This window comes from Telopea speciosissima, chromosome 2, assembly GCF_018873765.1.
Source record: "Telopea speciosissima isolate NSW1024214 ecotype Mountain lineage chromosome 2, Tspe_v1, whole genome shotgun sequence".
In the NCBI taxonomy this organism is placed as follows: domain Eukaryota; kingdom Viridiplantae; phylum Streptophyta; class Magnoliopsida; order Proteales; family Proteaceae; genus Telopea; species Telopea speciosissima.
Window position 1 is genome coordinate 46,369,725 of NC_057917.1, and position 72,089 is coordinate 46,441,813.

The 72,089-nt window shown below is 38.6% G+C and overlaps 2 protein-coding genes across 3 annotated transcripts; both read left to right on the forward strand.

Moving 5' to 3' along the window:
• The first annotated feature begins 2,024 nt into the window (after positions 1–2,024).
• On the forward strand, positions 2,025–29,093 carry LOC122651636 (protein RRP6-like 2). Its single transcript, XM_043845105.1, has 14 exons — positions 2,025–2,789; positions 4,054–4,209; positions 5,066–5,224; positions 5,308–5,391; positions 12,285–12,364; positions 12,464–12,514; positions 12,630–12,738; positions 23,594–23,676; positions 23,852–23,897; positions 24,221–24,308; positions 24,436–24,605; positions 25,043–25,417; positions 25,519–25,620; positions 28,342–29,093. The coding sequence occupies exons 1-14, from the start codon at positions 2,112–2,114 to the stop codon at positions 28,996–28,998; spliced, it is 2,838 nt and encodes a 945-aa protein (XP_043701040.1). The 5' UTR covers positions 2,025–2,111; the 3' UTR covers positions 28,999–29,093.
• Positions 29,094–41,227: 12,134 nt separating this feature from the next.
• LOC122650015 (plant cysteine oxidase 2-like) lies at positions 41,228–44,783 on the forward strand. Of its 2 annotated transcripts, none has more exons than XM_043843310.1 (5): positions 41,228–41,406; positions 42,723–42,844; positions 43,022–43,181; positions 43,324–43,530; positions 44,634–44,783. In XM_043843310.1, exons 1-5 carry the CDS (start codon positions 41,307–41,309, stop codon positions 44,762–44,764), a joined length of 720 nt encoding a protein of 239 aa, XP_043699245.1. In that variant the 5' UTR covers positions 41,228–41,306; the 3' UTR covers positions 44,765–44,783. The 2 variants fall into 2 exon arrangements, with proteins under 2 accessions (XP_043699245.1, XP_043699246.1); XM_043843311.1 differs by having other exon boundaries at positions 43,324–43,525; positions 44,632–44,783.
• The last annotated feature ends 27,306 nt before the right edge of the window (positions 44,784–72,089 follow it).

A 72,089-nucleotide genomic window follows, 5' to 3' on the forward strand; every position in this document is an offset into this window, starting at 1 on the left:
CCCGGTGGAACTCGAATGGGCGTAGCAATTTCAACCATAGAAATTCATACGAGAGCAACAGTAGCATCAAACAAAGGCAAACAATACACAAATGCAAGCAAGAATACCAAAATTCAAGCAAGAGGATCAAATCCTTACACTGGGTGGTTTCCACTCATTACCACAGATATGTGTGGATGTGTCTTGGAGGAGATGGCCCTCATACTATGGAGCCCTAGTGGTCGCCTCACAATTGCTAAGCACATCCTCATCCGGATCGATCTCCAGACGGTGAGCGGTGTCGTCCCCTTCCCGTATCACTATCCCCTGACTCCTTGGTCTCTTGGGAGGAGGTGTACCACCAGGCATCAAAGGACGTTTGCCCCTATCTTGGCCGAACAAGGAAAATCAGAAAAAACTAAGAAAACTCACAAGATGGGACCTTTTCTCACAAATCCACACAGATGGAAATAGAGGGGAAGAAGAGCCGATCGTTTCAAGCCCAAAAACAGGAAATTTTGTGCACAAATGAGGTCACATGGTCAAAAATGCCCAAAAACTTGCAAGGAAACCCTCAAAGCTTGAAATGGCAAGAGAAAGAAATGAAAATGGAAGGAGACCCGTCCATATTTGACATCGACGCATTGTCGAGTCAAGCACCTTGATGTCGACTCGGTATTTGAATGTCAAAGGTGACATTTTTGCTATCAAATTGCCCATTTTGCCGCCAGATTCCAAAATTTGAATTGGTGGGTCCACCCTATGGTGACTAGGCATGCCAATACACACCTTACACGTGCCCCACGATTGTAATCAAACGAGATTCCTGATATTTATACTATAATATTTAAAGGAGGGTAAGGGAACTTATATGTTTGGCCCAAAATGGCCTGGCCTAGTTAGGCAAGTTCCATCGCTTCTACCACGATCTTTGCAGGATTTCGACTCTAGAGTTGTCGGAGATTTCTAGGGCAAATTTCCCAGAATCTCTTCTTTCTTTTTCCTTTTCTTTCGTCCGTTTTTCTTCCTCTGTCTGACCTGCTATTTATAGGCACGTGGAGGGAGTGAATTTGCCAGATTCGACATAAAATGGATTTTGGCCGGCACAAAATGAGGATTGGCCCACTGGTGCTAGCCTCAGTCAGCTCACTCAACTGGCTTAGGCTAACACTGGGGGCTGGGCCCGGTTCAATTTTGAAACTTGAATTGTGGGAGATCTTGGTTATTTGAAGTTTTGGTCTAGGTTTTTTATTTTTTATGCATGATAAAGTGATTTTCATGATTTTTAAAATACACCTATTAACAATTTTGAAGAAATTCTAAACCATAAGAGGACTCGAAATGTTGATGATGGCCTAGAGAACCTCCTCTGATCTATAAAAAATGGTCATACATTACTTCAAAATAATATCAGTTTTATCATTCTTTGGTCTACACCAAAGTGACAAAATAAGGTGTGTACACTAATGGGTGCATTGAGCCTAGCGCCCAGGGAGTTTCCAAGGGGCATCCAACCATTGGGCTGTGCCACACACATCCTGATGGCTGGCTGGATGTGCATTAAGATGTATGAGGCACAGCCCAGCCCTTGGATGCCCCCTGGGCACTCCCTGGGCGCTGGGCTCGCTGGAGAGGAGCCGGATCCCTAGTGGGCTTGGGCAAGCTTGCGACAAACCATCCAGCCCATGTTAAACAGTAAAAGCTGCAAAGCTGAAACCACATGAATAACATTTTCCCAAGTCCTGTCCATGCAGAATTATGGGTCGTACTCAGTCCGAGAATGATAATCAAATGACAATAAAACATTCAAGTCTCATTTTTGTCAAGTGTGAGAAATTTCATGTTTGCCACGTGGCGTTAAGTTGCTAGCCAACTTGATACTGCAGCTGTTTCCTCGCCGAGACTCCCGACTGTAGAATGTAAAACGAGTGAGAAAGAGAGTCGAACAGAGAGAGAGGAACAGAAAAGGAAAGAAGAAATCTTTGAGTTTTCTTCAACTGTGGTTGTAGAACCCTAACCACTGCTGTTACTCTACTGTCTATTATTTATTCTTTATAATTATTAATGTCTCTCTACATAATGGTTTAATCGAAACCCTAGCCAATCTTTCTTGATCGGTAAGAGCAGAGGCGATGGAGATTGATTCGGTACCGGAGGAGACTTTGAAACAAAAAGCTGAAACATTGCAAGCGTTGGCTAATGGTCCTTTGGCATCTTCTCTTTCGAAGCTTTCCGTTTCTTCTAGAGGTATTCCTTCAGACAAAGACTTCCATTTCTTTCGCAACTTCGACGAATTCAAAGTTCCTATGAAAGAAATCGCTGAGAAATCTGAATCGCTGTTGAAAAGTATTGGTTCATCAAGTTTTCTATTGGGGAAGGAGATGACTTTTCCTAAAGATTCAGAAGAAGCTTACGAGTGGCTGGTTAATGTTAGTGACGAGGTCATTGAAAGATGTGATGTTTCCATGGATGAATTTAGCAGGCTGAGGAAGAAAGAAGAGGATGTAGGGGAACGTAATAGTTCGATAAGCTCTGAAGATGGGTTTCAGTTGGTTTACGGGAAAAAGAAGAAAGTAGGTAGTCACAGTATGGAGACTGAGAAGGGACAAGATTCGTGTCCTGTGACGTCAGTTAAGGTGGCTTCAAGGGATAAGAAAACAACAGGGGCAAAGCCACGCGTGCCATTCCATATACCATCGATTGTTCGACCCCAAGACGAACATAAAATAATGGTTAATAACTCGAACCAGCCGTTCGAGCACGTTTGGCTGAAGAGGAGTGGGGACGGGAGCAGATTTATACATCCTTTGGTTAGTTTCCATTGAACTCCTTTGTAGTTGATGCATGACGTTGGTTTTTCTTGAACCACCCTTGTTCCATTTGGTGTTCTCCTGTTGATGCCTTTCTGAAACCATGAAGAAAGATCATCTTTGCTAGCCAGTTCAAGGGCTTAATTGTTTCGCATGAATACACCCCCCCTCACTATTTGTTGTTGACAAGGTGTTCTGTTCTGATGTGATTCTGTTATTCCGTAGGTCTTTCGTTCAGTTTTTGCTAATCTAGTTTCTTCCCCCCCCCCCCCCCCCCCTTTTTTTTTTTTTAAAGAAATTCCAAAAGATTTTATTGCTAATTTAGTCATTGCTGATGTCAACGTCTGGAAATTATTTGCAAGAATTTCACATGCCTGGACGCCCAGGACAACACCCCCCCCCCAATTTTTCCAATAGTGATAACTATTATTTTTTCCAATCATTAACTGCTTGCCCCATGTACTTTATTAATTTTCTTCTCCATGCTTAATCCTCCTACTCAGCACATATCACACAATTACATAGATATGTCAGTTAAATGCTGTCTTGCTGTCTCCTGTTCTTGAGTGTGTACAGATTTATGTAAAACTTCATGAAGGGCTTGATAGTTACCTCTTAACCATATCATTACCTACCACTTATTGAATCACCTGAATGATCCAACTGGAGTGTTAAAGTGCAGTTTGAAGAAATATATTCTTCTTCTGACCTTCCCCTTCTCCTTGATTTCCAGTTTATGTGAACAATATTAAGCTCAACAGTCTATCGTCTTCCTTTCTTTTGAAAGTCACTGTAATATTGTATCTGATAACTTCTCACAACAACTCGTGTCGTAACATTTTTCCCCTTTGATCATCCATTCAAGTATTGTTTTCTAGTTTACAAATGGTCTCTGTGGCTATAATGAATTTTTTGGTTTGAGAATTTCTGACCGCTTAGAATGTACATGCATATTACCTGGAAATTTCTTTTATTGGTCAAGGTATGGCCAAATGTTACCATACTTGTTGATGGGACATGATTAAAGGCTTGTATCTTTGGTTTGATTTTTGTTTCAGTGGTCAAACTGTGCTGGCCTGCCATTGTTTTTTCTTATGTTCTCTCTTTTTCCCAGTGCTGCTTTGATATATCGTGCTTACTTTCCTCAAATGTTTTGCTTGTGTCAATAGTATTTTGTTTTACTGCTTCAATTATTACTAAGTTTTTAAATCTTTTTGCTACGTCTTATTGTTTGTCTAATTATACCTTATGTTGAAATCTACAGGAGGAGTTCTCTGTGTATGATTTTGTTGATAGAAACATTGGGGATGTGGAACCAGTAAAACCGCTCCCTATAGAGAGTACCCCTTTTAAGCTCATTGAAGAAGTCAAGGATTTGAAGGAGTTGGCTGCCAAGTTGCAAAATGTGGATGAGTTTGCAGTAAACACTATGCTTCATTTTGATTTTAGCTTACATTTTTCTTTGGATTCTGTTTTTTTTTTCCTGGGATTATTGTCTAATCGTTGCTATTGCTGCCCCAAGGGCTGTCTAATGCACATAAATAATTTATTTTGTATTGGTATGCTAAAATATGAATTTGGTCACTGTTGATGTTGTTATTACACGATGACCAAGGCTTTTGGATGTAAAACATGGAAAGAATGAAAAATAGTATAAAAAGTGTTTTAGCATACACCGAAAATGTGAACTATGTCCATGCCATTGAATCAACTGTTGCGTGGTAAATATACTTCGAAAAGGTCACCCAGTCTGAAGGATCCAGTAGCCCCTTAAATCCCATGGAAATGGCCACTTGTTAAAAAGAGAACCAGATAAAATCTTGAGATCCTGTCCCCTATTACGGATCTGGTCTGATTGCCAGTTTCTAATAAAATCTTGAGCAACTAGAGATCACTTTCTTAAGAAGCTGGGATCAAGAGTTTCCAATTATACCAACTTTGGGCTATGTAAGAAGCTGTGATCAAGAGTCATTTGGTGGTCACATCCTTGATCAGCTTCATTGAATTGAATGAAGCTCCTTCTTATTTGCTATTATGTCAAGTTTGCTTCTCAAATCCTTTCACAATAAAACTAGTGATATGTTCTCTTCTCTCCAAACAAGCTGTTGTTGAACTCTGTTTTTCTTTCGATCTCTTCAACAGTTCATTTCGACCCTTAAAAAAATTCGCTTTTGGTGGATAGGGAAATTTTATTGTAACTTATTGAAGAATTTAAATCTATATTTAGTTTTACTCTTTTCTTTATTACTGTTACTTATTTTCTTATTGTTACCTAGGTTGATTTGGAGCATAATCAATATCGTTCCTTTCAAGGAATGACGTGCTTGATGCAAATTTCTACTAGAAGTGAAGACTATGTAGTTGATACGCTAAAACTTCGGGTACTCATTGGTCCACATCTCAGGGAATTGTTTAAAGACCCCTCGAAGAAGAAGGTATGTTCTTTTTATATCCTGTTAAGCATGTCTTGATCTTAACAGTGTTGCTTTGGTTTTGATGGTATGCTTTTCTCAATTAGGTTATGCATGGGGCGGATCGTGATATACTGTGGCTTCAACGGGACTTTGGCATATATGTCTGCAACTTGTTTGACACTGGACAGGTTTTACCTTGTAACCTTTGTAGATACAGACTTTTTTCTGAGCCTTCTCTCTCTTGTTTACTTAGAAGATAGATAAAAGAAAGCTGTGAACTAGTGGAGCTTTTTTCTTCCCCCTTCTTGATTTTCAGCTTATTGGAAAATCCAGTACCTTTGTTTATACTGCATGTACAGTAGAATTTAAGGGATACTGGCTGATGGGATGTAGGTCAACCTTTTGTCTTGATTATTTTCCTTACTCTTAGCTCTATTATCTTGCCTGTGGCTGGACTTACATTCATGTGAAGCTCTTTGTTCACACATACGATGGTTACTTTGACTTATATTATTTTTCGTTCAAAATCATTGTCGAGCTATTTGTTGCTCCATATAGTTCTCTCTGTCCAATATTATGGTCATCCTTTTTCTTGTTTTACTTAGCCTCTGTCTTTGTGAATTTGGTGACAGGGTTTGCATCAGCTATGTTTCCTTTCTTTGTTTGTATATCTAAGATGGAATGGTGTTCCTTTTGTTTTGTAGTGATTTCATTATTGGTGTTTATTGGGTTTGGAAACTGCTGCAATAATTGGAATGAGGCTGTCCATTATGTTTGCAATGCTTAATTTCGATATTAATTCCTTTTCAAGTTACACATGGCTAATGTTTCAAAACTTTAATTTGATCAGACTTTGTAGGAGTCAAGTGTCAAGAATAGGGCTCAGGTTTTCGAGTTTCTATGTATGAGTCCACATGGTTATTTTGAAATACTGTGACACCGTTCACTATTTTTGTATAGAAATATTCCTTTCCTTCCCTTCTAATTGTCGTTACTGTTTCATAGCATCACTTAGCTAATTACCTAGGTATTTAGCAAATGCACTCCATAAATTGTTCAACACAGCTCGTCTTAGGTGATTGGGTTTGGAATAGAAACAGTGTGCCAACTTTAGTTGATGCAGATCAGCAGGTTAGGTACTTTAAAATTACCAATGGAGGAGAAGGAAAACTCAACTCCTTGATTCGCCAACTCAGTGAGCTAGCAACTGAGCCAGCGACTCTGTGAGTTGACTCAGTTAGAATGGTGTTCTGGTTCACCACAACAACCAGGTCTTGGGCTACTATTTAGGGTCTATTTTTTATTGTTTTATTAGTTCCTTGTAAGTCTGGAATATTCTTTATAAATTCGAAGCCAGTTTTACGTTTATTTATTAGTAATCTTAATTACATTAGGACTACACCTACAGCCTAGCGTGGGGTAGTTTATTTTAATTTGTTTTTGTTAGGAAGAAAGAACTTAATGACCAGCCTACCAGTAACCATGTAATAGAAGAGATAGAGAGAGATGATGAAGAGGGAGAAGAATACACTTAGGAAACTACTTCAGACGAAACCAACTTAGCTAAACTACTCACGATAGGGACACTCCCCCTCAAGATGGAGCATACACATCTCCCATGCCCAACTTGGAATATCACTTCCGAAAAGCAAGACCAAAAAGAGACTTGGTAAAAAGGTCAGTCAACTAGTCAGCAGATGAAACGAATGGAATAACAATCATGTTCTTCATAACATCATCCCTCACGAAGTGACAATCAACCTCAATATGTTTGGTTCTATCATAAAGCACAGGATTGCTGGCAATGTAGATAGTAGCTTGATTGTTGCAAAACATCTTCATTGGTTGAGTAATAATAAGAGATTTCAACCACATCAACTCAGCTACAGTATGAGCCATAGCTCTTTACTCAGCCTCATTTCTGGATCTAGTCACAATCATTTGCTTCATGCTGTGCCATGAGACAAGATTTTCTCCAACAAATGTGCAATAACCTTTGGTAAATCTCCTATCACCATCAGCACTGGCCCAATCAGCATCAGAGAACTCTACTGGACCAATATTCTGATGTGGACGATAAATGAGTCCCTTTCCTGGAGCTCCCTTTAAGTATCGTAAATGTGACACGCTGCCTCCCAATGTACTTTCTTTGACGACTGCAGAAATTTACTAATAACACCCACAACAAAAGAAATGTCAGGTCTAGTAACAGTTAGATAAATAAGCTATCCAACTAGTCTCCTACCGGTGTGTATCATCAAGTATTTCTCCATCATCTATTCATCTGTGCCAAACTTCTGGTACGGATCCATAGGAGTATCAATTGGTTTACATGCAAGTATGCCACTTCCAGACAAAGATCCAACACATGTTTCTATTGTGTCAAACTAATCCCTTTCTTTCTCCGTAGTACTTCAATATCAAGAAAATAGCTGAGGGAACCCAAGTCTTTCATCTGAAATTGTTGATGTAGAAAGGATTTTAACTTTGCAATACTAGATACATTAATATCATCAACAGATACAACTAGCACAACCACCTTAGAACTCCGCTGACGAACAAAGACCGAATGATTAGAATAACATTGTGAGAAATCATATTTAGTAACAATTGAGCTGAATTTGTCAAACCAGGCTCTAGTTGACTGTTTAAACCCATAAATAGCCTTGTGTAGCTTGCATACTTTATGTGAATTCTCCCCCTAAGCAATATACTTGGGAGATTGCTCCATATACACCTCCTCATGCAGATCACTATATAAAAGACATTCTTTATATCTAACTGATAAAGAGGCCAGTCTAGATTGACAGCTAAGGATATAAGAACATGAACCGAATTAAGGTGAGAAACTAGTTTGAAAAAGTCTTGACGTAATCCACACCATACATCTGAGTGTAACCCTTGATAAACCAATGAGCTCTGAGCGGTTCCACTGAACCATCAGATTGTGTCCACCCAAGGACATCACACAATGTCCTTGCCTAGAGGTAAATCTGCCAAAGTTCACATTTTTTGAGAAAGTAAAGCATCCATTTCTGTTTATAGCTACTTTCTACCCAGGATGAGATAAAGATTCTTGATGAGTTTGAGGAATGGAGTTAGTAGATATGGACAAGGCAAGATTATGTAAAGGAGATGGAAAGTGGGAAATAGAAATATAGTTTTTAATAGGACAAGCAATCAAGGAATTTTGAGTGCAAAAACAAGTACCTTTGCGAAGAGCCACTTGTAAGTCAGGATGAACTTCAGCTGGAGGAGTAGATTGAGAGGAAGGCTGCAACACAATAGATGGTACTGTCTTCTTACGCAGCTGATACACTTGGAACATCAGAAAACAGCACTGGATCTGACATAGGAGGAGCACAAGTATTATCATTCTCAAAAGGAGAAATAAGGATGTGAGGGACAAAATACGAAGTACTTTAAAAAAAAGTGACATCAGCACTAACAAATTGCCGATGACTAACAGGATCATAACATTTATACCCTTTCTCGGTCCTAGAGTAACCAAGAAAAATGCACTTGACAGCCCTGGGAGACAACTTATCGACCTGGGGTTGTAAAATATGAGCAAAACAGACACCCAAAAACCTCGAAGTGGCATGGAAAATAAGGGGGTTTGGGGGAACATGATCGAGAAAGGAGATTGGTTATCTAGGACAGAGGAACGCATCCGATTTATCAAATAACATGCATTGAAAACTGCAACACACTAAAAATGCTTTGGAACATTCATATGAATAATCAAGGAGTGGGCAATCTCCAATAATTGTTTGTTTTTTTTCGTTCATCAACCCCAATTTGTTGTGGGGTATTTGAACAATTGGTTTGGTGGACCATACCGTGATTAGAACAAAATGTTGAAAACTCACGTTGAGTGTACTCAAGTGTATTATCAAAATGGAATACCGTAATAGAAACATCAATTTGGGTCTTTATTTATTTATAAAATTCTTTAAAAACAGACAAAAACTTGAACCGATCTTTCAACGAATACACCCAAGTAAGTCTAGAATGATTGTCCACAAATGTAATAAAAATAAGTAAAACCTAGCCTATTTTTGACACGACACAGACCCCAGATGTCCAAATAAACTAAGAAAATAAAGACTGACTTCTAGAACTAGAACGAGTAGGAAAAGATGACCGATGATGTTTGCCAAGCTCACAGGCTTGAAACTCCAAACAAGACACAGACTAACAACTGGGAACCATACGCTGAAGCTTCAATAGAGATAGGTGACCCAATAAAAAATGCCATTGGAGAGGAGATAGGACACCAATAGTAGTCGAAGCAGTGATAGGAGGTCCAGTGCCATAGAGATAGTATTCAAGTTTGCCACCAATCGTCCTCCTTGTCTAAAGACCCTGAAAAACACAATAGGCAGGAAAAAAGGTGACTGAGCAATTAAGAGATTTGGTTAGTTGACTAACAAATAACAAACTTAATGGTAATTTGGGTATGTGAAGAACAGAGGATAAGGTCATGGAAGGAACAGGGTAAACCGTACCATGACTAGTCACATGGGTCAAGGATTCATTAGCTAGTATGACAGGAGAAGAGTTGGAAACAATTAATAATGAAAAAAATAATTTGGACTTACTAGTCATGTGGGTAGAGGCACCAAAATCAATAATCCATGGAGTGGGATGAATGGATGTACCTGTGTGGGCCAGAGTGGCTGTGGATGAATTGTTGGTGGGAGATGGCTGAAGATTTTGTAGAAGCTTTACTGAGTGATTGTAGTTATCTCGAGACACATAGCCTGAAGAAGTACCGCCAGATGAGGAGGTAGGATTGAAGGAACCTAAAGACACTTTCAGAGTACTGCCATCAGGTACAACAGAATTAGCTACCGGTGGAGCCCACTCTGGTTGGCCATGTTTACCTCAATACGTCTCAATAGTGTGATTGGGCGACAAAATGTACAGTCAGAGAGAACAGAATTGAGAATTCAGACTCAGAGGGGATAGGTTGAAGGGTAGCTAGGAGGGAAAGGGGGATGGATTTGTTGAGGAAGCCTTCCAGAAAAGGATCAGGAGAGGCAGAGACAGGGGGTCTAAAAAGCTGTCCAAGTCCACAGCAGCAGACTTAATCTCTTTTACTTTAGTGAGAGGTTGGATCATTTGTAGACATAAGGGAAACAATCGAGTAGATATTGGTTCTGGCCTCAGGATCTGTGGAAGTAAGCAGAATTCAAATCCCCAAGCTCCAACCATTTAATGTGGGATTTCTGCTTGAGGAAGCTTTCCTCTTGGGCAACAATCAAGGACAGAAGATTCAAGAAGACAGATTTCTCTTCTTCAGACAAAGAGGCATTATGGGCATCAGATTTTAGTCTAATCTGAATATCAGACAACTTGGCCTTGCAATCTGAGACAAGAGAAGAGATATTACCAGAGGAGGAGTTCCACCCCTTGAGAGCGCATTTAACATTCCGGTGCTTATGGGCAAAGGAGATGAGGGGGGAGAAGTGTTGACAAACAGGTTTAGCCCAAGCTTCAGAGACAATGTTAAGGAATTTAGGGTGGGCGGACCATATTTCAAAAAATTTAAAGTCATCCGATTTGTTGATCTTCTGTTATCAATTTTTCTTCACTTCTGGTTATTGTTACATCACTGTTGATCGTGGTTAATCTGAGTTTCTAAAACCTAATCCTTTAGGCTTCTAGGAACCCATCAATAGTCCTGGCGATAATTTCCAAGTTATCTGATTGTTTTTTCCTCCTTTTATGAGTAGCCAGGTTTAACATGATGTATTCATTCATTGTCCTTAAGGTTTTGGTAGGACTGTTAGGTGACAAATTGTGCTTTAAGATAAGGGTGGTTCTAAATTCTAATTCGTAGGGAGATCTGTAGCCAACAGGTGTTCTTGGCCTTCACCAGGGCATTATTATTGAGCCTTTAATGGCTTAATGCCATTAAATTTAGAGCATATTGGCATCTACTGGCTTTCAATACCTCTTGATTTCCATTCATTTAACTCCCCTAGTAAGGTCTTATTTCTTGTCTTTATGATAAAAGAAATTTTAATCCTATGAAAAGACTGCATTGGTGTGATTGAAGTTGTGAAAGCTTCTTTGAACGTAGACTACCTGCTTATAGGCATTGGTGTATGCAAATTCTCTCTTCATAGAGTAGTTTCTCCGAGGCATTGCACTATTTGTACTCTGTATTTTTCTGTTGATGTCCAGAGACCAGAATAGAGAATGGACCACTGGGTTGGTTTAAAGCTAACTTGGTATGAAGGTTTGAGCATCCAGTGGTTTTACAAGGAAAGAAGAGTCTTAATTTAATGAGCTTTTTAGTACGCTATTCTTGTCTTGCAGGTTCAAAAGAAAGTTTGGACCAACTCTGCTGCTGATGCATGGCCATTACTATAAACAGTTCCAGGCAACAGCTTACACTTTTTTTGGTTGCCTTTTCAAGTGTTTGCTAATCATGTTCTTTTTGGTGCAATATTGCGGATCATTAAATGCATAAAGCATATTAATATTTAGAAACAGACGTGACGTTTGATGTTTCTTTTATATTATGGTGCAAGCCTTCTCTTCTTGCTCCTTGAATGTTTTTTTGGTACTTTGCATTGTACTACTGACCTAAGCCTGAAGAAACCTTGTAGCATCTACATTTACGTGTAACGTCTCCTCGACTTATATTATGATGGAAAGGAACTCTCATAGCCCGAGGAATCTTTGGAATTTAGGAAAGCAAGGGGTTCTTGGGTTATCATTGAATGGTATTTCTGGTATAGGCTGTTGTAGTACATGTGTGTATATATATATATATGATGGAAAGGAACTCTCATAGCCTGAGGAATCTTTGGAATTTAGGAAAGCAAGGGGTTCTTGAGTTATCATTTAATGTTATTTCTGGTATAGGCTGCATTGTTGTAGTACATGTACTTTACTTTTTTTAACTAAAGTTTATCATGGTTTTTGTGCTGGACTGTACTAGTCTTATTTTCTTCTTCTTCTTTCTTTTTTTTTTTTTGTTGTTTTTTAAAGAATAGATTTTGCTGCTAATATTCCCCATCATAATGATCCTGAGGAATGAATTACTCTTTTATTGGACTCACAGGCGTCTAGGGTGTTGCAATTAGAGAGGAACAGTTTGGAGTATCTCCTGCATCATTTTTGTGGAGTCACTGCAAACAAGGAGTAACTTCTTTATCTTTACCATAACTCGGTGTTCTGGAGGCATCCTTTTCGTTTGATGTTGTCTTTCATATTGTAAGGTTTACCTAAAATTGTTTGCAGATACCAAAATGCAGATTGGAGACTGCGCCTGCTTCCTGATGAGATGCTTAGGTAATTTGTGTTGTACAGTGTTTTCATATTTCTTGGTTATTAGGACTTTGCTTCTTAACTGACCCAGTTATCTTTATCCGAGAATCTTGGACTCATTAGGTTTCTATGTTGACAGATACGCAAGAGAAGATACCCATTATCTATTGCATATATATGATCTTATGAGAGCCAGATTGCTTTCAGCACGTGCAGAATCTGAAAGTGGTGATGATCTTCTCTTAGAGGTATAGTAATAACTCATATAGGCCATAATGGTCTTCTACTATTTATGTATGAGGAAATTTTAACAAGATTTTCAGAACTATTTTGCTTTTGGTTTTGGTTTCAAAATGTTTTCTTGTGAAAATGATATGTTGTATAATTCTAGGCTTTGTTTGGATAAAAATCTTCAAGCAATTTTTGGCTTCAAGAAGCAAACATTTTTTTTTGGGGGTGAGGGGGCTAGGGGTGTCAAATGGTCTGGTTCCTTAACGGTTCCAGTCCTAAAGTATCAGGACCAGAACCGGACCAATAAACTAATCGGTTCCAAACTTGAGATCCAGGACCATTGACTAATGGGTGGGCTGGTTCCGGTTCCTAAACGGTTCCAAGCAGTTCAATCAAATTTTAAAAAAAAAACCATTAACTAATGGGTGGGCTGGTTCCGGTTCCTAAACGGTTCCAAGCAGTCCAATCAAATTTTTTTAAAAAAATTCCCTAACACATGCTACATATATTTAATAATATTATAATAAAACACTAATTTCAATCAATTGAGATATGATTCATTTTTTTTCCTCAAATCACACCTAGTCTATATTACTTCTTGTTTGGTATTAATTAATCAGTAGAAACACCACCAACCTCATAAATTAGGATTATTTTAAGGTATGTTCATAAGTTAGCATTCCTAAATGGACCTTAAAAATTTACAGCCAAATCTTTGGTAAAATAGTATATGAGACAAGTGGTACCAGCCAAAATTGAAAAACTAAAAAAATAAAAGGGTTTGACCTTAGCTCTCATGACCTTGAGTCTTAAAAATTAAGGTTAGGTTGTGAATTTATTCTGTTTCCACTGGTTCCTAATTGGTAGATCCGGAACCAAACCAATAACTTATCGGTAGATCCGGAACCGGACCAATAAGCTATTGGGTGGGTCGATTCCATAGTTATCAAGGCGGGAAGGTGACCATGGCGTTTTAGAGGGTCAAAATTCAAAGCGACACTGCCATGGCGCCCAAGGCGTCCAAGGCGACCAAGGAGCCTGGACGCCATGGCGACGCCTTGATAACTATGGTCGGTTCCTGTTCCTAGCGGGCTGGTTTCGGTCCGGTTACCAGTTCTGGTCCAAAATTGACACCCCTAGGGGGGGCCGCTTGGAAACTTAACCCAAAATGCCCATAATTGTGGTTTCATAGACCTGCTTTATAAAAATCACTACTGTATGATTGTCTCTGTCCTTGTGTAGGTGATCATTTTATATTCGTTAAAGCTTTCTGCACTTGTGTGGAAGTGATTCTTTCTGATTCTAACTCTACATTTTTCTACTTAATACAAAGTGTACTTCATGGTTAGCTGTCAAAGTTTTGGTTTAAAGATTGCCATGATTCTATAACTATAGTTGTGGTGATGTAAGGCGATGAACAGGTAGGGGAGGGTCTATTAATTACCTTACTGGTTTACCCTTACGCTCCTAGTTGGAATAAAACCTTTACCCTTGCCCTAGAGGCAAGGTTTCAAGTATCGATAGTATCATATCCATAGTTGTCATGGCGTCGCCATGGCGTCCTGGCGTTGGAGAAGGTTGCATGGCGACCTACGCCATGGCGTCCCTCTTTGATTTCTTCTTCCTGTCTCTCTTTCCCTCTTCGATTTCTTCTTCCTGTCTTCGATTTCTTCTTCCCTCTTCGATTTCTTCTTCGATTTCTTCTTTCCCTCTTCGATTTCTTTCGATTTCTTCTTTCCCTCTTCGATTTCTTCCTCGATTTCTGAATTTTTTTCTTAAAACTTGAGAAACAATAGAGAAAAAATAAAACATGGCTTGAGTATACATCTATTAAAACATTAAAAATAGAGAAAATAAAAAATAAAACATGGTCGACATGCTCGCCATGGCAACGACATGGCGGGCGACATGTCGATATATCGACGTGACACCCTTCCACCGACTTGGATCGCCGTGACGCCGTGACAACTATGATCATATCATATCGGTATCAGGGGGTACCGATAAAATACTTATTTTTCAAATAAAGTTTGTATCGACCAATACGACCTGATACGGAACCGATAGTCTTTTATGTTCCAATACAGGTAAGATACACTTGATATTCCTCCTTTAAACCTGCAAAATAGAAACCGCGAGTGAGATATGAAAAGGAGAGAAACCGAAGGCTTTGAAAACTTGTTTTTTTAATTGATGTGAGTTGGGAGGAAATCATCTAACATTAAAAACGAACCTAATCTTAACCATTTCAACAAGTTTTGGGGGCTTACAGTGCTCAAATAACGGATCGAAACAGATTCGGCCAAAAAAGTGGTAAATTTGCATCTCTCTCTCTCTCTTTTTTTGGGGGAGGGGGGAGGGGTTTGCATCACTTGATTAGGTAAAATTGTAAAATCAACTCAAATCTTTGCATCAGGATGATATATATTTTCATAGTGCATAACTTTAAAACTGTGTTTTATATGTATCATAAGTACATCCATGCATTTCTTGACCATTTCCATGCATGTCTTTAGCATATCTTGCATCTTTCTGATAAGATACGTCGCTTAAAATCACCCCTCCGATACAATACCCGATACCGATAGTTAAATCCTTGCCTAGAGGTTCAGGTATACCCTAATTGTATGGTGTACAGGTTAAAATCCCATTGCCTAGTGGGTAAACTGGTAAGGTAACTTAACAAAATTTCCACCTATTTTACTTACAAATAATGTAAAGTACCAGCAAATATGCACAGAACGCAACATTTCTCACTTACAAAACCCAAAAAACAAAAAAAAATAACCAGAATATACTACCGGTCGTATGCATTATGTAAAACTCAACTGATCAAGGCCTTATCCCAACTAAGTGGGATCAGCTACGCGAATCCTGTTTCACCGTTCAACTCTATGAAGATCATACAACCAACTGAACTCAGCCTTACAACAACAACAACAACAACTCAGCCTTATCCCCACTAAATGGGGTCGACTACATGGATCCTTTCAAAACAAAGTAGGGAAAACTGATATCCACAAAGGAAATGAAAGTAAGAGGAATGAAGAATAGAAATGAAGAAATGAGACAAGAAAAGTGAGAGATGGAAAATGAAAAATGAAAGTAAGAGGAAAGAGGATAGCCTAGGAAATCAGGAAAATCTCAGCTACAAGGTGCATAGTTGTCACGGCGTCTAGGTGGCCCAAGGCGCTGGAGAGGGCCAAAATTCAAGGTGATACCAAGCAGGCAGCCAAGGCGCCCAAGTCGACCAAAGCGCCTGAACTCCTAGGCGTCGCCTAGGCGACACCTTGACAACTATGACAAGGTGTCAACGATGTGGATCCTTGCTCTCCAATAAGCTCTATCTGAGGTCATACTTGGCACAAAACCAAGGCTATACATGTCATTCTTCACAACCTCACCTATGGTCATTTTAGGCTTGCCCCTTGCTCTTTTAGCTCCTTCAATCGAAATCAGATCACTCCTCCTTACTAGGGCATCCCTAGGCCTCCGCTGCACATGGCCAAACCACCTCAGACAACATTCTCGAAGCTTGTTGCTGATTGGGGCAACTCCCACATCAGCTCTAATACGTTCGTTCCTCACTTTATCCTTCATAGTTTTGCCGCACATCCATCTTAACACCCTCATCTCTGCAACACATAGCTTTGCTATATGGCACTTCTTAACTGCCCAACATTCCGCCCCGTACATCATAGTAGTTCGAACAATGGTCCTGTAGAACTTTCCTTTAAGCTTTAAAGGAATGTGTCGGTCACACAGTACTCCAGTCGCACCTCTCCCTTTCAACCAAAGCACTTTAATTCTTTGTGAAACATCATCATCTATGTCACCTTCAACTCAACTCAGCCTTATCCCAACTAAATGGGGTCGGCTACGTAGATCCTTTTTCTCCAATCAGCTATTCAAAGCCATACTTGTTACTATTTCTTTTTTCTCCAATCAGCTCGATCTGATGTCATATTAGTTCTTAAGCCAAAGTCATCCATATCTCTTTTTCAGTCTAAGGTGATTTTGTCCTACTCCTTGTTCTTTTAATTCCTCTAAGTGGCACCATCTTAACGTTGACACTGGCCGTAGTTATACTCTTAGACGTGTCCAAACCACTTCAAACGATCCTCCCCTCAACTTATCATGTATTGGATCCACTCCTAAATTACATAAATGTTTTTATTTCTTATTCTATCCTTCTTAGTTTTGCCACTCATCCACCTCAACATCTCCATCTCAGCGGCACTTGCTTTATTTATGTGTTGTTTCTTTGTCACCTCACATTTATTGTGAGTAATATCTTCGTCAATTTTCTCCTTTTTTTATATTTATGATTGACCCTAGGTGTCTAAAATTCTCACTATGGAATATCTAACTATCATCAGTCTGAACCATTCTATTTTCACTTGTGTTGTTCCATTATCCTTAAGTTGTTATGTGTATTACAGTATTTAGATGGGTAGGTAAATGGGTCGGGTAAAGTCTTTACCCTTACTCTTCCAGTTTGGCGTAAATGGACGAAAGAACCCTTACCTTACGCTCCAAATGAGGGTCGAGTAAGGTGGGTAACAGGTAGGATGGGTAAAATTTGGAGCCCTATTGAGCTTCTTGTTATGATCAGTGCATAGAGCCCGTGGGTGAAGCCTCCATCCTGACAGGAGTATTGCAAGGACTCTTGCAAGTTGCAATGGACGATTCATTGGTGTTTGGCATGTTGGATTCTGACACAGAGTCTTGGGCAATGCTTCTTGATTTCCTTTGTATTTTTGTTTTAATCATTGTTTCACATTAACTAACCTCTAGCATAAACCATGGATTCTAACTTTCCCCGAAGAAAGTTTCTGGGCTGCAATAATTTTATCATTTATGTTTTTTATGCATTCTCCCTCTTTGTGGTTAATATTCAAAACTATTTTTGACTCTTGATTGTTACCTCGCAAAGTCAGAGTCCTTCATGTGTACCAAATTCCTTCAGTGTCTGTGTCTTTCAACAGTGAAATGCATTCATGATCTTCTGGTCTTCACTTTTGATTTTGAAAATTGTGTATAGTGAATACAAATTTATTAGGCTCTTTACTTGGTCTTGCAATAGTTGGCAAAGAAATTAGATTGCTAGTCTAATGACACTGTAGAAAAATTTAGTTCCTATACCCATGTGAGAAAAAAATTTGAATGATCTTGATGCCTAGGCTTAATTCATATATATATATATAATTAGAATCAGGACCATTGGTGTAATTGTGTTTTATTTGATGAGAATCCAGAGCTCTTACGACATAGAAGAGTACATCTGTATTTCAGATTTTTGCATATTGTTTGAGAGAGGATAAACTCTTGCACAATAGAATTTGTGAGCATCTCAAGCTGCAAATGATAATGTTTTCTTCTTTTGGTCCATATTCGTGGATTGGATATTTGGATGGGATGGCTCTACACATGCGGAGTTGTATTGGTAATTTTTCTCTTGAATCTTGTCATTATATGGGTTATTCCTGTCACTTTGGTGGTATTTCTGAAAGGTCAAGCCTTATCCATTTAGCTAATGGTCTATGTTAAAGCACTAAATTATGTGTAGAAGAGGATATATATAAGGGAAAGGATAAGTAGGCTACGGTGTACACTAGCAACCTAGGGTCCGAAGCCAAACTACCAGTTTGGGTTCCCCCCCCCCCCCCCCCCAATCTAATGATTCTAACATTTGTAAACAATAAACATTCTTAAATAGACACTACAAGAAGTTTCAGGGTAAATTCCAACATTTTCCACCAAAATGGTCATTTCGATTTTACCTGTGAACTGGACCAAATTTCGAGCCCATTTCACTTAGTTCAACAATACATGTTGGTTTCAATCCTGGACGAAACCGAAATTAGGAACCTTGAATTAAAGTGTGCAACGTAGGTAAAGTCGAAAGCAGATGATGCCGGATTCTGGATTTCTATTGGCTTCAAGCTTACTTGACCCATGCCTCTTACTGTTTTATATATTTCATATATTCTTTTGGTTTAATCCATAAAGTGCTGTGGGATTCATGGTTTGTGGACTGCACTACTTGCGGTAGTGCTACTACTACATTTGGGAGTACTGGGATCGAAGACAAGACTTCCCACCTTATCTACCTTCTTTATCCATGAGTATTTGTATGAGTCGTTAAATTCTTAACAATTTATCTGCTAAGATAGATGGACTCTGATTTCATTGAAATACTTTTGCTCTTGAAGGAGTTCGACTATTTCTGTAAGTTTTAAAAAGGGAAAATTACACTCCCCTCCCCTGCATATTGACTGATGACACTCCTCTCCCCTAAGATTTAAAGATTCTATCAACCGTACCCATATTGGCTGACGGTGTTAGAAATGCAATAAAAAAGACAATAATACCCTCATCTTTTACCTCTATAGTTCAAAAACTCACCAAAATCTCGGTGAGATCTCGAATATCTTGAGAATCTGTATCTCCTTGAGATGAGATGACATACGAGACACAAAACATGCTTAGTTTCAAATAACTCAACCGAAATTTCGAATATTTCGAGAATCTCGGAGAAATCTCAAATATTTCGAGAATTTCGACCTCCTCAGTTCTCATAGAGTCATAGTATTGTATTGTTGGGGACTTGGGAGTTGAGACGTGGAAGACTAAGGTAGTAAGGTGTCTATGACTTATGTATATTCATTGTACTTGGGTTGACTGTCTATGTAATATGCATTGTGAACACTTCACTATATCTTGTGGTTTGTACTAGAAACTTTAAGTCTTTAACTATTTCTTAAATAATATTCAATATTATGTGTCTTCATCCATTATTCCATAATTTACTTGTTTACTTGCCAATTATGTCTCATACCACTCAAACAATGTGTAGAATAGGCAATATTACATTAAGGGTTCAATGATTACTTCCAAACAAGGGTGCATATCCAAAACACTAAATTGGGTGCTTTTATTTTACAATTTGAAGATTTAAATATGTTTATTAAGCCTAAAACAAGCTTCCCTTAAAGTTTTGGAGCCAGCTATGGCCATTTGCCCACCGAATATCTTATTGAAACAAAACAACAAAATACACTAACTCGCAGAGATCTCAATCTCGGGGTCGAGACGAGTTTTTGAACCGTGCTTACCTCATACCTTTCTTTATTCTTTCTTCTTTCTTTCTTTCTTTCTTTTTCTTCTTCTTCTTCTTCTTCTTCCTCTTCTTCCTCCTGCAACCCCACCCGCCCCCACCCCTCTGCACCTCGAGTTACCAAACATCACCGTCCTCACCACCGGTATCACCCTTGTGGACGTCAAAGCACCGTCACCGCCATGAGCGTAAAGATTTCCCTGCTCGTTCCATGACATCTACTTAGGTAGGAATCGTCACAGAACCTCGCCCTGTTTGCACACAGAGAAAAAGAAGAAAAGGAGGACAGAAAGAAGGTTTGCGGTGGGTGGATTTGATCAAATGTATTCTTCCAGACGATAGGTAGGAATTGTCAAATCCCTTAGTCAATTAGCAAGGTAAGAGATCCGAAACTCATGTAACACTCAAATGAGAAATTGGAAATCAAGATAAAGATGAATGAAAGCTTCGATTATCTGATCTCAGTTGCTTTTGAAGGTTGGTGACCGAGGCTAGGGTTTGGGAGTGAGAGAGAAAGAAGACTGGAAGTACTAATATAGCAGTGAATGCATTAGAACAAAGGAAAGAAAAGAAATCGCTGTTATTCTAATTACACATTATCTGATTTGTCTATCATTTGATCAAATTTCTTGGTAAATCAATTTCTGTTGTCAAGATTTTCTGCAACTCCCATCTCCACTTCCCATCTTCGTTTTTTTTGGTTTTTGGTCTTAGGGTTTGATTTTCTTAGGGTTTCAAATGAAGAGACAGAGACAGTGAGGAAAGGGAGAGTGAAACTGTGAGAGGAGAGAGATTCGAGAGAATCATAAAACAAAAGAGGGCATGAAGAGAGATATTTTGGGGAAGAAAGAGGATTTCAGGGGTTTGGTTTTCTTCTCAGGGAAAGCTTGAAGAGTGGATTGATCTTCTTCCTCCGATTTTTTGTTCCATTTCCCAGATCTCACTCTCTACCTGGTCCTTGTGATCACCAAAACCACCATTCCCGAGATGTGCTTAAGCAGCTTCAATTCATGGATCAGCTCGGGGATCTCAAAGGCCGCTGTTCTTGTTGCTGCCACACATCGCCAGTGTTTGGGATTGCAGAGGAATTCCATAGCACATCAAGAAAGGTTCTAACTCTCCGGTGCCACTGGTCATGTGATGCTTGCAGCGATTCTGTCTGCATTTCTCTTATCACTTCTGTACTCCTCCGACTATTACCGTGGGGCCCAGTTCACTGCAATTCCCCATCCTTGATCTGTGGGGTTCGATGTCTGGCTCCTATCACAACTGCTGCAGTAGAATCATTTCTCGTTGCATAGCTGGCGGTTCTTCTTCCGATCTCCATCTCTTCTCAATCTTTCCTCAACGATAGCTTGGATCACCGCTCCATCTCTGGCCAGAAAAGCTTAGATGCACAAAATGAATGCCCCTCAACAAATAATATGATGCCAGTTCCTCATACCATTTCCCATTCCGATGGAAGGATTTATGAGTATGTTCAAGTTAACCAAGTGGTTACCCCTCAAACTGCTGAATTGACAAGCACAAGGAAGATTACTGCCGGAGAGTGTTCGAACGAAGAAGAAGATCTTCGTTTCACTTAGTTCTCTTATTATTAGGGAGGGTAATCGTGGAATATCACACTATATAAGGGCATTTTTTAGTCTAAATGAATATATTAAGGTTCATGTCATCACTTAACAGTGTTTTTTCAAGGACTGGGTATGGTTGATAGAATCTTTAAATCTTAGGGGAGGGAAGTGTCATTAGTCAATATGCAGGGGAGGGGAGTGCAATTCAAGCAAAGTACATGGGAGGGGAGTGTAATTTTTCCTTTAAAAAAGATTGTTATCCTTTATTAGTAGTCACCATTATTTCTGATTGGTTTTGTATTGTGGACATATCTTTAAACCCTAGGAGGTTGTGGGGTATATTGGTTAACCAATCTGTTTAATAGTATTATGAACTCAAGGAAGATGCCAGATGATTGGAGGAGAAGCATTGTAGTCCCGATCTACAAAAATAAAGGTGATATCCAAAGCTGCAATAATTAAGAAGCATAAAGCTAATGAGTCACACTATGAAACTTAGGGAGAAGGTTATTGAGGCCGTTTGCGAACAGAGACTCGTATCTCGGTGAACCATTTTGGCTTTTATGTTGGGTAGATCCACGACAGAAGCTATCTACTTATTGAGGAGGCTCATGGAAAGATTTTATTGACCTAGAAAAGGCCTATTACTGAGTCCTTAGAGATGTAATCTGGCATGTCCTAGTGAAGAGAGGGGTGTGAAGTAAATATGTGGATGGAATTAAAGATATGTATGATGGTATGGTGACTAGTGTGAGATCTGTGGGAGGTCAGGGCAAGGAATTCCTAATTACGATTGGGTTACATCAGGGATCAGCCTTAAGCCCCTATCTATTTGTGCTTATCATGGACAACATAACCAAGAGCATTCCAGACGAGGTCCAATAGTGTATGCTCTTCGCCAATGATATCATTTTGGTGGGTGAGACAAAAGCAAGGATTGATTCCAAGTTAGATCTATGCAGATCAACCTTGGAAACAAGAGGCTTTAAGATTAATAGAACGAAGACGGAGTAGATGATGTGTAATTTTAGTCATACTATGATGGATACTAACATGGTGCAAATTGAGGAAAGAGAGATACCGCAAAGTGTCTATTTTAGATATTTGGGGTCAATCATAAATAAAGAAGGTGACATAGAGGATGATGTTTCACAGAGGATTAAAGTGGGATGGATGAAATGGAGAGGTGCATTCGGAGTGCTATGTGGCTGACGTATTCCTTTAAAGCTTAAAGGAAAGTTCTATAGGACTGTTGTAGGACCGGCTATGATGTATGAGGTAGAATGTTGGGCAGTTAAGAAGTGTCATGTTGAGAAGCTATGTGTAGCTGACATGAGGATGTAAAGATGGATGTGCGGACAAACTAGGAAGGATAAAGTAAGTAATGAATGTATTGGAGCTGACTTGGGAGTTGCCCCGATCAATGACAAGCTCCGAGAGAGTCGTTTGAGGTGGTATGGTCATGTTCAATGGAGGTCTGGACACCCTAGTAAGGAGTGATATGATCCTGATTGAAGGAGCTAAAAGGGCTAGGGGCAGGCCTAAAATGACCATAGGATTAGTTGTAAGGAAGGACATGCATAGTCTAGGTCTTGTACCAAGTATGACCTCAGATAGAGCCTTTTGGAGGGCAAAGATCCATGTAGCAAACCCCATTTAGCTGAGATTCTCTTGATGTGCTGGATTGTGCCTCTTTCCTCTTACTTTCATCTTCATTTTTCTTTTTATTTTCCATTTTCCATCTTTCATTTGTCATTTTCCTTTTTTCATTTCTCATTTCATATCCCATTCCTCTTTTCCCCATCTCTTCATTCCCATTTTTTGTTTGGACCTCAGTTTCCCCTACTTTGTTTTGTTTGGATCCATGTAGCCAACCCCATTAAGTTGGGATAAGGCTGAGTTTTTTGTTGATTTTGTGTTGTGTACTTAATAAGGAGCATATTTTATTTGTTGTTCTTTTCGATTTACAAAAGTGAAATAGATTAAATACCGCCAGATTATTTTTTTTTTTTAAATCATTGTGTTAGAACTTAGAAGTAGTATAAAAAAGAAGTCCTATTGAATTTTAATTAATAAACAATGTCTGTGTGCTTCTTGGTTCTCTGATGTGATGACTGATGATGTATTTTGTTCCTCTGAATGTCTTTGCTTTTAACCAACCTTTCTTTTTGCTAACAGGTTTACAGACGCAGTTATGAAATATGCATGCAGCTTTATGAGAAAGAACTTTTGACAGATACTTCATATCTCTACATATATGGGTTTGTGGCTTGCTTCATGTCTTGTTAATAGCATGGTCTTCTTGAAAACTGCGGCCTAGAACAGTCATGATGTCTTCATTATTTGCTCAATGTTTTACCTCCCCAAAGTCAACCTTTTTTTATTTGGGACAGGGATGAAACTTTAGAATATAATTCTTTCTTGTATTCATTGCAGGTTAGGGGGGGCTGATTTCAATGCGCAGCAACTGGCTATTGTTGCAGTGAGTTATTCCTCCTCTCCATCTCGTATTAGTATGAGGAATATGACTTGTATCGGGATGGAGGTTGCATGTATGTCAACACTGCTACCTGTGTGTGCCATAAATATGGCAGACGTGCAGGGGGTTGAGGATCCTCCATTCAGAATTTGGTGTCCTATAACCACCTTTATAAAAAAATAAACCTGTTGCATGAACTTTGTTTTATATTTATAATTTTTTATGCCGGTCTATTGACTGCTAGACTGACTTAGTGTCCTAGAGATAACAAAAATTTGTACTGCTAGGACACTTTTATTTACATATTAAGTTCAATTGGAGTGCAGGGGCTTTGTGAATGGAGAGATGCTGTTGCCCGTGCAGAGGACGAAAGCACTGGCTATATATTGCCAAACAAAGCTTTACTTGACATTGGTATTTGGGAACCCATTTACTATTATCTGAACTAAATTTTGGTTATTCAATCTTTTCCTCTATCATATACGTAATTAAAGACAAGTTGGCTTACTCTCGGTCTTTTGTGTTTTTTGGGATTAAAAAGCTAGGCATATTCCCCTCAATGCTGGAAAGCTGAGGCGTCTAGTTAGATCGAAACATCCTTACGTTGAGCGCAATCTTAGTTCTGTACTCATCATCATTGAGAATTCAATCCAAAATGCTGCTGCTTTTGAAAATGCAGCTGAGCAACTAAAGAAGGGCCGCCAAGAAACAGTAAGAGATATATTTAAAAAGTACAAAAAAAAAATAAAAAAATGAAAACCATTGTTTGGTCGAAACCATCCATGATGAATGACCTTGATACTGCAAACAAATCTCACCAACTCATTTATCCCGATATTTCAATTAGTGGGCAACATCTTATATGGTTCATAGAGCATAAACCCTATTGTTTGTGATCTTATCTTCCAATGAATGGACCAGGTGTGTTGACTGTCCTGAATGGAATCTCCTACATTGACTGATCAAATAGGTCTAGTATAACTACTTAAGGTGGTCCAACAATTAAACGGAGCTGATTGACTTGTTGGTGAACTATGTTTGCAGTATGGGAGGTGCGGAACATGGATGGACCACATACACATTTTTCCATGAAAGGTTTTGTTTTGTTTTTCACTGTTTTAATAATGTAAAATCTTTCCAATGAATAGGAATCAGATGAAAATGTGAAAGTGATAGCTGATGAATCTGAAGCCTTACCAACTATGGGGATCCCTACAAGAATGCTGACTGCAGCTGCTGAAACAATGAACACAAATGATGATTATGATAATTCAGTAAATGGGAAGATAGGTGAATGCATAGCAGCACCGGTCCAGCTCAAGGAAGAGCCTTTAGAACTTGTGGGAAATGCTTTTGAAAGTGGTACATCTGGAAAAGGAGGCTCCTTTGAACTACCTGGTGAGGCTGGGAAAATCAAGAATGAACAGGATTTTGTGTTAAAGCCTCCAACGGGAAGCCCTGCTCTTTTAGCACAAATGGGTGACACAAATATTGAGATGAGCTCTAGAACTTCTGCAAAACCTGTATGCAAAATCTCTGGACATTGGAAATGTATATATATATATATACTTGTAACTTGCTACTGAGGTTTGGTATGGTAACTGAAAAATCTATTGCTTTGTAGGTTACTGGAGCCACCATCCAAATGCTGAAGAAGCCAAGCAGAGCTTTTGGAGCACTTTTGGGGAATTCAACCTCGAAGAGAAAGCTTAATCCAGAACAAAAAGTGAGTTTTATTGTTATGTTTTGGGAACCTTTTCAAATCCAGATAAATTAATCTGAGCCGATTGAGTTTAGAGTTGCACACCTGACTGCTACTACTATTTGATAAATTTAAATGTATTGTTGCATTTGGGTTTGTATCCATCTGTTTTTTTTTTTTAAAATGCATACTATGCATGAGGACCAAGATCTGATGAAAAACCACCAAGCTGGTCCGGAGGTACTTTCAGTTCTTAGAATCTTCAGTAGTTCAAGCCCAATTCAACAGAGAGGAACCAATACTTCAACTGAAGTCTCATAATATCTCTCTTTGTTCTCTTATCTCATAATGCGCGTCTGGTTCACCCCCTTTCAAACGCCCTTTGTGGTTACTTGTGCTTCTCCTCTTAATGCCAGAAAAGTTCACTCTTCAGAAAATGGGGGACGGTAATTTCATAATTCAACCTCTCTTCAACATATATCATGGTTTTGTTAATGGATAAGAGAACTCTTCTGTTTCATAATGGTTTCAAGGTAAGACCATAGTTCGAAAACTCAGGTTTCAATCTTGTTTCGGCGAAATTTACCAAAATGACAGAAATTTTGCTGAAACAGTATATTTTTTGCCTCGAGTTTGGGTTGGCCATCTCAGGGGCAAACAGCCAAAATGACCGAAATGACTGAAATTTCGGTGTCAAAATTTTGACCGAAACGGTGGCAATTCATCAAGATTTCGGCAAGTTTTCGAACTATGGGTAGGACTGTCATTCCTTCCTCTCTTTCTGTTATCACTTTTCTGCAATATGTATTTTACAGTTGTAGGAGGAAGAAGAAGAAGAGAGGGAGAAAGTGTTGCCGCAAGAGAGAGGAGGAGCAGCCTGCGATAGAAAATTAGAATATCTATTGCAGGCAGCCTCCTAATATATTTATTGTTCTTTGGTTAGGAGTAAACAAAATTACCCCTAACCCCTTATTACAACCTTATAAACTGAGGACAGAAAGAATGAAAAATACCAGGAATCCCCAAAAACCTAAACTAGAAGACAAAAATACCCCTAGTTTTTAACACTAGGGATATTCCAGTTTTAGTTTCCTTGTTTAAGTTTGCTTCAAGTTTCGTTGTTTGAATGCAATTTCTTTTTATTTATACAACTCAACTCAACTCAACTCAACTCAACCCAACCCAACTCACTCTTATCCCAACTAAATGGGGTCTGCTACATTGATCCTTTCCCTCTAATCAGCTCTATTCAAAGCCATATTCACAACAAGGCCTAAGCTATGTGTCTTTCCTCACCACTTGTCCTAGAATCATTTAGGTCTACCTTTGGCTCTTTTAGCTCCTTCAATCTGAATCAAATCACTTCTCCTTACTTGAGCATCTAAAGGCATCCGTTGCACATGTCCGTGCCACCTCAAATGGCATTCTCGCAGCACATTTAGCCCAGTATTGGAGCTACAAATCAACTCTACTATGATCTTCCTATTTCATCCTTTCTAGTTTTGACCACTCATCCATCTCAACATCATCATCTCACCTACGCTAATTTTATCTATATGATGTTTCTTTACTGCCCACTATTCAGATCCGTATATCGTTGTTGGTCATATGACTGTCCTATAAAATTTTCCTTTATAAAAGTTTTAAAGGAATAAGTCGACCACACAACACTCTGGATGCACCTCTCCACTTCATTCATCCTATTTTAATTTATTTTATTTATATGATTGTAAATAAACGATTTAGATAGAGTGAATAATGGAATGAAAGTTTTAGTTGGATGTACCTCCCAGTTGTGGAGTTAGTGCGACCAGGTTGGTCGTGTACTTCCTTCTATTCTTGCGTCCAGCTCTCTTTTGCGCTTTCTTAAGTACAGCCTATATCTCTCCTCTTCTTTATTCTCCTGTTCTCCGTCCTTTTCCTCCTATTTTCTGTTTCAGTATTGTTAACCTGTCCAGGATGTTACCTTTGCGTAACAGATAGCAAATCTAGCCCGGTCAGCTACTTGATCTCTCTCGTGTCCTGTTCTTTTGCCCCATTCCAATTCCCTCACCCAATCTCATGAGAAGCATCCCAGCAGGCCTGGGCTTAACCTGTCCCCAGACAGCCAGCCCTCACCACATTTCTAAATGCTCCACCACAGAGCAAGCTCACCTGAATACGACAGATGCAGAAGTGGCTAAAGAAGTTTGGCACAGGAGACTAGCAATAGCTTCTTTCTAAATATGCTTCCAGTTATAGATATATACCGTTTGGTTATTCATTTTCCACCTATTTGAATAAAAAGGCCTGTAAAGGATTCAAGTATAGAGAGAAGGGGAGAGAAATATTCATCAAAAAAGAAAGTTGGGAGAGAGACTTTTCTTTTATGGACTATTTCTATTGAATTGGGGTTGTATCAGGAATTAGTGACTGCTTGTCCAAAGCCTCAAACTGCACTCGGGAACTGATTTATGCCTGACCTCTTGACCTAGTTGTGTACTCTTTGGTGGACTGTTACTATTGAAGTGGATTCATCTAAGGTTTTAATGACCATATGCTTGAAGCCTCAACCTGCTGTGTTTCTTTCTGAATTAGTGAATGACTTGTACCTGACCTATCGACCTAGTTCTGGTCCATCCTAACTGTAGTTGTAGAGTGATTTGATGCCTGCTGCAATTATTACGGAGCTTATTAGATCATATATACTTTATGCTAAGGAATTTGCCGTGTAATAATGTAACATCCTGAAATAAACTGTTTCAGGACAATGCAGAGATGAAGGTGGAGAAGATCAAGTCATCAGTAAACCTTCCATTCCACTCGTTTTCAGGCAGTGACAAGCAGATGAAACCATTTTTCCAGGAATGCAAGAAACCCGTGGAAATTCATCCCTCTGAACCTGTTGTCACACTAGCTGAGGCCAACAATTTAGAAGATATTATATCATTGGAGTGTGGCTTAGACGACGAGAAATCAGCAGATGGTGTACCAAAAGCTGCTAATGATGCTTTGCATCCTATGGAAAATGACAATGACATAGGTTCCACTTTGGAACCAGATACAGGGGATGAACCCACGTCTCTGTCTGATTTATCATCCAGCTTCCAGAAGTGCTTCCAGTCCATAAATCATAACAAGAACAACGGGCAGGTCCAAAGCTCTCGTGAATATGAAGGTTTGCAGTTGAAGCCATTTGATTATGCTGCAGCAAGGAATGAGCTGAAATTTGGGGAGGGCAAGGAGGCAGAGGGAGAAGGGAAGAGTGATGAAGGCCGGAGAGGTCTGGTTGGCTCAAAGGAAAGACGCAAAAGTTCAGCTGCCAATAGTGGCCCAATAGATGAGGGAGCTAATGATAATCAGCAACCTAGACGACGCCAGGCTTTCCCAGTCACAGGGAATCGAAGTGCAACTTTCCGTTGAGTTTGGAAGTGGTGTATGCTCTCTTCTTCTTTTCTGTTGATAAAACTTGGAAAAGGAAAATGAAAAAGATGAAAAAAAGAAAAAGGCATTTTAGCAATTGAGCTTCCTAGTTATGATATTCTTCAAGTTTCACAAGACTAACAAAATCTACTAGCATTATTTTAGAGCTCCTCAACCATTATCTCAATTCAGGCAAGTTCTGAAATATGATCAAGGTTAAAACATTTGTGCCGGGTTGGTTATTTTGCTAACTTCAACAAGGACAAGTCAGCAGAGGCTCATCTAACTCGGATTAACCTTGGATCTTCTTTTGGTAAGCAAAATACAGAAAATCAATGAAACTTATTTCTTGTAGGTAGGTCTACAAGTCTCGAAAATAAAAAAAACTCTAAAAAATTAAAGATCCATGAAACGGTTTAATTCTTCTTTTCAATTCCATTTTCTAAGGTTTTGGTCGATTGAATCAACGGAGGCTGATCCTGAGTCTGATTTCTGGTTTTAAAACCTTGGCTGATAAAGTAAAATTTTAGATTGAACTAGGCAATTCTTCTAAAAGCATGAAAGATGTAGGCTCCATCTGGTCTATATGAAATGTGTTAAATAGTAATTGTTTTAATAATGAATAATTTATTGATGTAAAATTTTGAAAGTTAAATTAATACATGGAAAAACTAAAGTGGAAACTTTGCAATTAGGGTTCAAATAGGTGGGCTGATAGTGATTAAGGGTGCAACCGGGGCGGACTGGCCTGGCTCTGATTGCCAGGCTTTGGTGGCGGCCTTGCAATCTTCTTCTTGTATGGTTGATTGGGCTACATGGGATCTAGTAGTGGATATAAAGTCTCTTGTCTGTTGGTTTCTTCTGTTTTGTTTTGTTACATTCCTCGTAAGCTTAACTTTGAAGCTCATTATTTTACTGTAAGAGTTTTGAGTTTGTTTCTCTCAAATGCTTGGTGGTTAGTGCCTCCCCCTCCTAGTCCCCTTGTACTTCCAGCTCCTCTCTGGAATTCTTTCCATTTGAGTTTTGAATAATAAATTATGTTAGTGTTCTGTTCAAAAAAATTAAGGGATGAAATAGGTGGGCTTAGCTGGGTTTTTTAAAATCTAGGCCAGCCCTGGCCTGACCCAGGCTTAGAAATCCATCCTAACTTCTGAAAATTTTGGCCGGGCTCAGAGTTACTGGGCCAAACTTAGCACCCCTGATTGTGATTATAAAAGTTTTCTTTAGGTTCCATTTGTGTTGGCATAAAATGGCTGATTTTTTTGTGTTTTCTAATATAAAATCAATATTTGTTGTCATTAAAATTTTACAAAAAAGATTACACATTTTTTAAATTTTGCGCTGGCAAAATATTCATGCAATTTGACTCCAGATCTTCCCTCATAAAGTTTTCAATTTTTTTTGAGCGACTTTTTATTAACTACCAAGTTTGATGGGTCTCATAGCAAACCTGCCATTCATCTCGCTTGGGTTGGTGCTCAAGTAAGAAGCTTTTGGGCTCTGTGTTATGGCCAGTCTCGTTTTACTCTTTCTCGAATGCTTCTCGGTTTCAAACCCATCCACACCACACCCTTGTTTTGAATCGTTATCGTCTACGGTTTCCTGATCGGTGCGGTTTCTTAGTGCTTCTCACAAGAGGGGGGTGGGAACCACCAGGGGCAACTGACCGAACCCTCTGCCCAGGTGGGATCCACCCTCCTCTTGTGAGAGGCACTAGAGAATCGCACCGGTCAGGGAACCGCATAGGAAAAAAATTCCCCTTGTTCCTCACGCTAGAGCTTGCCTAGCTGTCCTTTGTACCCTTTGTTGCCTAAGATGGACCACGGTCTATGTATTTGTGGTATTAAGTTAATGTATGATTCTCACACTATAGGGGTTGCATGATTCAAATTTGGTTGTAATAATATTTTATGTGTTTATATTAAGTAATTTACCATGTAAAATAAATTGCATCAAGCATTGAAAAACCTTCACAAGGACATTATATTGTATTTTACCTCCTAAAAATAAATATTGGAAAGTTTTTCAACGTATAAAATTTCTATGTAATATTTTATAATTGAAATATTATTGTCATAAGGATCCATTACATTTTCAAATATTACACGACACCTATTCCATCACATGCGAACGTTAGATAGAGACATAGTTTAGATTCTCCATGTGTCAAATTTCAGAGTCTAAATCAATCGATACCCTTCCTAACTCTCTTCCCGTGTTTGCTTCCCTATAGCAATGAATAATCTTCCATGCAATAGAAAAAAAGAAAGTTTAATGAAGCCATTGTTTTATGCAAGCCCAAGGAATAGAGTGCTTTTGAACACATACTTATTCCAATGAATTTGAGTCACATTTTATATGTAGATTTTGAATCCCCTTTTCCCAAGCCAAGTGTAAACCATAGGTTCTGAATTCACTATTACTGTGATGTGAATTGTTTGTACTAACATGCATCATGCACTTCACGGGCTACTAGCAAGCCATGTGGTGTAGTCATGGATGAAAAAGATCCTGTCAATCCGGGCAACATGCAGTCGGGTGCAGCGCCTGAGATGAGGCGGGCACATTGACTGCCTTACCCCTCCTCGAGCAAGGCGTTGGGCAGGAGGTAAGGCGGTAAATGCGCACTGCCTCATCTCAGGTGCTGCACATGCAGCACTGCTGCCCCAATTGACAGGAGCCGAGTCCAGTCATGGACGAGTGTAAACTTGTAGTGCCCCATGGTGAAACCATGCCCTTTAGTCTCGTACTTTCGGGTATATTAATAGGATGCATCCTCTTACCGCTTGATCAGATGATTGTGTAGATAGGGTGAGAGGTATATAAGATGCTCGGGTAAACCTCATATCCTATGTCAAACCAATTTCATGCGTCATGTAAAAACATAGACCATAACACATGATACGATTTTTTTTATTTTTTATTTTTGGGTAGAAACACATGATACAATACAACTAAATGTAATTGGTGAATGAACCATTCAGTAGGGTCTTGGCCCAATTCCATTTGACCCAGAAGATTTGTGATGATCCAGAATTGAGGCAATTTGATATGATTTAGTATTTGCCAATTTTAGCCCAAGTAGAAAAGGCTGGTTTGGAACTAGGATAATGCATAGTCATTCTTTATTTGAAAATGGAATTGACCTAATACCTTTGATATGGGCTAATTTTATTCAGGCCTCATCGGAGGCAACGGACTCAACAGTGCGTGCCTCAGACCTTGCGTCCGACCTTTCTTGCAGGCTCAGGCCTCATCGGAGGCAACGTCGGACTCAACAATGCGTGCCTCCGACCTTACGTCCGACCTTTCCTGCAGGCTCAGGCCTCATAGGAGGCAATGTCGGACTCAACAGTGCGTGCCTCCGACCTTCCCTGCAGGCTCATACTGTTTAAGCATTTCCTGATCATGATGTCAATGACTATGATAATCTATGACGAGGTCTAATGAGGACTCTTTTACTTAGGCATCATTTCGCACTGTGAGAGCGATCTCCCACCTACTTTGGGGGCTAGGACTAGTTCTAGACTCATCCAAAGAACAATCTGGATCCTCTACTATCGCCTGCCTGTCCTACTGTGTGCTGTAGACACGGCGAGGCATGCAATTACCACCTTACCCTTGTCTGAGCGCCTTACCTGAGTGGGAGTAAGGCGATAATTGCACGCCTTGCCGTGTCTACGCAGCACGTGGCAGCAGAGGATCTGTCCTCTGGATCCTCCAAAGAATGGGTATGCAATTCCTATCTTCTAACCATTGATGTAATTGTCATCATCTTTCCTTTTCAGCAACAGAAAGTCAACTAATCCCAATCTAAGAATCTATAGCTTTCTTTTTTCATCGCTATCATGTTCGAATTCCTTTTCAATTTTCTCAAAAACTTAATTCATTTTGAGCCTCTTTAATTTATCTGGCAAGCTATTTTTATCCATTGTTTCCAATCCTATGTAGTTTTTGTGATTGATGCTTTTCTAGTACTCAGTATACAAAATCAATCAATTCTTTTTATGAAAAATATTTGAAATGTTTAATGTTGGTTGAGAATTTAGGATTTACAATTTAGATTTTTGCAATATTATATAACAAACAAAACTATTGACTTAAGGGAGGGGGGGGGGAGAGAAAGCAGCATATTACGTGAGAAGCAGAAACAACCAAAGCTACATAAGTTTTAAACTGATTAATTTAATGAATTAAAATTTTTTGGTTCTTTAGATTAAAAATAAATATTTTATAATTTTTTGAGAAAAATGATGAATTTCTAGTAAAGACATAAGTTTTCTCTAGTTTAAGGAGAGCATTGTTAAAAAAGAGGTATGATTAAGAATGGTTTTTGTAGGTAAATTGATAGGATACATTGAAAATTTAAACTAGGTTTTGAAATCTATTTGTAGTGGAATATTCTTCTTATATATATATATTTTAAATAATTTTGAATATGAATCTCATAAATTCTACCAACCTTTTATTTATATTTTTTCTTTGGGGGGAGGTTTCGTCATGGCTATGCATGGTACACGGTCGTACTTTCAACCACTGCATGGAAATGCTCGTGTACAGTACACAATCTCTCATCCCTATCTAATGGTTGCAGGCACGATCGTGCATCATACACATCTGTGCATTCAACCTTTCGCTTTTTCTTTTTGGGGTTTATTGGCCTGCATCAATATAATCTTGCTTGGTTCATGCACTTAGTTGTATCATGTAAAGGGTGATATATATACCATTAATTCTGACATTGATCTCATTCACTTTGATCAAATTTTAATCGCCCGACTGATTATGTTTTGAAACAGACGAGTCAAGTAAAAAAACTTGTTTTTTCAATTATGACTTAATTTTTTTATTTTTATTTTTTTATTGACAGTTAATTCTGTTTGTGCTAATACTTAACATGTGAGCAAAAGAGCTAAAGATCAACTTCTCAACTAAAATGTCAATCTTATATAACCTACAATGTGGTAGTAAATAAGTGCAATCGTAGCAAGTTTCAAGATATAATAAAAATTCATAAACCTTATATGTAGAAACTACATAACTTAAAAAAAACAAAAAAAGGGAAACATTTTCTGTTTGGAAGTGCAACTTATGTCAATGCTCTAATGTGTCTATCTCCTTCCTCCCTACAAGGAAACAAAGATGTCATTTCATAAGAGGGGGAGGAGAGAGATAGACACAAGTAGCATTAACGTAGAGATGCTCTTGGACAGAAAACACTTTCTTAAAAATAGGGATAAAGAATGTTACTTGGTTGCATTACCCCCACGCCCATACATAGCCCCCAAAAATGACCACCCCACTCCCCTATAAAATAAAAAATCCCCCTAATTGATGCCCTTGTACTGGTGTATGGGCTACACGACCGAGCAACGTTCTTCTTCCTAAATAACTATATTATTTCAATAACTAAAGGACATAGTTATAGTTGAATAAAAATAATAAATTCATTTATACACAAAACAGCCACACACACTCCAAGAAAATAGCAGAAGTCCACCACTTAGGAGGTGGAGGTCATGAATTTGGTTCTTCTGGATTGCCTGAGACAGCTATAGAGGTTCCATGAGGACCATGGATTTTCCATGTCCATGTGGGTGGTTGCAGAGTCTTATATGGAACTCGGTTTACCTTCTTTTGCCAAGGAATATCGTGTGATATTACGCTCTCTTTGACATAGTTTATATTTATGTCTAGGCCAAATGTACTCTGTGCTGGGGGCACAGGCTGCGCCTAGACACATGGGGCGGGAGAAATGACCACCCTGCCCCCCCCGGAATGGCAGGCCCATGTGTTTGGGCACAGGCTACGCTGTGGCACAGAAAACATCAGCCTTTATATCTATGACTAATTTTTGAATAATCAATTATAATAATAGGTTATGGGTTATAAACGATAATCGTTTGGTTACTCAACAACAACAATAATAACAATTCATTCTTATCCCAACTAAATGGGATCTGCTACATGGATCCTTGCAAAGAAACTAACTAAAATAAAATTAAAAGGAAAACAACACAACAACATTAAAAGAAACTTAAAAAAATCTCATCTAAATGGGGTTGCCAACATAGACATAATAGACAAAGAGAGCTTATGTGGTTTATATAATAAAAAATAGGTTTGGTATACCTTGTCAAGACATATTATCTATAACAAAGCCTTCCTCTCTCTCTCTCTCTCTCTCTCTCTCTCTCTCTATTTATCTATCTATCTATCTATCCACTTAAGTAACAATTTTGCACATGTTTATTAAGAGTACCTGTATAAATAAAACATTAATAGTTTATGATTATAAATCATAAACAAATCTTGAGCTGTTTGAGAGGGTGGGAGAGGCTTTCTTCTAATTTTAGTTAATTTTTATCATTTTACTCCCACTTAAGTAAAAATTTTGCTCATGTTTATTAATGGTACCTGCTTAAACAAAACAAATAATTTTTTATTATAAATCATAAACAATTCTTGAGTTGTTTATGAATTTATGCTTATATTGAATTTTTTTTAATGACAATTTATAAATCATAAATCATAACAAACATATCTATTTATGTTTATATATCAGATAAACATAAGAAGAGACATTTCCTACATAGCCATGCATGGTGCACAATCGTGCTTCCAACCATTGAATGGGTATGTTCATGTATTGTACATGATCCCTCATCTCCATCCAACAGTTTTAGGTACGATCGTACATGGTGCACGACCATGAACAAAACTTTTTGTCCAAACATAAATTTAGGCTTGATTTGGTATGATTTCTATTTCAATTTCAGGGGGTGATTTCTATTTCTGAAATTGTACGTTTGGTTTGATTTTTGCACCTTATTTCAGTGAAATAGAAATCAAGTTGAATAGAAATTCTGAAATAGCTGAGGAGCTGTTTCAGAATTTCTATTTCATTTGATTTAGCACTCTTGCTCTTGAATGAACACATGGTTAATTTCATGGGCAAAGTAGTAATTTCATGTTAAAAATAAAACACCACCCTTCTTCTCCTAATGGTCACACCACCACCACCCCACTCCCACCATTGTCACCGCCACCACTAGTCCACCACCGCTACTATCCTGTTACCACCACTACTATCACCACTACTACCCCGCTACCACCACCACCACTACTACTCCGCTACTACCACCACCACTACCTTGCCATCACCACCACCACCACCACTGTCACTGCCACCACCACCACCTCCACCGCCACCGCCACCGCCACCGCCACCATTGCCATTGCCACCACCACCGCCACTACTTCCACAACCACCACAACCACAATCACCGCCACTACTTCCACAATCACCACCACCGCCACTCGTACCCCTTCACCACCACCACCGCTACTACCCCCCCCCCCCCCGTGCCACCACCACCATCCTTTCCAAAGAAATATAGAGAATCTATTCTTAGAATTTGAACTATCTAATGAATTTTTTTTTATTCTTGAAATATTTCATTTTGATACAACCAAAACAATTTCAATTTTTTGACCAAAAATCTATTTGTTGACTATTTCAAGAAATCAATCCAACATTGAAATAGAAATCATACCAAATCAGGCCTTAAACTATACAAATTAAATGACTGAAATGATCACCCCACCCCATGTGTCTGGGTTCAACCAATAACCCTCGTGCGCTGTGGTGTAGAGAACATCGCCTCTTAATTAAAATAAGAATTTCATCCCACGCCACGTCTTTTTAGAACAAGTTTTACTTCCACGTGTCATATAATTGGTGTTGAAACTGCGTTACGTTCAATCTTTCCATCCGTTGTACCATAAAAAATAATAAAAATAGCCTTCCCCAGTTCCCCTCATTCATGTGTCAGTTGTATCGAAACTATGGAATTTACATTTTTATAAACAAAGGATTTGTCAAACCCCATTCATCTCTTCCCTTTTCAGCAACAGAAAGTCAATTAATCCCAATCCAATGTAGTTTTTGTGATTGAGGCTCTTCTAGTAATCAGTATACAAAGTCAAAATCAATTCTTTTTATGGAAAATTTTTGAAATGCTTAATGCTGGTTGAGAGTTTATGATTTACAATTTAGATTTTTGCAACATTATAACGAACAAAACTATTGACTTAAGGGGAGGGGGTGGGTGGGTGGAGAAAGCATCATATTACTTGAAAGAAGCAGAAAATAACCAAAGCTACATAAGTTCTAAACTGATTAATTTAATGAATTACAAACTTTTGGATCTTCTTTAGATTAAAAATAAATATTTTATAATTTTTTGAGAAAAAATGATGAATTTTCTACTAAACACACAAGTTTTTCTCAAGTTTAAGAAGAGCATTGTTAAGAAAGAGGTATGATTAAGAATGATTTTTGTAGGGAAATTGATAGGACACATTGAAAATTTAAACCAGGCTTTGAAATCTATTTGTAGTGGAGTACTTTTCTTTTTTGGTTTTTTTTTTTTTTTTTTAATAATTTAGAATATGAATCCTATAAAAGCTACCAATCTTTTATTTATATTTTTTCTTTGGGGAGAGGTTTCGTACATGGTTGTGCATGTTACATGGTTGTACTTTCAACCATTGGATGGAAATGATCGTATACAATTCAAAATCTTTCATCCCCATCCAACGGTTGCAGGCACAGTCATGCATCGTACACGACCATTCATGAAACCTTTTGCTTTTTCTTTGAAGGGTTTATTGGCCTGCATCAATATAATCTTGCTTGGTTCATGCCCTTAGTTGTATCATGTAAAGGATGATATACCAATTTTGACATTGATCTCCTGTCCATTAAAATAAGAAAAAAACATGATTCACTCTGACTAGATTTGAATCGTTGGACTTACTACATTTTGAAATAGATGAGTCAAGTCGAAAAACTTATTTTTCCAACTATGACTGGATTTTTTAAATTTTTTTTTTTTGACAATTAAATTCTGTTTGTACTAAAACTTAACATGTGAGCAGAGGACCTGAAGATCAACTTCTCAACAAAATATCACTCTAATATAACCTATAATATGGTAGTAAATAAATGCAATCTAAGTAAGTTTCAAGATCTAAACAAAACTCATAAACCTTATATGGAGAAGCTACATAACTTAAAAAAAAGGGGAAACATTTTCTGTTTGGAAGTGTGGCCTACGTCAGCGCTCTCATGTGTCTATCTCTCTCCTCCCTACTAGGAAGCAAAGATGTCATTTCATAAGAGGGGGAGGAGAGAGATAGCTAGACACAAGTAGTGCTAATGTAGGCGATGCTCTTGGACAGAAAACACTTCCCTGAAAATAGGGAAAAAGAATTTTACTTGGTTGCATGGCCCCTACGCCCATACATAGCCCCCAGAAATGGCCACCCTGCTCCCCTATAAAATAAAAAATCCCCCTAATTGATGCCCTGGCAAGTCATTGGCCCTGTGCTGGTGTAGGGGCCACACGACTAGGCAGCGTTATTGTTCCTAAATAACCATATTATTTCAATAGCTAGAGGACATAGTTATAGACTTATAGCTTAATAAAAATAATAAATTCATGTATCCATAAAACAACCACACACACTCCAAGATAGTAGCAGAAGTCCGCCACTTAGGAAGTGGAGGTCATTAATTTGGTACTTTTGGACTGCCGGAGACATCTATAGAGGTTCCATGAGGACCATGGACTTTCCATGTCCATGTGGGTGGTTGCAGAGTCTTATATGGCAAGGAAAGGAATGTCTTGTGATATTAGGTTCTCTTTGACATAGTTTAAATTATATCTAGGCCAAATGTTCTTTGTGTCAAGGGCACAGGCTGCGCCCAGACACATGGGGGTAGGAGAAATGATCACCTTGCCCCCCTGAATGGTAGACCCATGTGTCTGGGCGCAGGCTGCAGCCTACAACACATAGAACATCAACCCTTATATCTATGACTTATTTTTGAATAATCAATTATGATATTAGGTTATGGGTTATAAACAATAATTGTTTTGTTACTCAACAACAACAATAACAATAACAATTCATCCTTATCCCAACTAAATGGGATTGGCTACATGGATCCTTGCAAAGAAACTAGCTAAAATAAAAGTAAAAGAAAAACAACACAACAACATCGACAGAAACTTTAAAAAATCTCACCTAAATGGGGCTGCCAATATGGATATAATAGACAAAGAGAGCTTATGTGATTTATATAATCTAAAATAGGTTTGGTATACCTATGTGAAGACATATTATATATAACAAAGCCTTCCTCTCTCCCTCTCTCTCTATAAATATATATATATTGTAATACAATATATGTTAAGAGAGAGGGTGGGGGGGTGCTTTCTTCTAATTTTTATTAATTTTTATCATTTTACCCCACTTAAATATCAGTTTTGCACATGTTTATTAAGGGTACCTACATAGATAAAACATTAATAGTTTATGATTATAAATCATAAACAAATCTTGAGCTGTTTGAGAGGGTGGGAGAGGCTTTCTTCTAATTTTTGTTAATTTTTATCATTTTACTCCCACTTAAGTAAAAATTTTGCACATGTTTATTAATGGTACCTGCATAGACAAAACAAATAGTTTTTTATTATAAATCATAAACAATTCTTGAGCTGTTTACGAATTTATACTTATATTGAATTTTTTTTAATGACAATTATAGATCATAAATCATAACAAACATATCTATTTATGTTTACATATCAAATAAACATAAGAAGAGACATTTCCTACATAGCTATGCATGGTGTACAATCGTGCTTCCAATCATTGAATGAGCATGCTTGTGTATTGTACACGATCCCTCATCTCCATTCAACAGTTTTAGACACGATTGTGCATGATACACGACCATATACAAAACCTTTTGTCCAAACCTAAATTTAAACTATATAAAAAAAAAACTTTAATTAAATGATTGAAATGATCACCCTATCCCACCCATGTGTCCCATGTGTCTGGGTTCAACCAATACCCCTCGTGCGGCACGCCACGTCTTATTAGAACAAGTGTTACTTCCACGTGTCATGTAATTCATGTTAATATTGTGTTACGTGTAATGTCTCCATCCATTATATCAAAAAAAAAAAAAAGAAAAAAAAAAAAAGCCTTCCCCAGTTCCCCTAATTCTATCTGATATCATGTGTCAGTACTCAGTTGTATAGACACTATGGAACTTACAATTTTATAAATAAAAGATTTGTCAAACCCCATTCAGCTCATCCCTTTTTGAGTTCTTCCTTCCACTATCTCTTTCGCTTTGCCAAGTTGTCAGTGGGGACGACTCTAACCCAACACGTGGGGGTATATTTATGTTCTCATCCTTTAACCAAAGAAAACCACACCGCCACACAGCAAATTCAACACGTGGATTCACGTGACGGCACGAGACCGTTGCCTCATTTTCTAAAATGCCTAAAGTACCCCTATTCTCATCTGCTGACATCACCCAGCTGAGCAAAAGAAATAGTTACGCTGAAGTCTAAATCCGTTTGTCGCTTTCGATTACTTCCAGAAAAACACCGTTATTCCACCCCCCCCCCGCCCCACGTTTCCTCTCTGGTAATCTGGTCTTGGGTTAAAATATATAATAAAACCTTAAACGGGAAAGAAACTGGGACCCACAGTCCCTTCTGTGGGCTCCACACATGGGTCTTCTTCAAATTCCCGCGTTAAAAAACAAAAGAAGAAAAAAAAAAATCGAATCTCGAGATAGCGATACGCAACGTACTATGCGTACACACTACAGGGGATCGGGATTAACTTGCCACGTGATTAGGTTGTCTAATGATGAAAAGCCATTTAAAGGGTAATTTCGTAAAAAATTCATTTTTCAAAACCGGGTTGGAATTCCACGCTCATTCCCGGTAGTATTATGAAAATATTAGGGGCGGGGAGAGCAAAACCGCTAGTGTCATTTGCGTGGTTTGATTATGCTTTCCATCAAAATATCAATGGAAGGAGAGGTCACCTTACTAATCATACTTTTGTTATCTGGTTTTGTTTTCTTGGAGATTTCCATGGCCCCTGGTTTTCCTCTCCCTCTCCTTCTCCCCATAGTATTTAACCCACATTCTCTGTTCATTATTCCTCATCTAATCCTCTACTACCTATAAACCTCAACTTGTTTCGATCTAATGAATTTGTTCATCTGGATTATCAGTCTTTTGTTGTTCGGATTTTGATTTCTACAACTCTGAGTATTGGAGTTTTTGAATTGATTTTTTTTTGGGTTTTTTGAAAGCGATATAGTGTTGTGGTTAGTAATGACGAAGGAGGTTGGGCGTTTGAGTAAAATTATCAAACAGAAGAGATGCAAGAAAACGAATCGCCATCGTGGACCACCAGTGACAATGGTGCTTCAGAAACTGTTCGATTCTTGCAGAGAGGTCTTTAAAGGCCCTGGCACGGTTCCTCCGCCTCAAGATGTTCAGAAGTTGCGGAAAATTCTCGGTGAGTCTTGTAATTTTATTGTTATTTAGTTTCAGATCTGATTCCTTTTCACATTAGATCTTGCACTGTACCTGTTTCTTGATAATTTCCTAAAAACTCAAACGGGTAATTTAGTCAGTCACTGTGCATTTCTGATCACTCAATCTTTCTTCCTTGTTTCGTACCCAACCTTTTCTAATGGATTAGATCTGTAATCGATCTGTAAGATTTGAAGTCTGTGTGATTGTCCATTAGAGCAATTGGACTCTGGAATCGAGTTAGGTGGGTGTTCTTGTACCACAATTGACTAGTGAGTGGTGATCGATCACTTCCAGGTGGAAAATCACTTCTAGTGGGTGGTTTAGGGTATGTTTGGTTTCTTATCCTAATTCTAGAATCTGGATCACCTGTGAGTATTTGTAGCTACAAATATAGTTCTTTTATTGCTTTCATAAATAATCTTCGATGCACTCTTAATGAGTATAAATGGGGGACAGTTGTCAGCACTGAATTGTAAGTGTAAGTGCAGGCTGTGCAGCTATATGTAAAATAGGATTGATGAATGTGGGTTCCCATTGACATTTTAGAATTAATGAATGTGGGGTTCCACCCTAAAGTAAAGTTACCATCTTTGTCTTGGTCTGTGTGCTTGTACTATTGTCTTCCTTTTTAATGACACCTGCAAATGCATTGATAGGACAAGGATATTTCACTTTCGAAAGAGGTATTTTTTTTTTGTGTTGGGGGTGGAGGGGCGGTTGGGTTTGGAATTCATGAAATAATAGCTTGCTACATCAACAAATGTGGAAAAGGTTTTTATAAAAAAAAAATGGAAAGGTCTATGAGAATTAAGAGCCTTCACCATCTCACCATTTAAAGGTCCTACAATGATGTGGGTTAGGGACCGGAAGTTAGATTTTTAATTGTTTCATGAATAGTAATCAAAATCTTTTGTTTTATTGGGATTTGGATAGCATAATGGTGGGATTTTTAAGTGCTATGTCAATAGATAAAGCATTTAATATTATTCCTTGAGTTTTTGTAAATTCACTACTGTGTAAGGTTGGGGTAGGATTTTGAAGTACCATGTCAGCACTTTTCCACCTCAATTTTCCCACATCACTTAAGTCTCCGACAAACAAATGGAGCCTGAATAGGGTAGTGAATACAAATAGAAAAATCCCTTAAAAGTGAAATTTGACAAGTTAAATAGGCATGGGGGTCTTCTATAATCAGGTGCTCATCAAGCCTATGGGTTAATGTTGTTGTACTGCAAATCATCTCTTTTTATATTAAAGTGTGGAATTTTATTTGTACTTTAATTTCTCATATTGCAGACAGTATGAAGCCAGAAGATGTTGGGCTAAGTAAGGATCTCCTTTTCTTTAAGCCTAGAAGTGTTCTAGAGGAGACTCCGAGGGTCACATGTACAACTATATACAAATGCAAAAATTTCTCGGTAAGAACAGGAAATTCTTGCCCATATTCATACCCATCATATGATCCACATCTCATGACTTCAATAAAACTGGAATTTGGTTAGTAATCTGGTTATTTTCTTTAATCACTTCGATTCAAAATCAAAACCAATTCAAAGTGATTTTTCTTATTTCTCCTCTTTTTTTGTTGTTGGCAGCTTTGTATTTTCTTTCTTCCACCAACTGCAGTTATCCCACTCCATAACCACCCAGGAATGACAGTATTCAGCAAGCTTCTCTTAGGATCAATGCACATCAAAGCATATGATTGGGTTGATCCTGTGAAGCACTCTGAGAGTTCCATGCCTTCTTTGATTGGTTAGTAGTCATCTGGACTCTCTCTCTCCTCTATTAATTTGTTGTTTTCTTTCTCTTTGCCAACAGAGATTTTAAAATCAGTAAAACAAAATCCATGAGTGAATTTTCTCTGGCTGACCCAAATTAGGGATATATATTTCAGTGAGACTCGCAAGATTGAAGGCCAATAGTGTGTTCACAGCCCCATGCAACACATCAGTGCTCTATCCCACGTCTGGAGGAAACATTCATGCCTTCACTGCAGTTACACCCTGTGCAGTACTTGATGTGCTTGGACCTCCTTATTCAGAAGAAGATGATCGAGACTGTACATATTACAGGGATCTTCCCTGCTCTAGTTGGTCATTAGGTGAGCAGAGCTATCATGAGTTCAATTCCACTGCATATACTTTACATTGCATGCTTCCTCTTAATGGCTAGCTTTTAAGGATGAGTTTGTTAGGTACTTGACTGATACGTCAAAATTCCAGAGCTGATGGAATGCGTTAAATCAAGCCCTTTAATTTATCCCATATTAGGCTGGCTCAATCTAGCACCCATATCCTGTGCATCTTCTCCCCTCCACTTGATATGATGATTATTGTTGAGAGTTCTACATCGGCTAGGAGTTCCTCTACCTATCGTTCAAATTTTTGGGATGAAAATTTTACAATTGTAATCCTATAATCTTATAAAATTTCACCAGGACTATCCTTGATGCCGCTTCAACTTATCCAAAAAGAGAGCTAAGTGCATGAACATAATAATGCTCACGCTTTTTTGCATGTTGCATGCATGTTCTTTGAATTTATTTATCTCTTCTTCGTTTTAAGTTAAGTTTGTTTAGTTAATTTAATAATTATTTGCACATTAAAATATACAGCATACGTCAACTGCTGTTGGGAACTATGTTTGCCTCAACGGGGTGTTATCGTACGCCATGTCTCTTATTGTACCCCTCTTGTCATTTTTGTTAAAAGAATCTTAAACCTCATGTTCCATGGTTCGGATCTAGATCTTCTATGGCGCAGGCTGCCTGTATTGCCGTGCTGCGTAGACATAGGACGGCGTATATTGATTGCTTTATTTCTGTTTGAGTGCCTTGTCTAGGTGAGGGGAAGGTGGTCATTGCATGCGGCCCTGTGTCTGCACAGCACAGGCAGGACAGGGCAACGTGCCATAGAAGATCAAGATCTGTGTTGTGTTCCGTGTGGTACGATACTTATGAGGGAGAATGGGTACTTTTTTTTTTTTTTTGTCTTTTTTGGATAAAGTAATGGGTACCTGTTTAACTTGAACAAATATGAGATAAGATAGTTATCTAACTAAAAGTGTTCAAAGTCATGAATCTAACACTAATGAACGATGCTTTATATATATATATAATTAATGCTATTAAATTTCCATTGGTTAGGCATATGCTCCTTCAACTCTAATTTTTTTTTTGTTGTTTTTGTTGGCTTGGGGTTACAGATGGCAGTGCAAGGGAACCAAAAGAGGGAGATGACTGTTATGGATGGTTGGAAGAGATTGAGATGCCCAAGGACCTAAAGATGGAAGGGGTTGAATATTTGGGCCCACAGATCATTGATACTGTTTACTAGTAGTGTTCTCATCTGTTTTCTAGTGTCCACCAACAATTCCACTTTTTCTGTTTTTTTTCTTCTTTTGGGCGATCTATAGTGGTGAGAAAGAGACCCCAACTAGAGCATTTTGTTTCTTCATTCCCTTGTATCGGCTTGGAGGTCCCTTTTATTTGTAATCTTCTTTCCTTCATATGATACCTTATCTGTACAGTTTCTTCCACTTTTAGCTTTGTCCCCTAGTGACAATTAGTTTTTCTTTACCCAAAAAAAAAAAAAAAAGACAATTAGTTTTTCTTTTTAGATAAAGTCAGTTGTCTCATGAGTTGTTTGTGTGTTATTGGCCTCTTTCACTGCCTCTTTCCCCCATCTCTCTCTCTCTTTAAGAACTTGAATATCGTCCAATAGTTGGGCATTTGGAGTGGGCCTCGGTTTTTTTTGTAAGAGAAATTTTATTAAAGATATGAAAATGTGAGAAACTCACGGCTGAGAAGAACAAATATCTCTTAACCGTGGATCGGAAATAGGTCACACTATCGTACATGTCACCGATAGGGTTTTAGGTTGATTGGTCCATAAAATCGTCATAACAGTTTAAATAATATGGATCAAAACTAAGATGATTAACCTCGAAAAATAGGGGCTAACCTTACCTATCCTTTACGGGTTCATTAGAATTTTCTCTGTCTGCTACGAGTGGTCTTTTAGTTGTTATTGAAATGAACTCCAAGATAGTGGTTCAGTTTGGTCTCAAAGTTAAAGATAAACTCCTGGCTTTTGTTGGGTTTCGCACTTGAGCTTGAATGACTTAAGCACTAAGCACGCTTGAACCTCAAGCCTAAAAAACCCATAGGAAAAATGAGGCTTCGATATGTTAGTGAGATGTCAATGAATAATCAACCAGAGGAAGTATATGAAGGCTAAAAAAATCCAATCTAAAGATAAGGGGCTGAATTGAATGAAACCCATGAACCTCTAATTTGTCTCGCATTGTTGGTCATAAGTAGTGATTTAAGAATTGGGATCATATCGAATCGGGTGAGGTTGATCCTGGTTCCCCGCGAGGCTTGGAGGGTGGTCCCCCTTTCTCGCGTAAAAGCTAAGAAAATGCCTCGTTTTACTGGGAAGGATCAAACCATGGGAATGAATCTACAGGGCTTTCACTTTCTTTGGCCAGATCTTCCGACCTTTTCACAATTACAGTTCATTACGCGCATAGGCTTTGAAGCAAGCTGAAAAAGGTTAGCGCGCTTTGCAAAGAAAATGGATGCGCGTGCGCAACGGCTTTCACGTGTCGCGCTCAAGTGCTCTCAAGCCAGAGCGCGCTAGCGCCCCCTCCGTTTTTGACTAAGCCCTCTTGCTGCTGCAAAACGTAATAAGCTAGCGCGGCTCGCTTCAAGTTTTGGACAAGGTCTAAGGTCGAGTCATCCGGTCTCCCCGATTCCTCCCTGATACTTGTATTTGTCATGTCTTAACCACTCATATGAGGCGCCCCTCGCAAGATACCGCAGTTCGGTCTCTCATACGATTCTCAGAATTGACCTGCCCATTAGCAACGTATTTCATCTCATTAGAATTTAGTTGATCAATATAAGCCATTTCATGAGATTGAGCAAAGTGGTATGGAAGCTTGAGGAACACCATTGGAAAGCTTCAACAAGTCCCAAATCTATCAATGGTTGAGGACTTCAAGACTTGGAAGCATCATGAAGAATTCATGCTCCATAGACGTAGGATTTTATACTTGTGATTTCTTTTCAATCCTCTCTCTCTCAGCATAAAAAGCTCATAATTAAACCTAAGTATTGAGCAATCACTGAGAGGGGGTGAATCAGTGACTTTCAAAAACTTTGAACCCAACTCGTTCATTTCTCAACTCACTCGTCGGTGTCACTGACACTCAAACACATGCATACATCACCACCATATCCACATATACACAATCATGTGCAATACTTTTCTCAACTACATGCATTCACAAACATGTAACAATTTCCACCCGATGTGCATACCCATCCTACATGAAACACACTCCAATATATCCACAATCACAATCCACAAAATAAGGCTTTCATGGTTTGGCAATGGCTTGATCTCCTTCCTTCTCCATTTTAGCTCTTAAGTAAGTAAGCTCCTTGTGTGGGTACCGAGACCTTTGGAGCAAGGTTCTTCTTTATCCGCTTTGCGGGTAGTGATCCGAACTTCGGGGTCCCTTAGAGATAGGGGGTTTGAGGTCAAGATATACATATTAAAATAAAAGGAGTTGTGACGTAGGATTTAGGCCTAGGACCCAATGGGAGGTAGCCTATCCATGGTGAGTGGAAATGGCTATGCATGATTTCATATTGTATGTTTAGAGAGTCTGGGTAACAGGTCAGGTTATGAGAGTGGAAGGTGTTAGCACCCCATATCGCCTGGTTAAACTGGTATTTCTACTAGATGCTTGATTTTGAATATCTCCCATATTAACACATCTTATACCAACATGCAAAGCTAATATATAAATTGTGTATCATGCATGTAACACATTACATGAAGCTAAATATGCTGCTTCCACGTGCCTACACTACTGTTTACCCAAAAAAATTCTACTTTAATGGGCTTCATTGTGCCAAAATGAAATATACATATATATACCTAAAATTGAATCCAACAAGGCAAAAAGAGAGATAACACGTTCTTCAATGCAAATGCAAAGTGTAGGAGGGTATCCTGGCTCAGGTAGAGACCAACAAACGACTTGCCTTTCTTTCCTCGGACAAAGAAACGACTATGCCAAGTGTGATTTGTTATTCGTATCGCAGATAGAGTAACGGTGTTACAAAAGACTACAAGGGTTTGGCACTCGCACCACGGATGGAGTAACGACGTCAGAAGGGACTACAAAGGGGTTACCCAAAAGGGTTCGGTGGAATAGTGAGAAAAACAAGGTTTTGAAGGGTAAAAGAGTGGATTCGGATTACTCAGGGTACTAATAGAGTAACGGTAGCACAAATCTTGAGGTAGGGGTTTGGCGGCGTACTGAAATGGGCTGAAATGAGGCTCTCACACACTCAAAATTTGAAAAATGAGCAAAGGAGCTCGTTCCTGAGGTAGAGGGCCTCCTCTTCAAAGTGGGGAGGGGGCCCTCTATTTATAAAGGGCCTTGTATTGGGGTACCGTAGAAGCAATTCCGTGGCGCTGCGGAGACCAACCGTGGCCTTTTCAATGCCACGGTCCCCAAACAGGTTTTTTGGGATTTTTTCTAGGGGGGGTGGGTTTGTGACTGATGGGGGCTTCCATTGGGTGAGGCACAAATGTTTTTCCATGTCCACTTGTCATCATTGTGGGGGGAGGGTGGCAATTTTCAGCGTCTACACCTTGCTCTTTCACCGGAAGCTAATCCACCCCATGTCCCCTGAAAGTTAAAAAAAAAGCGCCTCTCTCCATACTAAATGGAGAAACTGGACCCTTAGAGCTAAACCAATATTGAATGAAACCCACTTCCCTTTGTCAGAGCTACTTTCGGGGGAGAACTCATGCTCCCTAGCTCCCTGAAACCAAGAGACGAGACAGAAGATCCATAAAAAGTATAGTAAACTATAGATGCATGCCTAGTTACCTATTATAACACATGATCCATGTCTCACTTTGATCTAACATCCCCATTCTCGTTTGAATTCGAGAGCTCGACCTCCATTGCTCGGATACGTAATTCAGAGGAGAAATAGAAAATGAAAATGACTAAGTCCATTACAAAAAAAAATAAGAATTATAGTGGCTAGGAAAGCTCTTTGTCATCTATCTCGAATGGATTGCAAAAAGTAAACACTACCACATTGTAGAAACGGGTCTCACTCTCTTAGCCCAAGCCTCAATGCCTCTTCATTTTTGGAGTTATTCGTTCCTCATTGCAATATTTCTCATTACTTGAATGCCAACACCTCTTCTTCACAATATCTCTCCCTATGAAAAGCTCTTTCACAGGCCTGCTGATTACTCTATTCCTTGTCGTTCCTTTGGCTGCACATGTTATCCTTATCTTCGTCCATACAATTGTCACAAACTCAATTTATCAGTAATGTGCTAGCATGTTATCCTTATCTTCCCATTTCCTTTGCTTTCATCCTTCCAGGTCTTTCATTCTTAAGCTCCACAGTGCTTCCAATGGGCCTGTTCTCCGAGTACAACAGGCTGGTTCTCCTTTTCCGGTCACTGGAACGTCAAGATCCGAACCATGTGTTCCTTCCATGTCTTGAAGATGCAATCTGCCAGGAGCAAGAGAGGATTTATAGTGTTGATCTTGCTGCAGTTGAAGATTTTGGTTCATTGGCCGATCTTGAACCTTACTTGGTACTATCTGGATCTTCCATGGCTATTAGTCTCTGAATATTTTTCTTCTCTCACTGTCTTTTGGGTTGGGAAATTTGTTTCTCTTAAGTTTCTATTTTGGGAGATTACTCATCTTCGATCGGAGAAGGGATGTCGGTTTAGATCTGGAGGTCTTTCGACCATGATTTTATCGTTAGGGATTTCTTTAATCTCGAGGTCTTTGCATTCGAAGATCTTGCGGCAGAAGAGAGATTTCTTTCCGCGATCGGTTGAAGCTCTAATGCCATGGATGGTTTCTTCGGTGCTGATTTCGTGATTTCTTGGTTCTGTTCTCTACGCTTGCCTTCGATGACTCCACCGCCAGATACATAGAAGAAGAAGATGATTTGAAGTTAGATGATAGGAAGAGAGAAGTAGCTTTTGGAACATTGCAGATATGGGGAGGCGTTCTTGGGTACTGTCTATGTCAGGGTATTGCACTACAATGACAACAAAAAAGCGCGCTAGAAGAAGAAGACCCATACACAGAACTATCAATTGGAGGGTAACCAGAATGAGTGGACTCCAGTCCATGTTTTTTTATGATCTCAAGGTACCTGTCAAGTCCATTGCGTGGACTCCTCATGCCCAAAGCCTATGCTTGGCTTGTGGTTCGTCTGATCGTTTGATGAGAACATCTCAGTATTTGCAGCTGGGTCTGATGGTGGTTGGGATAAATCGATTGACCAAGCTCATTCCAAGGGTGTCGCTTCATAATTGTTTGTGGACTCAATTCTCATTTTTTCTTATATTGCTTTGTGAGGTAGATGGACTTTTCGCATCAACCTTGAGGACAAGGTTGTTTTGATGGGCCGTGGAATGTTATGAATGTGGAATTAGGAGGTAAGGATTAGATTAGTTAGGTGGTATTATGTTAGGAAGGATGGGTAAATGGGTAAATTTGTAAGCAAGTTGGGTAGTTAGAGGATGATGGTTAAATAGGGACGAATAGTCCATGTAAAGGTATGAAAAGGTTACTGAAAAACTCTCTTCGTCTCTGTCTCGTCTCTGTCTCTAGGAGGTAACTGCGCCTCGAAGCACTCTTTCCTATTTTCCCTTTCCTGTTCATGATCTTCTTCAAGATCATAACACACAACATTCCTTCCTTCCCTACTTCTACTTCCCCCATAAATTGAACTAAAAAGATTTTGATTGGGTCTCGCATAGGCGTAGGAGCACAAACACAGGGAGGATGGTAGAGAGAGAGAGAGAGAGTTTGCACCAGCATAGGGGCCAATAAGAGCATGTGCAAGCGCATTTGATTGATTGGGATTTTTTTAGTTCATTGGGGGCTGAGTAGTAATTTCACATGGTCCTATGTGTAGACATAGAAACCACACAACTTGGCAGAGATCTTTTTCTTGCGATCATATATATCTGCTCCACCCCTATGAAAAAATCCCATTCCATGTTGATGTTCCTACAGATGCTCTCATTATGCTGGGGCCACACAGCCTGGTAGAGATCTCTAGCTAGGCTGCACACTAAGCAATGTGGCAATATTTTTCCCATATTGGTGGATAGAGTGTACACTGCATTTGGACATGTTTGGGTCAAGTAAAACTGTATTGTACATGACCCATTGCCACCCTAATGGATTTTAATTAACCCATGGACCATTTAAGCCCAGTGGGCCTTAAATTTTTTTCCAGGAATAATTCAAGATTTGTTAGGTAGTGAGCTGAGTTTGAGTGGGTGTTGTGCTTTCTTCAGTTCTTGATCGATAAAAGTGGTAATTCATGAATAGTTCTATCAGGTAGTGTAGCTTTGTGTTGAGCTTTCTTTAATAATGAAAAGTGGTAATTCATTATTCTTAAGAGCAACAAGGAAAAGAGAAAGGGAACCCAATGAAACCCCTTCTCTTGGATAACGTATGGGCTGCCTTTATACAAGGATTTTTTTAGGATGTTTGAGATATGCCCCCACCCCCAATTGGACATTTTTTTTGTGAGCAAATATAATGGTGCAGTTAATTTAGTTCAATTAGGTGTATAGATAAGAGAGAGAAGAGAGTTAATTACGCTGACCTCCCCTGATCTTTCTAACAATAATATGAACCTCCCATGCATATCTGACATTTATTCGCACCTCTCCTACTTTACAAAATTTATTGCATTCAGCCTTAGTCTGTTAGTGTTTTAAGGTTAGGCAACGGTTTAATTTGAAAATCAATTTTTTATTGACCACATTACCCTTATAGGATTGATGTTACCTTTTTTGCCCCTTGAGAAAGTTTACCTTTTGCCATTAAGGAATTACGAACTCAATCCCATCGTTTCTTCTACCTTCCATGCAACCTCTCAACCTAGCCCTAACCTACAAATCCAATTGATCCAAGCACCGCCCATCGCAATGTTTGCGCGTAATGGAAAAGAAGCTTTTTTCTCCAGCGGAAAACCCTAATGAAGCTCTCCGCCCTCATTTTTCTCTTCTCATCTTCTCCGGTGGTGGATTTGTTTTCTTCTCCAATTGAAAACCGTAAGAAAGCTTTCGGTTTACGGTTGGACGGAAAACCCTAAAGTTAACCCTCTTCTCATATATATAATTTGGATTAATAAATTTCTTTGTTTAACATTTCATGGAAGTGAAGATTTCGCGAAATAGGATTGGGTTTCAATCTATGTATCCTCTCAACGACTGAAGACTTGTATTCTTCTTTTTCTTCGTGGGTTTTCTTTCTATTTTCTTTATGGGTTTTCTTTCTATTTGATAATCTTCCATTGGCTTGTCATTCTCCCCTATAATCAAATCAGCCTACTTCAGTTGATGACCCATATGGTCCAACCTATTTCAATTGACGACCCATGTCAATTATGTGGAATCAATCACTGTGATGCTCAATGAATCAATGTTTATTCCCAGTATTGTTTGTAATACAAGTAAAATATTGTGTTAATTGTATGTTGAAACTATTTATGTGGAGGCATAGAATCATAGTGTCACGCCCCCAACCCGATGAAATATATATTACAATAAAGGAGGTGACTGGGACAACATGTGTCATTCCAATACCTACCAGGATCACAGATACAGTGTCCCAAGCCACAGCCCACCCTGTCATCAAGTCATGATAATAGTAAGGAACGTACCCAAATGAAATAAATCGTTCCAATTACAGAGTTAGTGGAACCAAAATTTATTTAAATCATGTGAATTATAGAGTATTGGTTCTCTAACGATAACACATAGTACAATTTAAATGTCTCGTAACCATTCAATTCTCTACTTATAATTAAACATAAGGTTTATACATGTATGGAATGAATACAAAAATTAAATAATAAATCATGCCACTAGGGCACCATTCTTGGGTGTACATCGACATCAAGTCTCAGCCACGGGCTCCACTTGATTCGCATCCAACGGTGCTCATCAAGAGATTACCTGCATGACAACTAAAAGGGGGTTACGCAACAGGGTTAGCTCCACAAGCTAGTGAGAGAGCAAAGGGGAATGCACATACACACAAACACACAATTTCAAACAATTATGATGCATGTTAATGTTAGATTCATTTTCCACCTAACACACAATACTAAGTCAAGTGTATGCTACTGTGATAATTAACACTGAGGATCACTTAACTAATCACCCCAAGAAAACCTCAATTATCACACGGGAGCCTACGCTGGTAGAAGCCATCTAACCACCCAGTGGCAGACCCAATAGCCATCATTACCCCTGACCTAGCCTTTCCCACCTCCACAGGCAACAGGTGTTCAGACTATCCAACACATAAACCCCCATTGGCAAGGGTCGTAGCATAAGGGAGCAAGAATCCTAACCACAGATATACTATATGTAGGCCCTATCATCCCGAGAGGTATTCCGAGTGCATCAACGTCCCATTCTATCTAGTACCTAGGTACCAGCACGACACGGTGCATACAGATCAGGATGATAATTAATAATTTTCATGATTTAAAATTGGGGTTCGGTACTAGCACACCCGGCACCATAACCCGATACAATGGTGAGAATAATATCACATTCATAGCAATTCACATTTGAGATAAATAATGTAATGCGCACAATGCTTATATTTAATATAATAGCATGATCAAAATTGTTTAATATATATATATATATATATATATATATATATATATATATATATATATATTCAAGCCCAACAAAATCACCCAAAACCCACTCACCGAACTCGGTTGTCACCCGACGTGGTTGACATGAATCTCACTGGTGCACCAGCTATCCATCGAGTTGAGTAGCCTACAAATACAAAAACAACCATCAAAAGATGTATAGAGGGGTCCCATGTTATGCCCCCAAGGTTAAAATCAAGTTTCAACCAAGATAGCACGGATGGACTCATGGACGGAAGCAACAGGGTGAGTCCTGCCCTGACTCCATTTAGGCCAACAGGTCAAAACACAAGGAGCGGATCCACAGATGGAACTTCTTGCTTGGATCCGTTCCTACATCTGTTCTATTTTTGAGACACACCCGAGAGCGAGCGGATCCACAGACGGAAGCGCCATCTTAATCTGTCCTTGCATCCATTCTATCTCTGAGACATTCTTGAGAGGGAACAGACCCACGGGTGGAGGCAGCAAAGTAAATCTGTTTCTTCATCCATTCAGGTCTAGTCACTAGTATTATACTGGATGGACTGGCAGATGGAACCATGATGGTGAATCCGTTCGTGCATTCGTCGGAAGTCTTTTTCAAGATTTCTCAAGGTCTTTCCTCCAGCTTGAAGCCTAGAGCTTACCTTGCACTTAGGGTCATGGAGGAGGTATCTTAGGTCTCCCTAGGGTCATTAGAACCTAGGCTTACCTCATGGATCCAAGATCTTATAAGAATTTAGCTCCATTTAGTCCAAAGGTAGAGTTTGGTGGTTTAAAACCAAGGGTTTAGCAACAATGGCTGCAATGCAGCTTATGGAAGCCTCTTCTAGGGTTTGGTCATCACCATTAGAGCTCCCTTAAGGGTCAAGCCTCACCTTGAGTCCCAAAAGGAACCCTAGGTTAGCTCAAGCTCAAGGAATCTATTTTTATCAAGAATGACAAATGGAAAAAGAGAGAAGTACTAAGGTTTAGGTCATACCTTAGTGAGTGGAGCTCCAATCCTAGCCCTAGCCAGCCTTGAAGAGCTACCTCCTCTTCCTCCTTCCCTTCCTTTCCATCTCTCCTTTTTCTTCTTTTCTTCTAGCCTTACCCGGCCAACAAGAGGAGGAGATGTGGGGCAGCTAGCCTTCTTGGCATGCCTTCCATCTTCTTTCCTTCCCCTCTCATTCCTCTCCTACTTCCACTTCTTCTTCTTCCTTGTCTCTTCTCCTCCACGGTTTGCTTGGGAGGGGGAGAGATAAGGGAATATGAGGCTTATCTTATCTTTTAAAGACCAAAGGGGCCTTAGGTCTTGTTTGTTTAGGTGCCCCTAAAACATACAATAGTCTTTTGGGTTTAATTGGACTTTAAGGCCTTGTTTGGCCCAAGTCATAGCCTATTAAGTCCATCTAGTTAGGACATGTTTGGGTCAGCCCTAAGTCTTATAAGACCTATTTATCCTTTAAGGTTTGTTTGGTTTAAGCTAAGATATAAAACCCATTATTTATTTTAAATTAAGTCTTGTGGGCCCACTTTCATGGCCCAATTAGTCATAAGAAGGTAAGGGTGAGGGTTCATCTGGTCCGGGGGTCTAATTATGGTGTCCGGGACACGGGGATGTGGGTCCCACAGAAAAATAAATCAAAAGGGTAAGTAATAGCACTGGCGGATCCACGAGCGGAATCAGTCGAGTGAGTCCGTTCGTGACTCCGTTGCTGCTGTCAAGGCCCAAACCTCGAGAACAGTTATAGGGCTTTGATCCGTACTTCTAGGACTTCGAGGGGACACTCATAATAAAATATTAGATTCAAGGTCATAGATGTTGATCATTGCCACCATGGCATTACCCTTTGGTAAGGTCTAAATTGCCTCGGGGTATTTGGGTATATTTCGGGTGCGGGTGTAACACATAGTGTTGTTTATGATAATTTCTAAGGGTGTCAAAACAAAATCGAAACCGTTTACCGAAATCGATCCGAACTGTTTAAACTGGAACCAGCAAACCGTTTAAATAAATGGTCTGGTTATGGTTTCAGAAATGCCACCGTTTAGCTAAGCGGTTTGGTCCAATTTTAACTGATTAATCCAACGGTTTTAGGCCGTTTAATCCAATTACAACCGATTATAACTGTTTAAACCAAACATCAAAAGATTCAAAACCTAGCAATAGCAACTACTAAGTACTAACCACTAAGTCACTAACTCACTAAGTCACGTTTCTTCAATAAATGATTTTCTTTATTTTCAAAAAAAAACTAATAACTTCATAAATAATAACTAATTACTAATAACTAATTAGTATTTGTAATTAGAAGGTAAACCATTTTCTACCCCAAAAAAAAAGGGTAAACAGTGATTGAAGGTACAACATTTTCATGGGATCCATCGTCCAGTGAAGGTATTTACTAATTAAAAGAGATGCACTACAGGCTACAACCCAATTTCTATTAAAAAATGCAGGAGGTTTGGTTTGAAAATTATTAAACTATTTAGTAAATCAGGGATGTTATTCATAACCGGCTAACCCAAACCGTGTAAAATTGTGTAGAACCATTTAACCGAAAACCATGTATAACCATTTAACCAAAACCATTTAAAAACCGTAGAACCGAGACCGTTTACTAAACGGTTATGGTTTTGGATATGCAACCATTTAGCTAAACGGCTTGGTTACTGTTTCTACCCTCAAGCAGCCAAAACCGAACCTAACCGAACCGTTTAACCGAAACCGGACCGTTTAACACACTTAATAATTTCTATTGACTTGAGGGATTTATAATGATTTTGGGTAGGAAATTGTTAGTTGGTTATACTCATTATAATAATACTCAAACTTATGTATTCTCCTTGTATAATGACTATTGAATGATTTATACTTATTTTGAGTTGTTCACGTATATGTTTGTGAGATGACTTGTTAGTGTTGTATGATTTAATATGTTGGTAGTCAATAGCATCACTTTTTGTTTTTAATTGATGATAACTTATGTATATCTATTGACCATTGCAGGCCATTATTTGAATAGTAGTTGACACAATGGCACTAGTGTGTAAAATAGTTTACCACTTCTATGGGAGAACTGCAGAGAGATATGTAGACCCAAACAAGTATGGATACCTTGATATGGTACATGATGTCTACAGCTCTATCTTAAGACATATCAATGATGGAAAAACAGTGTTGTTTCAGGTAAAATTCATGTTACCTGATATGATTCAAAAGATGAAAGTGATGTCTAATACAAATGTGGTACAAATGTTTGCGTTGGGTAAGCAGTTGGATTCTATTAATTTATATGTGTATAATGTGCATGATAGTGAGAAAATGACACATCCTTATACCATTAATGGATTTCTTAATTCAATTATTTGTAGAGATGAAGTAAGCAGTTTGCTAGATAGAGAGGATAAATTTGTTTCCACTGTGGAGACACTCAGAATTGATGTTTAAAGGGTGCTGGTATTAGTACCAGAAGGCCTTCAAAGGTCACTGTTAGGAGGGGTGGTACCACTGGTATGGGTAGTAGTACTGTGAGGTCTAATAGTAGGAGTACTGCCACAGTTGATGCAAATACTGGGACTCCAACTATTGTCAGATCATCAAGTAGAAGCTCTATCACTGTTAGTGGTACTGGTACTGGTTTTGATCATGTTGGTACTTCTAGTAGGTGTTATGGAGGTGTTGGTGTTGTAAAGGTTTCAAATTAGAGTACAACTACTATAGGGGAAAGTAGTGGTAAAGCTGTTGGACAAGATGGTTCAGGTAGCAAGAGTGCTACTTATGATGATGAGTTCTTTTAGTTGTCTGACTCAGATGATGAAGAGTGGAATGATGAGGTAGATAAAGATGATAACTGTGAGGACAATAGTAGTGGTGAGAGTAATAGTAGGAGTGAATGATTTTGATCACAGTAATGCAGAGGGTGAACAAATGGATATAGAGAGTAATGATTACTAGTCAGATGAAGAGGAAGGAATAAATAGAATAAATCAAGATGTTGAAAAAAATCAATCTGGAGGTTGGACAAGTATTTGATGTTGTTTATACATTCCTGGCTGCTCTTGCTGATTTTTCCCTTCAAGAGGGTTTTGAATTTCTGAGACAAAAAAAAAAAAGAATTGACAAGGGTCACTGTGATATATAAAGGTAATGGGTGTACATGAAGGTGTCATGCTTTACTTATTGATGATGTGGGCACTTATATGATTAAGAAAAACACCCCAGAGCACACTTATATTAGAATCAACTCAAATAGTAATGCAACATTTACATAGATAGCAAAAAACTTGGGGCCAAATTGTAGACTGACCTAGATATGAAAAAAGAGATAATAAAAGAATAGTTGAAAGAAAATGGCAAGTTAAGCCTAACAAAATGTAATATTATAGGGCTTGATTGCGTGCATGGAAAATGAATGAAGGAACTCATGCAAAGTCATATGCTCAGTTGCCAAAGTATGAGAAAATGGTCCTAGGACAAAATCCTGGGAAATTTTTTTAAGTAGAGTATGAACAGAGAACAGATTTGAGATTCAACCCTGTATTCAAGCGCATGTTTGTTTGTTTTGAAGCATACAAGGTGGGGTTCTTAAATGGGTGTAGGCCATTTATAGGCCTAGTTGGTTGCCACCTTAAAGGAGCATATTATTGGCAGCAATTTTAGTTGATGACAATAATGTCTTATTCCCTGTTGCTTTTGGTGTTGTAAATCTGAATGCAAGGATAACTGACTTTTCTTCTTATACCAGTTGTATATTTTAATTCAAATAGTCAGCAATTACCCCCTCACATTCATGACTAACAAACAAAGGTATGGTGAATGCAATTGTTTACCTTGCTTCTTTTTTAGTTATGAACTGGGTATTTGTTTGTTTATTTCTTATACTATCCATTTCTTAAATTAAGTGTTTTGCATGTCTTTGTTTTATAGGGTCCCTCACAAGCAATCTCAGAGATATTCCTAGATGGTAACCACAGACATTGTACCAGACATCTGTACAATAACTTCAAGTTGAAATATTCTGATTTTCATTTGAGGAACCATTTTTAGTCTATTACCAAAACCTATAATGTCATTCAATTCCAAAAGTTAATGAATGGTATGGAATCTATCAACAAGGAAGCCTATAACTGGTTGATGAAGATTCTAGTGTTAACATAGTTTAGACATGCATTTGAATATAGGATTAAGAGTGACCATGTCACCAATAATATAATAGAGTCTTTAAACTAGCGGATATGACCTTTAAGAAGCAAACTCATCCTAACCTTAATTGACCAAATAAGGTTGAAATTGATGGGTAGGTTACATAGAAGATATGAAAAGGTGTCACATATCATAGTAGGGTGACATCAAGGATGAAGAAGAAACTAGACTTAGTACAAAAAAAGGTTAGATTATGTATGCCTACTCTTGCATCCTCAGATTATTTGAGATACAAGATGGATTGTTAAGGTTTGTGGTTAATTTGAAAGAGAGTTATTGTGATTGTGGAGTCTGGGGTGCTTCTGGGATGCTTTGCAAACATACAGCAGTAGCAATTAATTTCAAGAGAGGAAACATTAAGGATTACTGTGATTCATACTTTAAAATATAGACATACATACTAACACATCATGCTATGATCCACCCATTACCAAATATAAGCACATAGGATGAGGGTGGTGACAATGATGTCCTGCAACCTCCACAACAAAAAAAAGTTACCTGGTAAACCGCATAAGAATAGAAGAAAGGAACCTGGTGAGCTTGCCTCTCAGGATTTTAGGAAGAGGAATAAAAGTTTCAGATGTGATGTCTGCAAAGAAATTGGGGATAATAAGAGGAGCTGCCAAAGAGCTCCATTAGCAGAGAAGGGGTCTTCTTCTATGAAGAGATCTAGGGTCAAGGTATTATTTTTAACCTCTTAAATATACTCCTAATTGGTGATTTTTTTAGTTACTAATGTTTAGTATGAACTTTTGTAAAGAAAGAAAAAGAGTAATAAACATGGTGAAACCAACTCACCTCAGAGGGTAATCAGGTCATAGACTTCTTCTACAACCTCAATTTGCACTGCACAAGAGAAGAGATTATAAAAAATGACTATCAAGTTAGCTAAGAAGAAAATAAGGAGGCTTGAGAAATATCTTCATAAGTCTGGACACTGTTGACTTTATTGTGTTGCTGCTGGTACTATGTTGGGGTCCTGGCTACTACTATTATGTTGGTGTTGTTGTTGTTGTTGTTGTTAACTTCATGTTAGTATCCTGACTGCTACTATAGAGGTGCTAATAGCTGATGTTGTTATATTAATTCTACTTTTATTTTTTTAAGTTATGTTGGTGTATTTAAAATATTGAAACATTTGAATTATGTTGGTGTGTATTTGAGAAGTGATGGTGTGTATTTGAAATAAGGGGTCTTATATGGTTTGTTTATGGAACAGTAGGGAGTTGATGGTGTGTATATGAGAATTGATATTTTGTTTATGGGTTTGAGAAGTGATGGTGATGACACAATGATGGTTTGTTTATGACTTAAACAGTGTGTCTTTTATGACTTTGAACTTGTATTTAAAGCAGTTGAATGCATTATTATCAAATGCATAATTGTCTATACTTCAGATGGTGTCTTTATGAAAAGTGGATGTTCACATATGGTTTCAATCCAGTAGATATCTAATATCCTTGATTTGTGAATATTCACAACAGTTTCATGTATTCTGATTCTTGCCTTTGGTATATAACACCAGGGTTCATGTACTTGTTTCATATCCTTGGTAAATAACACCAGGGTTCATGTCCTTAACATATTACAACAGTGTTTAAGATCCTTGGATTATCTTCTTCTTTGAATCAAACTTACTGGTTTGAAGAACTCAAAGGCAGTAGCTTCAAAATTGAAGAAACCTCCCGATCTTCTCGATGCAAGGAGTCGCAGGAATCCACCCACCCTATCCACCATGAGATCCACAAGGATATATACTCACAAAGAGCAGCAGCAATGACAGCAAGCATAAAGCTAATTTTTATTAATCAAATTAGTGTTCAATGTTGGCTTCCCTTACAAACTTATATAGAAGACTCAAAAATAGACTTAGACACTAAAAAGAAAAGGCCTAACCCAATCCTTAACCTATTAGCTAACTTAAACTGACTAGGAAACTGAAATAGACTCAAAATAGAGTCCTAATCCAGCCCAACTAAACAACTAAAAGAAAAATTAATAAAATCACTTAAATTGAACCATTGGTTGAACCAGTTCAATTTAAAACACCAAAGAAAAAGCTAAGTATAGAAATAAAATTAAGTATGGGAGCTAAAATCCCGTATGCAACCTATTTACCCATATTTTAGGCCCATAAAAGTGACCAGAAACATTAGAAACCCATAGGATCAAAGGCCCAATATGTATGTAACCAAACCCTAGACTTATTCCTAATAAAAGAAGCCCAGCTTGGTGATAAATCTGCATCAAAATATCTCCCTAATAAGTAATAACTACTTTTCCAGCAATAACTACTCCCCAATAACTATTTCTTCAATAATAACTCTCTTACAACATTAGAACATAACAGTTCTGGCCCCAAATAAAAATACAACAAAATAATAAAAAGTACTCCACATAACTCTGGTCATCTAGCAATAATGAATTGACATGTGGCTGCATAAATCCTTGGGTGATGTCCTCATCACCTAATCATATACTGAAACTAAAAAAAACTAGACTCTAACTATATCATAGCAAAAAACAGAAGATAATTTTAAATATAGCTCGACTCTTACCCTCCTACGACTTTAGTAACATGAATAAAATAAAGAAAAAGGAAAAAAATTACAAAGCAATCGCTAAATCCTTTGTGTAACTGCATCAACTCTCCCGTTCTTAAAAGAACTCGGCTCTGTCAAGTTAGGCCTCGAAGTCTCAAATCCAAGATGCCGTTGTAATTGTCGACGGACAGGAATGAAGGTTCAACAAGTCCCTAAACAGGATCTGAAATTAGGGAATAGGTTCAGCTCGATGGGAACAGGGATGAGATTATTGAATAGGTTAACGGAACAGGTTTAGGGTTAGGTTAGATGATGGAATAGGTCTGAAATAGCAGGGGATTGAAGGGTTAAACCAAAACCAAATCAGTAGCAGGTTTCCCCTTTACCGATTTTAAAATTAGGACAGAAAACTGGGGTTTGGGGAGTTTTGAGAGAAATTCAATGGCAGCCAATCTGCTGGGCAGATGAAGCTGAAACATGGATCGAATGGAGGTCTTAGACAGGGGAAGGTATGCTCAGTAGTTTGAAGAAAAATAATGGCTAGATAGAGCAGAGGAGTGAGGGGATAGAATTAGAAGAATGTTTCAAAATTACAAACTAACCACAGATCTGGTTTGAGACTTGCAACAGAGAAGTTTGAAGGTTGAAGATAACTTCTAATGGCAGAAGAACAGTGTTGGGATGAAGAACCAAGCTTGAATCAGCCTCCCGGGCTTTCCACCGCAAGTAGTCGATTGGATAAAAAACCAGCCCCTTCCACCTTAGATCGAACACTAAGGAAACTCCATAGGAGCAAGCATGCAAACAGCAGCACAGAGTTGAAGTCAAAATCGTGGGCTCTTCAGCCCCTTGGGTTTCTTTATATAATTTTAGAAAGGAGCAGCAAGGTCCAAAATTAGAAAGTTTCCAATTTGGTCCCCCTTTGCTTAGAGTACAAGACACAATCAGTTTCTAAACTGATGTGAGCTAATTATAGACAGCTACTAATTATAAAAATAGAAGCTAACTACTAACAATGAAAATAGAAAGTAAACAACTTCAACTAGACCACTAGACTAGACCACAACTTAAATTGAACCAATCGGTTCAATTAAACTAACCCAAACCAACTTAAAAATAAACTAAGTAAAGAAATAAACTAGCTAATCCCGTATGCAACCTTATTACCTATACTTTAGGCCCATACAAGTGGCCTATTACATTGAAAACCCATGGGATCAAAGGCCCAACATGTATAAAACCCAACCCTAGACTTATTCCTAAGAAAACAATCCATGTTTAGTGATGAATCTGCATCAATTTTTCCTAGCTTGAAAAAATCCGTCCTCGAATTTTGCAATGACGAGGGGAAAACAACATATGAGTAGCAGCTTTGACCATTCCCAAACAAAACTCTTGTGATGTTGGAACATTAGGAATAAAGTCTTCAAGGCATGGAGCTTTCCTTTCAAAAATGGCTTGTTTTCGTAGGAATAAGTCTAGGTTGGGTTCTACACATGTTGGGCCTTTGATCCCATAGGTTTTCAATGTAATAGGCCACTTTTATGGGCCTAAAGTATGGGTAATAAGGTTGCATATGGGACTATCTAGTTTATTTCTTTATTTCGTTCATTCGATTCTGCGCCACTTGCAGTTGTTCCCGTATTTGTTTGAGAACTTGATCTCAGGTTTTGAGCTAATTCTCAATCGATTCCACTTGCATAGTGCCTGGGATGTATGATAAAAGTATGAGTGGGGTATGACCATAAACTACTTCATAAGGCGTTGTTTTGGTCGTGGAATTCAGACTAGTATTGTAACAATATTTAGCCCAAGGGATCCAACAGACCCGATCCTTTGGTTTATTGCTAGTAATGCACCGCAGGTACATCTCCACCGTTCGATTTACCACCTCCGTCTGATTGTCGGTTTGAGGATGATACGTCGATGAAAAATTGAATTGGGTTCCTTGCAAACGGAACAATTCTTTCCAAAATTGACTAGTAAAGACTGGGTCTCTATCAAAAACAATACTCTTAGGCATGCCATACAATTTGAAAATATTATCAAAGAATAATTGAGCCACCGATATAGATGAGTATGGATGAGAGATAGGAATGAAATGTGCAAACTTCGAAAAACAATCTACCACCACGAATATTGTAGATTTACCCCTTGAAATTGGGAGTCCATCTATAAAATCCATGGAAATTTTCATCCAAACCTGCGTAGGAATTGTAAGTGGTTGAAGTAGGCCTGCCGGTGAGGTATTTTCCCATTGGCATGTGTCGCATCGTTGGATGTGCTCCCTAATACTTCTCCTCAGATTTTTCCAATAAAAAACTGATTGTATCCGCTGAAGGGTCTTGTGATAGCCTTCATGTGTGCTTGAATGCATCTCTTCTAAGATAATAGGAACTAGAGGAGATTCTTCCACCAAATAAATTCTATTTTTGAAAAACAGAACTCCTTCCTTATCACTCCATGGGCCCAAAGCCTCTCCTTGTTGTATGCGTTGCCTTATGTCTTAAAACTCTGAACTATTCTTCACCTCTTCTTTGATTAGGTCAAGCCAATGTGGGATCAGACTAGGTATTGCAAAATTCTCTCCCTTTTATTCTCTTCTAGATAACGCAACTACCACCACATTTTCTTTTCCTGTTTTGTAGGAAATTAGAAAATCATGACCCATTAGTTTGACTAACCATCTCTATTGGGTCGGTGTGTTGATCTTCTGATCTCATAGGTATTTCAAGCTTCTTTGATCCGTTCTCACAATAAATTGTTGATCTAATAAATAATGCCTCCAACCTTGTACTGCAAGAACTAGAACTAGCATTTCTTTTTCATAGGTGTATAAAAATAAATTTTTACCTTGCAATGCATGGTTGAAGAAAGCTATTGGCTGTTTTTCTTACATCAACACTCCTCCAATACCAGATCCGGAAGCATCACACTCGATCTCGAAAGATTTAGAAAAATTTGGAAGTGCCAACACAGGGCCAACATCATTATTTGTTTGAGTTGCTCAAATGCTTCTTCAGACCTTGGCTCCCATTTGAAACCTCCTTTCCTCAACATGTGGGTGAGAGGAGCTGCAATTTTATCGTAATTTTGGATGAATTTACGGTAGTATCCAATCAACCCCAAAAAGCCTCGCAATGCTTTTTCTAATTGTGGCTTAGGCCACTCAAGCATGGCTATTATTTTCTCTTGGTCTACTACCGCTCTTTCCTTGCTGATGACATGCCCCAAATACTTCACCTTTGTTGACAGAAAAATACATTTTTCCTTCTTTGCATACAATTGGTGAAATCTTAAAATGGAAAGTACAATGCATACATGGTCCAAATGCTTTTCCAAAGTCTTACTATAAATTAAAATGCCATCAAAGAATATCAATAAAAACTTACGAAGATATTCCTTGAAGATAGAAATCATTAGCGCTTGGAAAGTTGAAGGAGCGTTTGTCAATCCGAAAGGCATCACCATGTATTCATAGTGACCTTGATGTGTGCGAAAGGCCGTCTTCTCAATATCCTGCAGATACATGCGAATCTGGTGATAACTCAATCTCAAATCGAGTTTGGTGAAGTAATTAGCTCCGTGTAGTTCATCCAACATTTCGTCAATTATAGGCATAAGAAATTTATCCTTCATGGTTGACTGATTGAGCGCTCTATAGTCCACGCACATGTGCCATGAGTTATCATGTTTTTGGTTGGCTAGTGCTTGGACGAATAACACCTGACTTCAGTAGCTCTACCACCATTTTCTCAATCTCATTCTTCTGATAATGAGGGTAGCGGTAAGGTCAAGTTGAATCCGGTCCACTTCCTTTAGTGGAATACGATGGTCATGAGCACGTTTAGGAGAAAGCCCTTTTGGTTCTTGGACTGCAGCAATTGATGGAATTTGGTATTAGTAATACCACAAAAGTCATTAGAAAAATCAATACCTTGTTTGTGTTGCACCTACATGGATAGGGAATAAAAGTGAAGTAAGTGGCCCTTTTTTTTCTTCTAAAACTCCTTGTTAAACTCTGCAAAGTCCACCACTTTATCCTCTGCTGATTTCAAACCTTGTAGTTCACATCTGTAAGTTAGAGAAATCCCACATAATGGGACCCAATGTACTCAACCATTGAGCTCCCAAGACAATCATATCCCTCTAATGGCAGATTGGCAGTAAGTATAGATCGACTATAATTGGGATTCCTTGCAACACCATATAAACTCCTTTGCAATGTCCAGAGCTCGTTAACTTCTCTCCATTGGCTACAACTACTTCGAATTTTCCTTCACCATTAGGAACCAATCCCATTTTCTTGATAATATTAGTATTCAAAAAATTATGAGTACTGCCAGAATCAATAAAAAATGTTACCCTTTTGTGGCCTAACCTCCCTTGTACCCGCATGGTTTGAGGGTTTCTTGTCCCTGAAATGGTATGAATAGAGATTTCTGGTATTTCTTCTTCTGGTTCTTCATTCACAGCAGCCTCATCTTCCTCACTTTCTGACCATACTCCTTCAATTAAAAAGTGCTTTTTACACCGATAGCCAGGGTTCCATTTTTCATTGCAGTTGAAGAAAAGACCCTTGGAGTGTTGCTCGCTTAATTCAGTTGGTGACCTGCCCGAATTAGCAACCTTTCGAAAAATGTATTTTCTGTCAACAAAAGGTGAAGTATCTGGGGCATGTCATCAACAAGGAGGGGCAGTAGACCAAGAGAAAATAACAGCCATGCTTGAGTGACCCAAGCCACGGTCAGAAAAAGCATTGCGAGGATTTTTGGGGTTGATTGGATACTACCGTAAATTCATCCAAAATTATGATAAAATTGCAGCTCCTCTCACCAACATGTTGAAGAAAGGAGGTTTGAAATGGGAGCCAAGGTCTGAAGAAGCATTTGTGCAACTCAAACAAATAATGACACAGGCCCTGTGTTGGCACTTCCAGATTTTTCTAAATCTTTCGAGATCGAGTGTGACGCTTCCGGATCTGGTATTGGAGGAGTGTTGATGTAAGAAAAACAGCCAATAGCTTTCATCAACCATGCATTGCAAGGTAAAATTTTAATTTTATACACCTATGAAAAAGAAATGCTAGCTCTAGTTCTTGCAATGCAACGTTGGAGGCATTATTTATTATGTCAACAATTTATTGTGAGAACGGATCAAAGAAGCTTGAAATACCTATGAGATCAGAAGATCAACACACCGACCCAATAGAGATGGTTAGTCAAACTAATGGGTCATGATTTTCTAATTTCCTACAAAACAGGAAAAGAAAATGTGGTGGTAGTTGCGTTATCTAGAAGAGAAGAAAAGGGAGAGAATTTTGCAATACCTAGTCTGATCCCACATTGGCTTGACCTAATCAAAGAAGAGGTGAAGAATAGTTCAGAGTTTTAAGACATAAGGCAACGCATACAACAAGGAGAGGTTTTGGGCCCATGGAGTGATAAGGAAGGAGTTCTGTTTTTCAAAAATAGAATTTATTTGCTAGAAGAATCTCCTCTAGTTCCAACTATCTTGGAAGAGATGCATTCAAGCACACACGAAGGCTATCATAAGACCCTTCAGCGGATACAATCAATTTTTTATTGGAGAAATATGAGAAGTATTAGGGAGAACATCCAACGATGCGACACATGCCAACGTCCAAAATGGGAAAATACCTCATTGGCAGGCCTGCTTCAACCATTTCCAATTCCTTAGCAGGTATGGACGGAAATTTCCATGGATTTTATAGATGGACTCTCAATTTCGAGGGGTAAATCTACAATATTTATGGTGGTAGATCATCTTTCAAAGTTCGCACATTTCATTCCTATCTCTCACCCATACTCATCCATATTGGTGGTTCAATTATTCTTTGATAATATTTTCAAATTGTATGACATGCCTAAGAATATTATTTGTGATAGAGACCCAGTTAGGGATGTAAATGGATATTCGTAAATCCGTATTCGATCCGTGTTCATATCTGTTTAGGAGAATCCGAATCTGTCCGAAACTAATCGGATACGAATATGATAATCCCCCTATCCGACCGATTATTATCCGATTCGTTTAACAGTCTGACGGTAATAAAATATCTGAAATATAACTCTGTGTTTGTCTATCCTTTTAAGTTACCTCATTGGATTTTGTTATCTTATTTTTATAAATTTATAAGTTAAAATAATGTGATTCTTTTTCTAGATTTGCTATTGATTTATATATATTGTTTTATGCAATGTGATACATGGAATTACGTATCTATTAAAAAATCAAAAGTTAAAAACGGAAGAGAATAAATGACTAAGAAGAGTAGAAGAAAGGGTAATTATTGAGCTCTTAAGTCTCAACCCTAACCCTCATCATAAAAACGGTAAATATGTCAACGGATAGTCGAAAAATCGTATTCAATCCGTATTCATATCCTTTTAGGAGAACCTATATTCAAAAAATCACTATCCGGAAATTATCCGAATCCGTCCGAAAACCGATAGGATATTATCTGAATCCGTCCGAATATAATCGGATACGAATATGATAATGCCACTATCCGACCGAATTCAATCCGTTTACATCCCTAGACCCAATCTTCACTAGTCAATTTTAGAAAGAATTGTTTTGTTTGCAAGGAACCCATTTCAATTTTTCATCGACGTATCATCCGCAAACCAACGGTCAGACGAAGATGGTAAATCGAACGGTGGAGATGTACTTGCAGTTCTTTACTATCAATAAACCAAAGGATTGGGTCCGCTAGATCCCTTGGCCTGGGTTGAATATTGTTACAACACTAGCATGCATTCCATGACTAAAACAACGCCTTATAAAGGAGTTTATGGTCATACCCCATCCACACTTTTGTCATACATCCCAGCCACAATGCAAGTGGAATCGGTCGAGAAGGACCTCAAAACCCGAGATCAAGTTCTCAAACAAATACGGGAATAGCTACAAGTGGGGCAGAATCGAATGAAAAAGGTGTATGATAAGAACCATACGGACAGAAGTTTCAATGTAGGAGATTTCGTCTACCAACGTCTTCAACCTTACCGGCAAGTTTCATTGGCACTACGAAGAAATCTCAAGTTATCACCACATTACTATGGACCATTTGAAGTCATTCAAAAGGTGGGTCAAGTAGCGTACAAACTTCAACAACCAAGTGGGTAAAAAATACATCCCGTATTTCATGTATCGTGTGTCAAGAAGAAGGTTGGAGAAAATGTTCGAGTGCAAGGAGAGTTGCCCGACGTCCATGATGAGGAAGATGCCGTTATCATTCAGCCACAAGCTTTGTTGGATCGTAGAGTTTGACAAAGTGGGAAGAAGTTCTGGTGCATTGGAAGGGACTTGCGCCTGCGGATGCAACTTGGGAGAATTTGGAGGAATTAAAGATGTGGTTTCCGACCCTTGAGGACAAGGGTAAATTTTAGGGGGAAGGGATGTTGTGGGCCAGGTATCTCATGTAATGAGGCAGCACCTTAGTAACTCTAGGAAGTTGTTTAAGAGTTGAATGTTATAGGAAGTGATTTGAAGAAATCTTTTAACGGTAGGAGTCTCTTAACGGGTGAATAATCATTAGTTATAGGAAGTTGTTATTGAGTCTCTTTATAAAGGAGGTTGCGGATGTAGGGAAGGATTATCATGAATTATTTAATCAAGCATTTGCTTAAAATATAGGAGTTTGGTTCACTCGAAGAACCATGTCTGTCTCTTTCTTATCTTGTTCACTTCTAACTATCAAGATAGGGAAGAATAAGCAAAATGTCAAGAGTAGAGAGTTGAGACGATTGGCTCAAGTGAATATCCTGGACCATTGTGAATCATCTGTTCGTTACACTAGGTCCGCCAACCAAGTACGTAACAGAACCACATCTTACTACTATTACACCAATGGAACAATTAACATTCTTGTACCAGAAAGTTATTGATTAGGAAACAAACAGAGACACAAACCCTACCCCCTCCCCAATAAAGAAGAAGCTAGGAACTTGAAGAAGCAGAAGAAGAAGAAGAAGAAGAAGAAGAGGGAGACGATTCTATGTTCCTATCAAAGGTTTTATGTGCTGTGTGCTGCATGGTTTGGGCCTTCAGTAAGGTCACCTATTGTGGATTGAATAGATTCATTTGTTTCTTCCCCTCCCCCCCCCCCCCCCTCTTAACAGGAAGGCAAGCCAGACTATCCATCTAATAGGAAACCATTAAGATTGGCCATTCAGGCAGTTCGCTTGATCATGTAAACTTCAACTTTGTACCCAATCATTTATGTAACTTAGTCAAGGGGACATGTGTCAGCTTCAGAAACTCTGATCCATATCAATGTCTCTGTACTATATTATAAAAGAAAGAAGCGTTCCTACTTTCCCATATGCTGTGCCACACTAAATCTTACTACTATTACACCAGCAGAACAATTAATATTCTTGTACCAGCAAGTTATTGATTAGGAAACAAACAGAGACACAAACACTATCCCCTCCCCAATAAAGAAGAGGGAAATGAAGAAGAAGAAGAGGAAGACGATTCTAAGTTCCTATTAAAGGTTTTATGTGCTGTGTGTTGCTCGGTTTGGGCCATCAGTAAGGTTACCTTTTGTATTGTAAATCAGATTTCGGCTCATTCAGATTTGGGCTCATTCACACATGGGAACTAATGTAGTCCTAGATAGGATCAACTCCCACTAGAAACCAGTGAATCCTCTCTAACAGTGCTGGCCGATTGGAGTAGCATTGGGTAATTTAGGGCAAACTAGGGTTAGGGTTAGATTTTGGTGGTCAAGTTTATATGGCTTTAATGGGCAGGTCTAGGGGGTTATTATGGTATAAAAATATCAGGATTTGGATGAGTTTGAAAATTCTGCAAAATTAGGGCACAATTGCTCTAACGATCTTTGGGTTTTGGGTTTTAATGGTGTGTGGTGATGAGGGGGCTAGAGAAGGAATGAAAGGCTGAAACTTGGATAGAGTGTAAAGGGGGATGGTTAAGGAGTTCGATGGAAGTTTGGAGGGGATCAGGTGGCTAGAACTTGGTTGCTTGAAAACCAAGCTATGGTTTCAATGGAGTTTTCTGGGAAAATTGCAGGTTTAATGGAGATTAGGGTTTAGTGGATGGATGGGATTATAAATTAGGTCGAGTGGAGCGAAGGCTGGACAGATCAAGGAGGTTTGGGTTGGAGGATGAAAAGAAGAATGGATGTTGCAGCATAAATAACTCACTGATTTGAAGGATCTCCAAAGGCAGCAGCTTGAGTAATTGAGAGAAACCTCCTGATCTTCACGATGCAAGGAGTCATAGGAGTCCATCCACCCTATCCACCTTGAGATCCACAAGAATGCAAGCACTCAAAGAGCAATCAGCAGCAAAGCTAGAAGCAGAATTTTTGAATAATGAACTATGGGGGAACCTCCCATGATAATGATATTTATTGATCAAGGCTAATGCCAAATCCTACCCGGATTAGGCTTCAAATCAAATCCCAAGTCTGAATCTAATTACAAAACAACTCAGCCCTCCTATTAGCAATCATGGAGGGGTGGGGACTTAAAGAACAACTTAAACAATTAAGGGGACTTAAAGAACAACTAAACAATTAAAAGGGTAAAAGACTAATTTTCCCCTAGACAATTCAACACTCAAAATAAAACTAAGTATGGGAAAAGGCTTCAACGAAAAAAACAAAACAGCTTCCAAATTCAAGGCTTCTTCTTCCTCCTAGTGCTTGGACTGGATCAGGAATAGTGACAAGATCATCTCCCTGCATTTGTCACCATGTGCATGCATTCATACATGCCACTTAACCGAAAGTGTACTCAACATAAGCTAATATCGTCTACCAGGAAAAAAGAAAGAAGTTTTATGCATTAAACTTAAACATATCATATATTATTGAAAATAGGTGAAGTATATTACACAAAAAAGTGTAGTCAGACTGCTGATGTCAGCATGCATCTAACAAAATCAATTAGCCTGCCACAGCCTGGACTTTTCCCATGTGAATGGCAGCCGTTGAATTTCCTTGACTGTTTCCATTGACAAAGAGGGAGTGATGCAGATTTATAACCAATCTGGGCTTCTTTGCTTAGGAGTAAGTCTAGGGTTGGGTTGTATACATGTTGGGCCTTTGATCCCATGGGTTTTCAATGTAATAGGCCACTTTTATGGACCTAAACTATGGGTAATAAGGTTGCATACGGGATTAGTTAGTAGATTTCTTTTTATTTGGTTAGTGCTCATGTGATCACTAAAGTGATCATGTGACTTGATTAGGTGGTCTTGTGACTATTTAATTGTTTTGTAAGTTGGACTGGATTAGGACTCTATAAGTCTAGCTATGTTTTGAGTCCATTTTCTTCAGTATTTCAGTTTCTTAGTCAGTTTAGGTTATCTAATAGGTTAAGGATTGGGTTAGGCCTTTCCTTTTTAGTGTAGGAGTCTATTTTTGAGTATTTTATATAAGGTTGTAAAGGGGGCAAGAATGGTAGACAAATTTTGATAATGAAAAAGCTTTTTGCTGCTCTCTTCGATTGAATATTTGTCTTGTGTTTGATCAAGGCTGGTGGGATTGGTGTTTCATCCAATCAACACCTTGCGGTGTGAAGCCTGGGTGGTTCTTTGAAGTTTGAAGCTTTCATTCAAATTCTAGTTCAAGTTCTGATTTTTATTCAAGATTTACAATCAAACAAGCTACTGCCAAGGAAATTCTGCAACTATTGTAAGTTTGAATCATCCCCAACCCCTACCATTCTTCTTCTAATCCTCTCACAGCTCAAACCCTAAGTTTCCCCCTTTCGTTTTCAATTTTCCCCAGACCTAAATCCATCCCAGACCTAACCAGCCATCAAAACCCTCCCATATTTGGATTGAATTCTCCCCTCACCCATTGGGAAACTCAATCCAAGTCTGGTCCACTTTTGACCACTCTAAACCCTAGATCCCATCTTCCTCCTTTTTAAAAAACAAAAAAAAAAAAAAAACCAAAACCCTAACCTAACCTTGCTGCTGATTCATTCCAGCACACTTCCCACCATCGAAACTTAACGTAACCTTCACCGGAAGAGTCCCCTACATCAACTTAGCTTAACCCTATCATCAAACCTTAGGTCCCATTAAACCCTAACCCTAATTTGACCAAAACACCTATTTTGGCCTATCCGAATAACTGTTCATAGTAGATCCTGGTTATTGACTTCTAGTTG

Bases quoted from the DNA above. Each gene is read 5' to 3' on its own strand.
- LOC122651636 (XM_043845105.1), top strand. From the start codon at position 2,112: ATGGAGATTGATTCGGTACCGGAGGAGACTTTGAAACAAAAAGCTGAA. The intron at 12,365-12,463 runs GTAACTTCTTTA...AATTGTTTGCAG, and splicing joins GGAGTCACTGCAAACAAGGA to ATACCAAAATGCAGATTGGA. The intron at 12,515-12,629 runs GTAATTTGTGTT...CTATGTTGACAG, and splicing joins CTTCCTGATGAGATGCTTAG to ATACGCAAGAGAAGATACCC.
- LOC122650015 (XM_043843310.1), top strand. From the start codon at position 41,307: ATGGTGCTTCAGAAACTGTTCGATTCTTGCAGAGAGGTCTTTAAAGGC. The intron at 41,407-42,722 runs GTGAGTCTTGTA...CTCATATTGCAG, and splicing joins GAAGTTGCGGAAAATTCTCG to ACAGTATGAAGCCAGAAGAT. The intron at 43,182-43,323 runs GTTAGTAGTCAT...TATATATTTCAG, and splicing joins TTCCATGCCTTCTTTGATTG to TGAGACTCGCAAGATTGAAG.